The 72,089-nt window shown below is 38.1% G+C and overlaps 1 protein-coding gene across 1 annotated transcript; it reads right to left on the minus strand.

Annotated features, from left to right (window-relative positions):
• Positions 1–4,370: 4,370 nt before the first annotated feature.
• fgf10a (fibroblast growth factor 10a) lies at positions 4,371–28,791 on the minus strand. The gene is made up of 3 exons (XM_036529886.1): positions 28,367–28,791; positions 6,057–6,160; positions 4,371–4,570 (listed from the first exon to the last, which is right to left on the minus strand). The coding sequence occupies exons 1-3, from the start codon at positions 28,659–28,661 to the stop codon at positions 4,379–4,381; spliced, it is 591 nt and encodes a 196-aa protein (XP_036385779.1). The 5' UTR covers positions 28,662–28,791; the 3' UTR covers positions 4,371–4,378.
• Positions 28,792–72,089: the final 43,298 nt, after the last annotated feature.

Raw genomic sequence — 72,089 nt, forward strand, 5'->3', positions numbered from 1 at the left:
ACCATTTTTTGACTACACATTAACATTTATTAAGCATTTATAACACACTGGCCATGCCCATGTACATACTGTACATACAAAAGTTTATATGTCGTTTTGCTATTACATTTATTTTTACTTATTAATTAAACCAGACCCGAGTCATTGAGGTCTCTCCATTTGCTCTCCAGGAAATGTCCTTGGCCTTTACTTAACCAGCAGCGAAAATTGTTTCCTGCATAAAAGGATAATGGCCCTCATTTAGCTTGTACAAATTTGTATTAAGATGCTCACATACGTAAGCGATTAAAGCAAATCTGACTAACTATCTAGTGACTCTTCTTTGCATTCCCTGTTTTGTCTGCAGTATCAGGCAATTGAATTTATTCTGTCTAGGATTACTCGAGATTGACATAACATTCAACTCAATCACTAATTTTCTCGAAATTGTCTCCAAACTCATTCTTTTTGGATGAAGAGACAAAGAATCCTTTTTATTTGTCACTTGGCATTGTGCTATACGCTTGAATATGAATTCTTGATTGCTTGTGAACGGTTTCTTCTTTGCATGTCTTCAACGTGATTGCATTGCACCTGTGATTATGTTTGATTGTCCTTGGTTATGCCTCTCTGACTTCTGTTTACAATTAGGATTTTGAGGACAAACAGGGATGTTGCATGCCGAGGCTTGGATGTGTTTCATACTCTCACAATGAAGTGTGTTTGAACGAGAGCTGGATTCAGTTTATATGACGGTTTACACTTCAATCTCCCATCCTAAAAAGAACAACTATTTAAGATTTATTGCTTTTGTGCAATCTTATTGTTTACGTTTGGCCTATTTCACCTAAACAGTCAAAGCAAAATCTAACTCATGGAGCCTTGGAGCCCATAGCAATCACTATGAAGTAATAACTGAACGCGAAACCTTTTCCCTTAATGCCACATGACATAATTCCTTTTCCTTTAGAAGTCTTACACAATCTGTAGCCTGTCCGGTGAGCTGTTTCTGTTTCCGTCTCCTCAGCCTATACGAATAGAATGTCTTAGATCACGCACACATACTATACGCATGCTTGCTTTGACGAGAGCTTGGTGGTCTTTTGAATTAAAACTCTGTGACATTTGTGAAAAACAACAACCATTTGCTTCAGAGAGGAAACAGGGTAATGCTACAAATTGTGGTTTTAAGTTGGAGTGCAACCATGCTAACCCTCACCCCCACCAGCAGCACAAAGGAACAAACACAGTGCATTCTTAATGACACAAAGTTGATTTATTTGATTATTTTAAGTCAAGGAATCGAGTAGCTCTTTAGTCCTTATCTGAGTGGAACACTCAGAGGAAATGTCACTGGCCCAGATGAAATTCAACTAAAAAACACACTTACGTACTACCTCTGAGATCAAGGATACCTTGAACTGTACATGTGAACATGTTCTTAATAAAGAACTCACTGGAACAACCCAACCACACTAACATGTACATATGGAACAACCACATTAAATTGTGATCTTCATCACTGAAGTGTATCTTGAAACAAAATATTTTCTCAAAGGAGAGAATTCTTCCGTTTATGTTACTATGTGAATGACTTGGAAAAAATATGTTTCAGATATTTATCTGTACTGTAGCTATATTTTTTAGATTATTGTAGAAATTTGCACCAACATAAAGTGTTGTGGAGCCATTCGTGACATCTGTGTAACAATTATAGTGCTTCATAATACCTGACAAGTATTTGTGAATGCGTAGAGAGCAGAGGGAAAGTGGAGGGTTTGGAGACAGAAAAATGTCATTATTTGTTATTCATATTAATATATGGCTAATCTAGCAAAGGAACTCTAGGAATATTGTTGAATCTATTATTGCTTATTGTAATTCTAGACAAAATACACAAAAGATAAAAATATATAAAAACTAAGTGTTAAATGGCAATTTAAGAGAATGTGATTTCAAAATTATGTGGGATTTTCTATAATCTAGGCAGAATGAGCTCAAGAGTGTACTTAGGAAGAGAATCTATATCCCTTACAATATCCTGCATAGCTTGAAAAGCCTGCTCGGATTCTGGAAAGAAAGATTTTGAATGACCCAAGGATCCGTACTGACATCCTGTTCTCAGAGACATAAGCTTGGGTGATGTCATACAGGACATATGCAAAGATACCTAGTTATGTATTGTACAATTCACTGTATTTGTTGTTCCAAAATTCAATAATCCTTTATGTGCAAGTAAAAGGCTTGCCCACTTAAGAAAAGTTTAAACAACATCCAGAAACCTTTTTTTAAATGAAACAGATGAATAGAGTGGATTTAATAAAACATGGGGATACATTACATACATATGGTATACAGTTGGAACCTGCTCTTCCCCCCTCCCCAACACTCCATATAATAAAGCACAAATATATTCTAGTTATGGAAAGAATTGGTGGGATCTTGGGAATCCTGTTGTGGTTTTCATATTTTGCATACTGTACAGTCAAATTATTTATAAGGGCCACTGCATTTTGTTATATTAAACCAAGAGAAACACTGGACAGAGACATCAAAAAATAAGCAGATGACCATTCCATTCCAGGGATACAATATTGTATAGATCCTATACAGTATGAATAGCAGTGATTAATACAATAAAAGGAAATGCCGGTAAACCATACATAACAATAACTTATAAGGGATCTGTTTAATACCAGCAATCCATTGTTTGACTTAAATATCTATTCACTCTTTGGAAAAACAACAAAATCAATCTGTACCAATAAAGTATATGTGTATGTGGGGAGGGTCTCCAAACAAAGTAAGACTGACATACAAACAAATTACAGATTATGGAGATAGATGGCAGAACCAGTATAATTTTATAGTTTTTTTCAATCTCATGAAATATCATAACAATGAAACATCAGATCTAGAATGTTAACATTTTATCTCAGATAAACTTAGAGAGCCCATGATATCTTGGTGTCATAATGCTCAAAGTATGTCAAATCTGCCTTGATGTGATTCAAATTTTAAACTGTCAGTGCTAATTTTTAAATCTGACCAAGACTACCTAACACAATAAACTAATGAGTGCATGTGTCTTTGTTGTAATAGCATAATGGATTACAAAAGAAAAAAGTATTGTATATTTCAATCTTTTATTCTATTTCAATAATTATCCCTCTGATTGACACTTAGAAAATAAACTTCTGATATGCCTCAAATCTTAAATATTGACAGACAGCTTAGGTAAAGCAAAAGTGAAAATAGTGTTGATAAAAGACCTGGGAACTGGGATCCGCAGTGTATTTAACTGCAGTGCCTGTCTGTACCCCTAGATACCCTCTGGTATGGGACTGGATTGAATGACTTATGCTTTTCACCTGATAAAAACGACCATGGGCATTACAACATATCTTAAAATGATTGTATTACATATAATGTCCCTAACAGATCACAATTCTTGGTATCCTGTACAACTTTCAAAATCTTGGTGCTCTGAATATAGCGAAAAATACCTTTGCATATAGCCAAACCAACAGTTGACTCACTCCAGGATATTTTTCTCCAAAATAAACTGTCTTTTGGAAGTATTTGTACAATGTCAAAAGGTGCAAATGTTACAGGAGACAACCTCTGTATGGAAGAAAGAAATCAATGTATCTATTTATTTATGTTAAAAGATAGTACTGGAAAAGTTTGAAAGGCAAGGCATAAATGAAAAAGACCTTTGTTCATTCCACATTTTTCCTTTCTTTTTTCATTAAATATTACATAAAATAAATAATTTATTCAAAGCAGTCAAGGGAAAGAAATGGACAAATCCAATACAGTGGCTTTGCATGTTATTAATTCTGTTAGAGTTATGCTCTGGTGCTAATTTGACTAAATACTCTTCATTCAGCTTCTACCTCCACCGCCTCAGTCTTGCACCTCACCCAAGTGCTTCCAGTAAATGTTTTATATTTGTTCATCAGGTCACTATGCTTGAGTGTGACTTCAGTGTCCTCTTATGAGTTAGTATAACATAAATAACCGGTTCCAAAGATCACGCGCACAAACACACACAAACAGTGCCCTCTGTCCATTGTTGTGACAATGCTGGAATCACATGAAAATCATTGCCATTTTTCATCCACTTCTTCCTTATTTGGTCCAACAATTTATCATTTCCAAATGATATGGCACAGAAAAACGTCTTGTATTTTCCTCTGTGCCGAGTCATAACTTAATAATGAATAAGTGACTCAACAAGCATGAGTTCGAACTGTTCCTTTAAATAGTGCCTTCCTCTTTCAAAAAAAAAATAATAATAATAAAATGTCTGGAGAAAATATTTTCATTTCTTTAAGATTCCAAGTCTTTCTTCAGTGCAGTAAAACATTCCCTCAGGATATGCCTGGCCCAGTGGCTACACCACAATGGGAAGAAAATGTGTGGCAGTGTTTTTCCGCCGTGTCTTTTTGCCCCTCATTGGTTTCCCATTGGCGCTCAGGCCCACGAACATGGGCTTTCTTTTGTTTCTCCACTCTGCCGAGGCGTAGGTGTTGTAGCCATTCTCCTCTATCCGCTCCTTCAGCTTGCAGTCCGTTCCAAATTCCTTCTGAAAAACAAAAGATAAATATTATCAGATTGGTTCTTCTGCATGCCGTTTTTTAACTACAGCTGCTTGTCCCTTTGGTTCATATAGCTATGCATGTATGTATGCATATATATCTTAATTAAACAACCTCATGCTGTAGCTTTCGCAATAGCGCACAAACTACAGACAATCTGCGCTGTTTCGCGAGCATAATCATTTACTCTATTTACGCATTGGTGTCAATTATTCTGTGAATTATTTGTTTTATTGTTAATCAAGGAGGATAAAGGGGAACAGGTTGAAAGTAATGATAGATTTAAAGGTAATGTTTCAGCCTCCCCTGTTTCCAGCTCACCAGCCGCCACTGATATATATGTATATATATGTATGTATGTATAGATGTATATATATGTATGTATGTATAGAGAGAGAGAGATTGCTGAATGCTGAATGTAAAGAATAACACACCAGAGGAAGGAAGAGGATGCATGACTAGGTGTTTGAAGGGTTCATACATACAAAATTGACTTTTGTTAAGAATGTCATCATGCGTTTAACTTTTTTCAGGAATGCATTTGATTATCTCTTTTGATTCCCCCTCTTTATAATGTCAGCCTTTCTCTTTTCATGTCTAAGGGCTTTGAATTCGAAAGGCAACATTTACAATGAATACCATACAAACCAAAAAAGGGTACATAAAGGAAATAATGCTGACAGACATATAAAATTTCATGAGGGGAGATGAGAGCAGCATTGGGAGACCTTGCGGGGACTTTAGAGAAAGGGGAAGCCATGGATAGTGTTGCCTAGGACTGAATGGGGGTAAGTACCAGCATGGTGTGGTTTATGGGAAAGTTTCTGTTTTTGGATGAGGGGAGGCAGGGTTCGGGCAGCTCATTTTCTCGAAGACGGCAGAAGCCTTTCGTTGAAGGTGGCTTTTGCTGGGGGATCATTCAAGTGCAATGAAGTGGAACTGTCCTTTAAAACCACCACAAGGCGCTTTTTAAGGGCCCAAGTACAGAAGAGAAAGAAGAGGCTCTTTGCCAGCGCTGAACAAGCCATGAGCTTGACAAGACTGACTAAGCACATTGGACATAGAGTTGATGTCAAAATGGAAGAAATGGTTCAGAAAGACACTGGCTAATGCAAACATTAATACATGAAGCACAGCACCTTGGTCTGACTAGAGAAAAAGCTTACTGAATAGAGCCTCAAGGAGATTATACTGATTGACAATGTATTACATGGATGTCTGCATATATAGCAAACCTGGAGGTTGAATTTAAATTAAACAGAAATGCTATTCCACTGAAAACCTATTTTACAAGTTGGTCCTGCTAGAAGGTATGTACCTTGTAGCAGAGTTGATTGTTGCTTGACAATATTAAAAGACCACATCAGTGAAATTAAGTAAAATCAAGAACCAAGAAAGTAAAACCAGGAAAATAAGCTACCAATATGTGTATGATGTGGCTACCACAGGTGGATCTCAGCAAATGATACTCACCGCCCCATACAGCTCTCCCTTCTTACTGATTGCCAGGTAATAGTTGCTGCTAAGACCCTTGATCGCCACAATCCCCACATCCACTGACTTAATCTCCAGTATACCTGAAACATGAAATACAAATATGATGCATTAGCAATGAAAAACTATTACAATAGTCACACAAAATCAATATTTTAAAGGTAGAAAAAGGATTTTCAAGACGAATGACACTTCATATTTGACCTGGATCATTTCAGAGCAGTAATGCATGATAAAGGTTTGGTCAGGAATGCGCACAATTGCAGCATGTAAAACTATGTAGAAAATATGGATGTATGAGGAAGACAGTGCAGTTCAGTCTTGAGTAACCAGAGGATCACACGTGTGCCTTGTGACAAAACGCAGATGAAATCTGACACCTTCCATTTGATCCCCTGGCTCCATGCTGTTACATTAGTCCATTGTTTCTTTGGATTGCAAAATGTACTAAGTTCACAGACTTGTTCCTTGGTTGCTGCAAATAGTGGATAGTACTGTATCCGAAGAGGGTTTTAAGGTCATTTAGCTTCTTCAGTAAAATTGAAGACATACAACTAGGGGAATACACTGTAAACAATGTTTGAATCAAGTCCAAAACCATTTCATCAAGAAAAACTCAAGTAAAATCAAGTAAAAATATTTTTTTCTTTTTTTTTTTCCGTTTCATGGTAACTTGTCAGGAAACTGCTGTAAACCTGCCATGACATTTATAGGCATGCTACACATACCACACAGAAGATCTTCAAAAACCTGTTTTGCACTCAGATTTGGACTCTTCTTGAATATCTGAATTTTATATAAATATATAAAAAACTTTATTCGTGGTTTGGCACACAATAATTAAATGCAAAAATCAAAGCCTGTAGTTTGTAAGGAACCAATTTATGGTGTTCACTGCCTATTAGATGCCCTGTTATTTCCAGCCTAAGTCTGGAATGGCACAAACCCCTTTTTTGTAACGCATTTAAATCCTTGCCAGTGTCTTTGTAATCAGAAGCACAATGTCTTTGTAATCAGAGGCATCTCCATGTAATCCCTCTCCGTTTACCCAGAGAGCTCCAACATGCCGCCTCTGTGACTCGCTGCTGGTCATGTGGAACAGAAAGCGCTTCCATCTGATCTCCCAGCTAACTGGCTGTAAGCTCTCTGTGAGAGACGCTGGCTGGGTTTTGTTCAGAAAAACATTTTTCTCTCATTGTTTGTTTTCTGAGGAGAGCAGCATACTGTTGCTGGCAAAAGCCAAAACCTCCATATCGGTTTGCAGCCTGAATGTTTTCTGAACCAATATCAGATTTAAGGAGTGGTAACAATTTCCTTTTTTTTCATCTTAAAGTCAATTACATAAAGCCATAAAGCTATCGAGGGTTAGAGAGGATTATCGCTTTGGCTTGAACCGGGGCGGAAGGCTGTCATTGTGGCAGGCAGCTTGGCCCTGTGTGCAGTCTATATCAGAGGTCAGTGGAGATATTGCCTTACAAGGTGGCCTCTGACCGGCCCCGAAAGTTTATTGTGCACCGCTGTGGTAATTTGCCCTCTTCCCCCCGACATGTTTGATTTGCATCGTCCTTAGCTTCCTTTTCACTCCTGGGGTGTACATTTGCAACATCCTGCTAACCTGGTGGGATTTTACAGTCCTGTCAGGGGAGGGAGGGGTCCTGTGGTCAGTGGGCGGAGCAGGATTCTTTGATCAGAAGTTAATTGCTGGGGCATCTACTTTTAACAGCCTTTTTTGGGCAAGTCACTTTTGTCTCGGGGGCTTCCAGTCCTCCCTCCTTTTGACGGGGAGGTGTTTTACTGCGCCGTATAAAGTGTTGTGAGGAGACTGAAGGTGTGTGTGGACGAGTGGGAAGGTGGAAAGAGTGTGAGTTTCCTACATACACATGTGGGTTACATTATTCCCTAGCTCTCTTGCCCTCCCATGCTTAGCCTTCTAGCAAGGTCCACTGGTCAGGGCAAGTCCTCAGAGCACACCTTCCTTTAGACTCATTTCAAAACATTACCGCAGGGTGGCAGCTAATCCATTTGGGACATAAAGTTCCTCCTGCCCATGCATTCTCACCTCACTCTCACCTTGAGGAAAAAAAAAACACAATTCTTTCAACAATCTGTCTAAGATGTCTCTGGAACAGAGAGCTCTTATGTGCTGGATACAGACTGTATGAACAAAATGAGTTCTCCATCCTGATCTAAAAGCTTTTAATTTCACATGCAAGTTATGATTAAGAAACCAAGGAATACAGATGAACAGGATAATATAAATACATTTAAAGGGAAATGTGTCCATTTGCACTTATATATTCATGTATATATGTATATGTATATGTACTTAGAAATAAATTTTTTAATGCATGCAGAACTGTGCCAAATGGAGTGGTTCTAGCAGGGGACTGAAATTTCCTCATGAAGTTTCCCTTGAAATAGTCCTTGTAAGCTCTACATTTGCTTTACATTACACTTACCTTACTATTACTATACATTTATTGTATAGGAATGATGCATATACATTGAAATCCTTAACTGAGTAAAGAAATATACATATAAACACTAATTTATTGACTTAAATCTATCTGTAAAAGAAATACTTTTAGCCCCTCAGTCTTGAACAAATGGAGCTTTGCATACAGCCATGTAAATGAATGCAAAATTAAGTACAAAAACATCCAAAGGCAGACACACATACACTCTCTCACACACACACACAAATATAGATGTTAATCCAGGAATGAGAATACATTCATGTATGATTCTCCAGTGTGAACCATGTCACCTCCAGGCTGCTAGGTTTAATCCACACCTGTGAAGGGGTGACACAAACGATGTGGCCACAACACAACAGAGGGATTAGACAGGGTGTTTCATTCAAGATCTGAGAGCGCTCTTTTTTCACCAGATCAGGTTCCGGTATCAAGTGGGGATGTAAGGCAATCTAACCTGCTCTCTGAACTCCGCCCCAGCCTCAGGTCCATGAACAAGGGAAAAAAATGAAAGGAGGGAGACAGATACTAGATGACAGAGAGACAGATGGATTAGAGGGGCCTTAATGATCCATGATCAAAGAGAAATACTGGGGGCTTGGGCAACAAAAGGACTTGCATGAGAAGTGCCTGCACACATGTGTACAGAGGAACTCACAAACATGTGGAGACACATGGACAAACACTTGTCGGACACAGACAGGCAGATTTATGTGTACGCTCAGAATCTGATCCAACATACAAAGACACCCCAACGGATACAAACAAGCAATTAAACCACGAGCGTGTACATTATTAAGGCGTGCAATCTTGTAGTCCTTCAAGCCTCCAGAACAAGATCTGTTCTGCCACTGTGGAAAGCACCTGTTTTAGATGCTTAGACGTTTGCTGTGGAACGTTTGATGTGGTGTGTTAAGCCAAAAAGCAGGGCTGTTTTATGGCCCCCTAGCTGGTCACCAGAACATTCTCTGTGTCTGCACCCAGAGTTGAAAGGCAGCTCTGTAACAAAAGGCTTAAATTGCAACAGAACTCCGTGAGGGCTGTGAGGGAGAACAAACGCAAGACTGACGCTCTGTCCACCCAGGCAGCTCAGTTAAGGGACGGGGCTCACTTGAGTAATGCCTTGTTACTTTTATTTCACTGTGCACAAAAGACTAGCCCTCTCTCTCCCACCCCCCACCTCTGATTTTGGCACGATGCCCAATGCTTTGATTTTTATTTTTGTAAGGGCTGACTTTTAACTCCACTGAAACATTTTTATGGGCAATATCTGAAGTGCTATACCAGAGGGGTTTTTAACAAACAAGAATAAAAGGTGCTTACAGTCCCCAATCAACATTTTTCAGACATTACTAAGAAGAACACCTGTGTGGGTAACTAGGCTGTGTTGTTTTTATATGGTTGATATATAAAAACATGCCCCAGAGTCTTAACGGTCAATTTCATACTTCTCACCATATATACAGGGAGAACACAGCAAACATTGTATGTTTTAAAATGTCATGCTTTACCTGCTTGCTGTGTGGTAATTTTTCTACTTTTAGTTTTATTCAGCACCAAAATGGTGCCGTGGCTTGAGATGATTCATTCATCTGAGATACATTTTCCACCATTAGCCTCCAAATTTAGGAGAAATAGGTTTTTACAGCTTTCATTAGTCAGCGAGCTTGGAATGCAGATGACCATTTTGAGCTGCTGCATGGTCACCAAGATTGCCTTGTTTTCATGTCCTGTCCTCAGATTCAACAAGGTCAAGCAAGTTTTGAGGATTTTCCCTTCACCAGGGAATGCGGCGTTGCTGTTGCATTCTAGAATATCTGAAGACTTTCCTGCTGTGGCCGGACTGACTCATCTATCACTGTTGGGTTTAAATGGAAGCCTGTGAGGTCACTGAAAACCTCCCCTGTTGACTGGGAGAGAGGTGGTGGCGGTGGCTGGGTCTTCTGGCGGTCCTGAGTGGGCTCGTGTTGGCCCGGGTTGCTGCACGCTTCGCGGCAGACCTGGCCGCTGCCCCAGGCTCTTCTGGTGCCCTCCCCCATGCTTCGCAGTGGGTGTGCATTATTGGCAGGGCCACAGAGCTCACGTTATCGCATCTTGTGCTAATTAGAAAACTCCGCTGCCTCCTTCTTGTAACTTTGCATGGCTAACATCAGCACAGAGTATGATGGTAGCGAAGGAGACTCTTACAAATTCACCCTTAAGGTTTTCACTTGTTGAGGCAAAACTACTTTAGATAAGTGTTTTCTGAAATCATTGATAGTAATTAAAATTCTTCACATTGACATGCATATCTCGCTCATGGGGTGTCCCTCAATTACTTGTAGAAAGACCATTTTTAGACTGAAGAAGAATAATAAAAGAACAGTATCATGTTGTCATATTGATTTAGCACAAAACTTTCCATATGGACAAAACAATTAAATAGAAAATGCATACATTGCCAAACAACATTTGTTTACATGTACATATACATATATATCAATCCTAACTCATTTCATTTGTGATACCCAAGTGAGTTTACCAACATCCCTTTCAGAGAGCATAATTGTCCTGGGAACCCTGGCCTGCAGTCCCTATGACAGGCATGTCTTTTCAATTAGCCCCCTGGTTCCCGGGCCATAAAGGGAACAGATTCCCCATTAAAAGTCATCACTGCAGCTGACCCTGCATTGGCTCCTGATGACAGTGACTTGCACCTTTGATCTGGGGCACCGTGGGCCTCCCGCTCCCAGGCTTTTGTGACCAGTTGGAGGAGCCTGTGTTCTTGTCAGGGGCCAGCTTCATTATGATGCTTCCCCCCCCCCCCCCCCCCCATCCCCCATCCCTTGTCCTGCTTACATGTGGTCAGGAGTGACTTTAGATGAACTGAGGTTAAGGGGGCTGTTAAAGTGCTTCCGCTGTTTATCTTGACTCTTTTGAAGATTTTATAGCTGCTTTTCATTGTTCATCACAGCAACAGTGTGTGAAAACTCACAGGAACAAACAATCAAAACATAAAGTGGTCAAAAAACAGGATAAGAAGAGTATTGTTGAAGATTTTGTGTATACAAGAATTTTCCAAAAAAGACCTTTTTACAGGTCTTTGTAGAACTGACTTTCTGCTTAAGACCAGATGATAAACATTTTATGAAGCACAAAACTAAGGCAATCAGTCTGAATATCAAAAATGATACCGGTTAAGCCTCAGTGGTTATTTCTAGTTAACGCCTCCTCTTCCCAAAATTAAACCTGATTCCTAATGTTTCCATAGAGGCAGATTTTGATGCCCCTCTGGTGTGTGGCTCTTAAGGATGAATTGCAAGGTCCCCTAGTGAAGTGTTACACAGAAGGGCAAGTCTACAGTTGCAATTTATTCATTTAAATGTGTGAGTTTCTTAAAGAGTTCCAAATTTAGATATTTTGCTGAAATGGTAGACAATGAAATGAAATGCTCAATCGTAGACAATGACGGAGGTGCATAGCATTGTCAGAAAACTGACAATAATTTCAAATGAACAATTCATTCATCAAAATGGACTGTAAATCAAATGGATGTAAATATGGACAATTCCATTTTTTTCATTTAAGCAATCATCACAAATGTGGATTGCATCACAAATCAAAATATTCTTCTTAATGCACTGTTTAACATCTTTATGTCATACGCCAGGTAGATTTGTCCACCAGAATATGGCACTATATGTTTGTTAAATAAACTTGAAAATTTTGATCACAGCTGTTTTTTTCCATCATGCTCATTTTACGATTTACATTTTATGATCATGCTGCCATCTGACAGGCACACACTATTTTTTCTGATACTTGGTGTGATACTTGGAATTATGTCTTCAGGCAATCTTCAGATGCAATATAGAAATGTACAGTGCAGGTCATAATTTTCAGCGAGAAGGAAAGCATATAAATGTAGTTCAACACATGGTCCACCAAAAGTGCTACAGTTGAAATTGTTTACATTTTTGCAGTTATACTAGTGACATAAACATGTTCATGTTCAAGGTTCCATTAACTGAGATATGTTTAGAAACTGCAGACTCATGCTCCCCTACTCTCATCAGTGGTCAATCAAGATTAAGTGTGTTTCTAAAACCTTAGTGGGGACTTGGACCCCTGAAAGAGCAGAGAACATCTAAACCCCTCTATCTTTGGCACAGTTATATACCTATTCAAAAGGGAAAGTTTATTTGTGTCCAGAGCTCACCGTATTTAAGTTTTGTGGAATTTGTGAGACATAGGCAGACTCTTTCACTGGTGTCAATGTGATGTGAAAGTCTCTGTGAAATGTGTTAAAGCCATACTTTTACAATGAAGGAGTTTCATTGGAGTTACAATCAGTCATTGGGGCTGTTTTTAAGGAACAGCATGTCTGAGGTGCACTCTGGAAGGTTAATGTATTTTAACATCTTAAGAAGGGAGTCTTTGCTCTGTGAGGGGCTGACAAATTGATTCAAAAAGGAAATATCAAATTTGCCACTGTGCAAGGGAGGAGAATGGATGAAGCTGGAAAGACAAACTATGATGGAATGTTAGTAAATTTCTAATTGCGGTGAGAGTGCACTTGAGAAAACAACCTTGAGGTTGTCCTTCCTTCCATACTTAAGATCCTCAATTTAGGAATGGAACAGCTCCTCGGAGCAAAATAAAATCATGATTTCAGAGTTTGCTTCAAGCAGACATCCCCAGTCCCTCGTGTATGCTCAAATTGTGTTTGAGTATCCGTTGCAATGCCACCTTTCAATTTACAAATGAATTTTCTGTTACATTTGATTATTAATAATAAGTGCAAGTTGTCTCGGCTCCAGCTCAAGTTTCAGAACGAAGAGACTCACCACAGTTATGCCCTGAAATTTTGGCCTTACAGTGACGTGTGGATCAGCAGCATGTACTGTCCTTTTCATCTCTGAATCCCATGCACAGCACAGGATTCCCATAAAATAACAATTTGCACATTTTAATTCTAATTTTTTAAAGCATCTTTAACTGTCTTCTTTATCTAAAACTGGATGCCTTGTGCAGATGGAGTGTTTTTTTCATGCTGTGTTTAAGATTTGATTTGTATTTTGCCAGAGACAAGTATGTCTCTGTTGAGGAGGAGGTCTTGGAACAGTAATATGTTTCTTATAGGGCCTCTGGGACAGGTATTTTGTCATAATAAGTCATAATATTTCCATAGTTCCAGTTTTATTGAATTCAACCTCATCAAAGTCAGGTCAAAACACTGTTTATTCTTACTTTTTGTTCTACTGGGTAAGAATGCATTACTAATTTCCTCTTTCTTTTGGCATCGCAATTTTTCCATTTTTCAGCTTCTGCTTAACAGTGTTCAATTTCTAGCAAGCACAATTTGACACCAGCTCAGTCATTTGGGAACAGACTGTTCAAACCATATTATTTCTGTTCTGCTATTAGTTATTAATGTCTGCACATCTCATCTAAAACTTTGCAATCTCCTTAACACTTTAGTTTGACAGATCTGTTTTTTCAACTTCAACTTTTAATGACAATACTCATTTTTAAATCCTTTGTCATTTATACACTGCTGTTTTAAACACGTTGTTACATAATCAGGTGACATAAATTAGCAATTTAACCCACAGGACAAAGCTCTGAACACCAGAGCTTAGAAAAGGAGGTTGGTTTTCTACAACAGCTGTCATTTTGTTTAGACTAATCATTAAAAAAAGGAAACAGTTATGAGAAGGATTTTACGCAAATAAATCTCATTTTTTAGAATGCTATTTAAAATCTTAATTTTCATTTTTTTAATATTTGCCTATTTATCTTGTTGGTTACTAAACTCATAATGCTGTAATGCTATCAGAAAATTATCACTTACTTACATTTGATTCTCAAAGTTAAAGTCAAAGCACCATAATGACTCAATTGAATGACCCCCAACCTAGTCTCAGCGAATAAAGACTCATTAAAAGCATGTACTACTGTCAATCTGTATACAATTTCAAATCTTTCTGATCTTTTGTAGCCCAGGAATTCAGGCAAAAGTAACATAAAATTGTCTGCACATTCAGGTGATGTTTCGAACACTGGAACCCTGCCTCCAGCCAAAAGATAGCATCACATTTCATTGTGACCAGAGAACTGAATGCTTATGGTTCAGTATCAGCTTATTAGTCACCATTATAGTAAAAGTCAGTATTCATATTTCAGTAATTCTATGTGCCTTAAATGAAGGAAATTTGACACTTAATTTATATTCCGTCTTTATAATTTCAAGTTATTAGATGCAACTAATAAAATGAGAAAGGTCTGGTATACCAAACTGTCTTCATAAACTATATAGTGATCTAACATTCTGTACATCTAACAGCTGATAGCGCATCAAGTCCTAAGTAAAGCCTTCATAATGCTTTAAACCAATGGAACCATTATGATTAAAGTTCTATATCTTCATCTTATGATTAAAGTTCTATAAAGGATTTCTATAAGCACAATGTAAGAATGCCATAAAAATTACACAAACATTCAAAACCACTTAATTAAAGTTTGATATGGTGCTTCAATAATTATTATGTCATTTTCTGCATAGCATTCAAGAAGATTACACTATGTGCAACAAGGGACATTATCACTCATGTGGTATATGGCAGTGCAGACGTGTGCATTACATATAAAGTCTGCATTTGATTTTCAGCATGGATTCGTGAAGGATTTTATTGCACCTTCGGTACTTCACATTACATTATACAACTATACAACTATAACAGACTGTTTTCACATTTGGCAGTACGATTTTAGCCTTGCCAATTTAAACCCTCTACTGCTCTACTCTACATAAATTCTGATATTGATCACATGTGTCATACGGCCCTTTTGGAATGTGTGACTTGGGATAATATTTCCTTGCCTTTAAAGATATACACATTTTAAACTAAGAGTTGGACTACAGCTATGGCAGCAGAAAACACCCATGGGACCTTCAGGCTTGACATAGGTATTTTGTGACAATTTATCAAAGAAATGTGCTTTCCAGTGACCCCAAACACACACACACACACACATTTCCATTGTAGTGAACAGACTCTAGCCTCTTCTTAAATGTCAGAACAGGCACCCATCACAATGGGGACCAGAGGTGCCCGGTGTGGGAACGTGTTGCATTAGTGGCCAGTAAAGCAGCAGGGGGTAAGATATAGGATCTGTGACGGATAAGATCCAGGGCCCCTGGTTCAGCCACCAGTTGCCTTAGGACTCCCCTTGCCCCTCCCTGGAAAGAAAATCCTGCCTCTTGCACATGGAATGGATAATTAGCCAGCATTCCTGCCTGCTCCTTAAAAAAGACCTCTCCAGATGCAACTCTGGTTGGAGCACTGGTCTCCTTTTACTACCTTTGATGAATCTATTAGACTTTCCTCCAGCTCCATCCTTCCCACTCCAGTATATTTGTGGATTTGCCAGGTGATGACACAGGGGAGGGGGGGCTTGCTCAGTCATGGGCCCTATATTTACACCTGTGTTCTTGTGCACTGTTCCAATCCAGTCCACTGAAGGATATTAGCATGTCCCAGGCATGGGTTCAATGCTTTATGCTAGTAAATGGAGTGGAGTTCGATTACTAGCATAAAGCAGAGTATTCATCCAAACACAAGTTTATCTAAGGCTGAAATGTTTCCTCCTCCCCCTAATATTGCACATCAGCTAACTCTTTAATGTGATTGTCTGTGACAACTGTCCATAGCATAGAATAAAGAATGCAACCTGAAGCTGTATCTATGCATGCTTTATTGAGGATCACATGCAAAGAAGCTAGCATATGCCAGGTATGAAGGTGTCAAAATGTAACATTCTCATGTCATTCTTCACCAAATGTGGAACAAGACCCTCTTTCCAAACAATTGCCATTGTGCAGGCCCTATTCAAGGACACATAGGTGTCAAGAAAGAAATAACTCAGAGAAAGCGTGCAAGGGAAATGCAAATGATAGTGAGGGCATCTTGTTTATACACACAAACATACATAAAATTACTCAAGGTACTCTCTGATTCATGGGGAAGCCACACTTACACAAGCAATTTCAAGCTGTTGTTGGTGGATGTCAGGAGAAACCAGGCAGTTATTTTTGAAAACACAGATTATTTGACATTTACTGGCTCACAGGACAGCTGATTAACTTGCACATAAAACCTGTACTACTAAGAAAAAAGTAAAATTGCATAATTTGACCAAGCATTTTTTAACCTTGTATTTATGACACTCAATAAACCTACTAGATAAGACCCTCTTAAGTGTAATCCTCATGATATTACACAGGCATGTGAATAGTTGCCATAGTTCTCCGCTGTTTCCTTGCCAATGGCAGACGAGTTGGCCATTATCTTAAAAAATATTCTTAAATCAAGGGGTAAAGAGCTTTACTCCAGTGTCCTGGGGGAGGAAATGTAACTTCTCACATTTCTTGGACGTTCATACATTCTGGCATTATTCAAAATATTAATCTATGATCAGTCATTTACATAAACAGACACTTCTTTTTGCAGGCCATTCAAACAAGAACATATTTAAATAAACTGCTGCACCATTTCTTACTAGATATGGATAAAAATTAATTGACCGCTACTACATCATCTGTTTATCCACCACAACCCCAGTTTATGATCATAATATCTGTGGATCCTAATCCTATCAACACTTCTACGTGAATGTTATCATTTACATATTCACAAAGTTTTTATTATCTCATGGCAGTTAACTAAACTGTGAATTTTAAGCAAGAAATAATCATTGAGTAAAATGTACATGTTGTGAAAAATGGAAAATAGTTCAGTCTGGATTAAGTAAAAACATTCCTTTGGTACCCTGTAAGCACTTTGATATGATCTTTCACTGTCATCTTCAGAAGTTCCACAAATTCATGAAAATAAATGAACACGCAATTTAAACAAAAGCCACTTACCTCAACATATAACAAGTTTCATTTGGCTGATATAAACACCTGTATTTTGGTAAATTGACAGAGAAAATTTCCACCAAGTGATTACTGGGTTCTTATCTTTGCCGAAGTGGCGCAAAACAGCAGTAAATATAGACCAGCAAATCCAGAAAAACGGAAAACAAAGACCATGAATTCCAAACTCCAGTAAAGTCAGCAATGGATGCACTTTGCTATCAAACAAAACAAGGTTTCACAGTATATAATTAATTGTGAATGGTTGGAATGCTCAGAACACTTAACTCGGGGAATCAAGACCGTGGTGAAAGATAGAGATGAATGAGGAGGCTGGCTAGTTTATTGGAATTATTGCATGTGGTAGAGTCTAGAAATCTGTATCTTATTCAAAGGCTGTTCAGATGCTTCCATGATTGACACAACAGTAAATTGATTGGTGAATATCAAGATTTGCTGAAAACCATTGCCTTTTCAAAGACAAATGAAAGTAACAAAGAGTGACCGAGACTTCAAGACTGCCGCCTTAACTCTCCATGTCTCCAGTGGCTTTGGTCAAACCCAAGCCAGGGGAAAAAAAGAAGCTTAGCACCATTCTGTATTTGAACTTTCAACATAAAAAAGATTTATTTGAGAAACAAATCATGGGATGGACTCAAAAATCATACTGGAGTCTATCTCCAGTTATATAAGAAGTTCAGATCAGTTCATTGGGCTGCTCATGTGTAATCTACCATCTGTATTCTGGGAAGTTGTCAAATCCCTCAACTAAACATTTGTACAAATAAAAGTTAGTCCTGTGCATCTTATGGTCTGAGTCTGTTAGGGATCACATACTTATACAATAACTGTAAGCTAAATCCAAGAGACAGTATGTGTAATTTCTCCTTTAGACCAACCTTGGCAACAAATGGTATTCTCATTAAAATAATGGGGGTCAAAGGTCAGGCATACATCTGGTCCTTCATACCTCCAGGTTGAACTTTCTGGGGGTAACAAGGGGGCAGAGAATAGAAGAAGACATATGCTGCCACTGCGGCTGCTACACTTTTACTGCTAGTTAGGAGTAGAATTTGTCTTTGTGAAGCATTGCACCATTTGGGTTGATGGGCAAAGTGTGGCTTTATGAAGCACAAACCCATCTGAGCTAATGGTTTTGAACCAATAAAAGCTAATTATTTCTCTCTAAAGGCAAATGTTATGATTGGTTTGAGTCAGTCAGACATTTATGAGGCAATAGGTAAGACTACCATAACAAAGGAGATGAGGCAAAAAAGCTGTAAGATTTTTTTGTATATACAACCTAAAATTAACAGTAGTGGGGGGCAGAGGGCCACATGTTTAGGGTATTAGTGTGAGATTTCCATATATGTATGTGTGCCAAAACAACAACTGCAAATCAATTGTTCAATTAAAAATAGTACCATAGTTAATAACTCTTTTATAGAACAGGAAGTGGTCGTGTCTCTGGAAAGGGAAGCACTGACTACTAACCAGAACTAGCACAACCACTTCAACCTTTGTAAATCATAATAAAAATGACAAAATCATAACAATTTGTATGGTAAAATGCATGATTATGGCCAAAAAAATGTTTAAGATGATTTCCCTTAAACTTAAATTAAGTTTCTTCATGTTTGCCTTACTATAAGAAGAGCTTCCAAATATGATTCTCACTCTTTTCTCCAATACTAGTTAGAGTCTTTCCCAATTTGAATAATAATAATATGTTCACAAAAGAAAGTCTTATTCTGCAATAAATCGTGGCAACATTTTTTTTTCCTTTTAAGAATTTCAAGATAGATAACAAAAAATATTTCCATGTGAAAACAGTATTTCTCAACCCATGTTACAACGGTATTGATAAAGTAGTGCATCAGAAAATGTATTATTGAATATTAGCTGTTCATAAAGGGAGAAGTAGAAAGAATAGAAATCAGCTGAGTATATAAAGTCAGCCCCCTCTCCCGAGGGGGGCATCGGTGCCAGGCATGTCTGACTTTAATTACACTGCAACAGATTAGTCCGTTTCCTTCATTGACAAGGGTTTGAAGGGGGTCGTTCTGGGGGGGGGCTTCAGACGTTTATGTACCACGTGATATACAAGCCTGAGGTTGACAGTCTTCAAAGGAAGAGGAAAGACCAGAGGGAGTTAAACAGGAGGGGGTGGAGCCAATGGACAGTGCAACAGAGAAGACAGAGTTTCCGCCTGACGGCTGAGCTGTCCCTTGTGCGCAAACTCACTCTGTCTTTCTCTTCCGCCTCTCTGTCTATCCACTCTCTCTCTTCCCACTCCTGACACTGACACACACACACACACACACACACACACACACACATGCTCCGGCACGCGTGTCTTTACATTTCAGTTGCTGAGAGGAAATGCCTTACCCTTGTAGGACATGCAGTTTGCTTATTTACTGCACCGGCATAACATGAGCATCAGTACATTTTGCATGGCTTTGCTATGGTTAATTGGCTTACCAAGCCAAACAACTCAAACTAAAATAAACTAAAAAACACACTGGAACTGGAAACCCCGAGGAAAACTGATAACAAAACATGTCACTTCTATTTACGTACAGTGTACATACCGTAAAAAGGATGGACCATAGCACATAATTAAACACAAGCCATGGCAGTACTGGGCAGGACAACCCTACACTGTCCAATGAAAAATGACGGTAAAAGACCTTTCTGTTTTTTATGATCCAAACTGGAGAAACCATATGATGAACTGTAAGGTCAAGAAGTACAAAGAGAAACAGTGACAGTAACTTTTTTGTTCACTACTGCTCATAATTCACTTTTATTGTATGTGTGGTTGAGAACTCCCACAAGAGTCATAAATGGGTACAATAAACCATGAATAAATGGAGGGCATTCTGAGTTGGAGCTGTCCATGTGGCAAGGATGACTGCTGAACATGCACTTGCACACATGGGGCACACAGGCACACGTGCAGCTGAACGCTTCACGTCAGTCATCCATCAAGAAGGTGTCTCCCTTAACTGGCTCCTACTGCTGATGTATGCTCCATTAAAGCTACAATTATAATGATGGCTTAAACACTGAAAGGGAAATACAAACAACAATAAAACATAATAAATCTTGAGTAACAGGAAAGAATGTGTCTCCTGTAGGCTGATGGTGTCTGGAGTTGTCGTGTGCTCCGTCACATGGTCCCACTTGACAAACTGCAGTATGAAAGAAGATGGAAAAAAGAACCCCCTCTGTAGACACAGTTGGAGATGAAGGGAAGAGCTTGGAATGTGTGAGAAATCTCAAGGGAGTATAAGGATATGGATGATGTGGTGACGGCTGTGGGGTGGTGGGGGTGGGGATGGGGATGGGGCTGTGTTCTCTATAGTGCTGCTTCATTTGAAGAAAGGCCTTGCATTTCCACTCTTGTTGAAGAAACGTTAGTTTGACCATCCTTCCTTTCATCTGAAATGCAGCTGTTGAAAGCTGACACAGGTTATTTTAATCCATACTGTGGATTGAACACTGTCTGTGGACACTGACTTGGTCTGTATTATGCCAAACATGCAAGAATTCATAATCAGCTGTGTGATGTTGGCCTTGTACTTTTACATAGCATGGATTTACCAGTGTACATTACAGTCAGTCAGTATCAGAGACGAAGCACTGTGATGGATGGGAAACATGGCATAAAAAAGCAGTGCTCCCTAGTGCAGTGTTGGACAACTTACTAACTGATGCAAATGAACTAAGCCATCTGACAACACTGTGGACATGTCTCCACACATTTCATACATAAGGTTCATCAAATTGAAAAAATCCAAATACGCTTGTTACTCACTCTTACTGGCGTACATTTTCAACAATTATGTCGTGGCAATTCCTGTTTGGCTAAATCTTAACCCTATTCTTACAGTGAGCAGATAAGTGAACTAATAACCATGAAGCTTTTAGTTATGACGTCTATAATTCAGCCTGTTTTTTATGATCTGAGATGTCAGCATCATATAATATAAGCCTATTATCAAACAAACATCCATATTTATTTTGCGGTTATAAAAGCTACTGATGGAAATTTGAGAAGATGTTGAAATGTGTTCAAGCACAGTGTCTTTACATCATAGAATGTTTTCCATTACACTTGCAATGTGTTCGCAATTAAAAAGGCAACAGGGAGTATTGGAAGTCAAAACTAATGACTAATGACAAGACTAATAACACCTTTCTTTAACAAACACTTTATGACTTCAAACATGAGCAGGGCTTTTTACGTTACACACTAAATAACTTATCTTTAAATTAACTTATCAAGCCTTGTGCTTGTCATTTATAAAACTGAAATGACATTCAATTGTGAAAATGTTTTTACTTACAAATGACCATAGAAAAGAGCTGTTTTCATTTACCTGTAATGTCCATGTACACAGAAAACATGCTCTCTAATCTAGGATAGTAATAATTTTAAAATGGCCTGTGTCTTTTATTACTAGTTGAATCTAAGATGTAAATAACAGTTGAAAGAGAGTAAATACAGTGTAGACCTCAATTTCCCTGGCATCATCCTCCTCTAGCACCCACTTGTGAAGGGAACACTGCCTGTGGCTTGTACTTGGTCATGTCATTACTGCTGAAGCACTAAACACTCCACATCAAACCTGCCATCGAAGGACCTCTGTAACCATGAAACAGAACCATTATGACACCCACTCTTCAGTTGTGCAATTTAGTGGTGTAATTTGCAACATTTTAAAAGATACCTTTGAATATTTAGAATGTAAAAACATTTTTCATTGCTGTGATCTTTGAAAGCACTCTGTGACGTGTTCATGTTTGTGTTCATAGCCTATGGTCTACGAGATATTTAAATGTGTTTTGGAAAATAAAGTTCTTGGATCAGAGCAATTGTTTTTTTTTTCTTTCTGCTCTAAATGAAACTCAATAAACTTTAAATGGTTTCTCATAAACATATTAATTTCTGCCTGATTACAGGGGGATATAAGATGCATAATTTCAGGAAAAAAAATAGGGTAAGAATGTTCCCTGGTTTGGAGTAACCCCAAACATCTGCATGTCCAATAAACTCCCTGTGCATGAATTATTGTTGGCATATGCATTCATGCCACTTTCAACATTGCTCTGTTGCTCAGGGAGTTTGGGACTTCATTGGTGGTCACATTGGGCTATAGGGTATGTACTCAAAAGGCCTCATGCGCCACTTATGCACTTGATGGCAAAGACTACATATCAACATCAGTTGTCATGTGATGATTATTTCTATTGTTGTTATTTGTAGTTAGGATGCTGAGCTCTCAGCCCAGTATTTGCAGGTGTGGGGTGCAGTCATTGTCCTATGCTCAAGGGAAATGAATTGCTCTAGTAAATATCCTCCTGTTGAAGTGGCATATACTAAATTTTGGATATGCAAGTCACCATGGATGAGGATGTCTGGCAAGTAAATAAACATTAATTACATATATATTTTTTTTAATTTCAGTGGTAGTAGTAATAACGGTAGTATTTAGTAACCCGTGCATAACATATTCCCTTGTGGAATTTAGAGGGCATAAAAAAACAGAACAATATCCTTCTCTGGATCCTTTAGGACCAGGATAACAAGGAAGGGGAGAGTTGGGGAAGATCGACCGTTGCTTTCCACTTCTGACAAATGGACTGCTAACCTTTGAATTCCTGACAGTCCTCGAAGAACCCCAAACTCTCAAGCACATGAACGTGATTTCAGAGCAAGAGCTTGACATGAACTAATGGTTTTGGCTTTGAAATGGTGAGTTTTAGCAAGAGTCATCTGTAATCCTAATTAAATGGCACCAGATTAAACCACTCCAAATGGGGTGAGAGAGGAAAAGATGGCTGTTGGCCTGACCCCCGTTTGATGTACACCCCACAAACCTGACAACATGATTGGGAAAGCCCTGCACTCCAGACCTCATAGTCCAACCGGCAGTTGAACCCTAAACCACTAAGTGCCCTCGATCAAACTTGTCAGGGTCTAATGGCACTCATTAAGATTCTTTCATTTTCCTATTTAAGTTCAACAGAAATTTTCAAAAGGGCTAATTAAGTAAACACAATCTAGTCTGTTAAAATGTCTCAGATGTTTTTGTGTTTTTATATTCTGAGTGGTATTAATATAAAAAGAAGCAGACAAGTGCTACTGAGGGCTAGTATATTGATGTTCAAAGAAAATACCTCCCTCTTAAAATAATTGAAATTTGCCTGGAAATACTCTTTCCTGTCAGTGATCCACTACTCAGGAGTGGTTATGTCTTCAGGAGTGCAAGTGGATTAAATAGGACCAAGAAAGAAAAGAAGAAAGAAGGAAAGAAAGAGAGCAAAAAGAGACAGAGATAGAAATTGAAAAAAAAACTGTTGAAGCTCTGCCTCTGCATGTTGATAGTTGTAAATATGTTTGACACATGTTTTAAAATGTAGGATTAATTCCAATTTTGAAAGATCATGTAGTGTATGAAAGATCAGTATATATGTTCAGATCAATATATACCTTCCAAAGGTGTATTTTTGTTTATTTTTGTTTGTGTTTCAGCTGTGCCACACTAGTCTGAATTCCATTATGAGTGTTTCGCCCATAGATTTTAGTGTGGAGCAGTATCTAAAAAAACAATACGACAGAGCGATACTGAGCAGATGGATTCACAAAGGGATTTGGACAATGCGAGCAGGATTGGATTTCAAATAGTACATAGACAGGTCTTTTATGAAAACCACAGAGAAAGAGGGGGGGGGGGGGGGGGGGGCTGGAAAACCTGGCAGGTCTACACCAGAGAGCATCAAAGCACACAAAGAGGTCCTCTGAACATGGTGTATACCTGGGTGACACATAATTTCAGATTATCTTCAATTCCACGTAAACCTTTTCTATTCAGGAAATAGAATCTTGACCACAGGTGACTGTTTCCGCATCTTAAATGGTAACACGATTATGCTGTCGAGTTATTCCTTACAGATACAAAACAAAAAAGGGAACCTGAAAACGCCAAAAGGAATATTCACCAGATCCAAGTCCGGGCCAAACGAGAGGGCTTTGTTTAAAACCCATTTGAATAAAAACAGTACAGTTCTATAAGGGCTTTGTTGAAAATGCTCCTAAGTAGCACCCTACAATCAGTCTGGCAATTTGTCATTGTTGATGACATGTCATTCTGACATCATGAATGCCTCATTGAAATTTATGTCCTGTTTAAATGATCTATTTTTTGTGTACAGCATTCAGCTTCAGAGAAACTACATCAAGACTTTCAGATTTCTCCCCTGACATACACAAGAATAGAACTGAATAGGTTATTAGCTGTTCGCAAGTACACATAGAAATGCACATCCAAGCACACAGAAACATAACAGTTCAGTCTAGGTCACTGTAGTGAATTCAGGGTGATTGGCTCTGTGATACTCAGTCTGTTCAAGGAATCACATGCCCAAAAGGCGGTTGGGTTTATGCCCACTGTTTGAGCTCTGAGAGTTTTGATTTTGACATGCGACACACCAAGACCTGCAGGTGTCTGGCAATTCCCCAATTGTTGTTTTCATCAGAGTGATTGTAGCAATTGGAGGACAACTTAAGTTTGAAATGTACATTGAGAATGACTCTGACAGTACACAGGTATAAGAGTAACCACTATTTAGTATGTTTTAGACTATTGTTATTGATAGGTTTAAATACAATATGTATATACATATTTATAATAAATTATACAACTACACAATCAAAATTAATCCAATCATTATTATATAATACATGTGAGTGGAAATAAAGATGATGCAAACAAACCCACTGAAGTTCCTTATAGACAGCCATCTGGAGACTCTTTAAATGTACTTAAGCTTTAGTAATGAAATAACAGTTTTTGGTAATTTCATTAATTTGACCTAATCTGGAATACAAAGCACAGTGGACATGATGATTTACTTTTTGTGGTAATCACGTCTGGGTTTTCTGGTGCTACTTAAGAGTGAAGTTTACAGAACCAGTCCACAGACACGCTTAAATGACATGAGTAGAAGGAAGTTATTTTGTAAGTGGGTAACAGCTGGAAAATGGAGGTGGGGGTGGGGGTGGGAGAAGTGGGGTGCAGGGGCACGCTGTGGTATTATTCAATAAACTTGTCAGATACCACAGCGTATATTGTCTGTGTTCCCAGAGCACAGCGGAAAACCGGACTGGACATTATAATATTCAATACAAAAACATCAGATCACCCTTTTAATTAGGAGTTCTCTTATCCACCTCCTCAGCCCCTCTGAGCCCAAACATATTGCTCCCATACAGCGGAACATCAAAGGTCCAGAGGTTAAAGACCTTAATAGTCTACAATTTGGTAGGCGGGGTAGCCCTTGGTCATGCGATACCCTCATCCCTATGTAATTGCATGGTACTAAGACCATATTTTAATAAGACCAGCCATGATGGCCAAGTTACGGCCATTTTCTCAGTGTCTTCTGTCTCAGTGATGCACAGATCAAGGTACAGTGTTGGGAAACTCCTAGTGAAACAAACACTTAATCTGCAGTCAAGTTCTAGTGCTCTGACATGCAATATAGACGGCCCTCTACTAACTATACTAACCATTCCCTAATATCTCCTCTCCTCAGTTAGCACACACAACAGATAGCTACTGTGAAACGTAGAGACTATAGAAACATAATAATCTACAAAATGTTTGGCCAAAAAGCATACATTTTTTTCTATTTTGATTGCATTATTAATGGGGTTTATTTCATTTTCCTTACCCTGTTTTCCCTTATTAGCATGTTGATTTGATCCATTCATTAAAATCCAAACATCTTTAGATTGCTATGATCCAGATATTCAGTTACTAAATGAATCTTCAGACACTCTGGAGAGTGAACCAGATTCTGGAGTGATGAAGAAGTCTTCTTTTATGAGTGCTTACATAGTAATGATGCAAAGAAATTCTGATTGTGTAATTCTGACCATTCTCAAGAGTACAACACTGTATACTCTTATATCGTCCACGTTTGTCTGTGGTGCGGTTTGCACCAGTATATTCCAATATGTTCCCATAGATGAGGACATAGCACCACTAGTCAGCATGTATATAATTTACAAATGTGTCTTTGAAAAACATATATATATAATTTACTGATATGAAAAAAATTTAAATTTAATATTGAACAGAGAAGGAGAACTATCTGAACTACTTGTAGCTCCTTTTAATTCAGTCCAAAAGGCAAGTATTAGCCATTGTCATTTATACAGTAAAGATGTCTCTCATCTCTAGTATGGTATTATAATTAAATTAACTTTATGGCTCAATTATCATCTTGATTAGGTTTCAAAGGTTTCAAATCTGCGAGAGACAGAGCAAAAGAGAGACAGAAAGACAGAGAGGTGGAGAAAGGGAGAGAGCACTACTGCTACCTGGTGGGCACATTTTTTGTGAAATCATGCAATGACCTTTCTCATCTATATAGACAAAGCTTCAAAAACCCATGATGCAAAGTGTTTTTCTCTTTCTTTAAAGATTCTTGTATCACTGAGTTATTCTTTCTTTCAGTCGCTTTCAAACAGTCAAAGCCATATCCACTGCATAGCACTGAATCAGTACCGAATGTGAATTCCCTCAGAAATTTACAGTGCAGCTGGTGCATCGTTATTGCTATTAATTCTCATACCAAAAGGTCACTGTTGGAGCTAATGACAGCCGGATTACATTGGCATGTGATAGGTGATTGGTGGAAATTTCTGACACACATCTAAGCATGCTGACATATAAAGCTTTTTTCATCTTTTCTCTACCATACAATTACAGCAATTACACACCCTGGGGAAATTTTAACTCACAGCTCAAAGTTTGAGTTTATCGTTGCAAACTTCACCAACATCCTAAGCAGTTTTGACAACTCTTATACAAATCTAACAAGATGCTGTCTGTGCAGCCTTGTCGAAATTTGAATTGTGCATGTTTTCAATGGTCTTGTTCTTAATGGTTGTGCAATGAAATAATATGTGTGAGAGTGAGGACTACCAATTGAAATTCCTAAAGCCATATCTTGCAGAGTTTCAGTGTCTGAGTTCCTCTGTCTGAAGCGAAGCCCTGTGCACATGGGCTCCATATGTCCAAGTCGTTTTTATTGAGAGTAATGTGTGCGCAATGCGCTTACGGAAAAGTGCACGGGGCATTCTGGGAGTGTGGTGGCCAGGTGCTCCGTGACTGTGCTGAGAAACGGAGGGGTCTGGAGTGAGCTGTAATCTTTACAGCACCAACCCAAGCGCGTAGCCTTTTGAAAGTTGTGACGACGCAAGGAAAAGTGATGTCGCTATCAGTAGTAAAGAGGCTTAGCTGCATATACTGTGACCTGAAGGCATTGAATATGAAGGAACTATGAGTTTGTATGAGAGGAGAAACATCCCACATGCTTCTTCTCCCTCTCTACACATGTAATCAGTGTTGATGTTAATAGTTTGTATTATTGTTATTGATATTATCATTATACCCATCATTATTCTTCTTGTTCCACACAAATCTATTCAGCCCAAGATTTCAGAGATTGTTATGTTTTTAAAACCATTTCAGAACATTTTTTAAATGTTTTAAAACAGAAGAGAGCTCCTCAATGCCAATATCTAATTGATTCCAGCAAATCTGTTATGAATAACAGCACGCTTGGAGAGTAAAAGGAAAACAGTCTGCTTCTACAAGTCAAGAGCCAGTTGGAGTACACGCAAAGAAGCAGAAACTCTAAGCACATTTACTGGTGCCTACATTAATATTGGTAAGGTTCTCATTATCCTAGGATGCCAGGCACAGGGAGCAAAGTTTGCTGACAAAACGCAGGAACATTTCACATGAGAAACTCCCAAACTTTCTGTGGGGCTAAAATGTAAATATTTGATTAAAGACATAAAAAATGATGAACATTTTTTTCTGTTTACTTACTGAATGGATCATCCTTGCTCTTGGTGCCATTAACTTTGCCATTTTTATCAATCCTGAGAAAGAACTTCTGGAAGGAGAAGAGTTTCCGCCGGCGCACGTCGCCTTGGAGATGGTTGTAGCTGCGCACGTGCCGCCCGACGACCATGGAGGAGTTGGTGACCCGGGGCGAGCGCATGGCCCTGCGGGCGTTGTGGCAGGCCACAGGGAGCGAGCAGAGGAGAAGCGCCAGCAGGAGGGAGAGGCAGGAGAGGTGAGACCAGGCTGAAGCACCCTTTGTCACTTTCCATTTCCACATTGTACTGGAGCTCGAAGAACTGGGAAGAGCCTCACAGAAAGGTACATGCTGGAGAGCTGCAGGAGAGAATAAGATAGGACTGGAGGCAGACCCCCAGGCTTCTGTAGCGATCGTTGCTGCTTCTTATCCCTAAGCCGGTTCTCCTCGTGTCCGAAAGGAATGTGTCAACATCCATAACTCAAAACACCTCCACCGGGTGCAATTTCACTAGTACCCCCACCTATTCTCCAGCAGAAAATCCAATAGCTGGCTGCCACCACCTCCAGAACGGTGAAGACACACAGAAAGAGGACAAAAAAGTTTCTGAGACACAAAAATTTTGTCTTACAAAAAAAGAGCAAAGAATCCAAGAGAAAGAAGAAAAAAGTCACGTAATCCTGCTGAAGTCTGTGGGTTTGCTGTGTGTTTGAAGTTTCTTCTCTTGCTCTGCGTCTGTGCTTGCCTCCTCGCTCTCTCTGTCTCTGCTAGTAAGAGTGTGCCTCCTTTCCCTTCAACGTCCCACTCTCCACTGAGGCGCTCTGGGTCTCCTTGAGTGGAGCAGATCTCTCCTTCTGAAGCGACTGAGTTGTGTCACTCTTCTCACCTTATTTATCCGGCGCAGGGCCCCAGATGTAATCTCTTTAGCTAATTGCCAGTCTATGGAAACCAGTTGGCTTTGAAGATCTATGAGTGTGTGTAAGCGGGTCTGCGTGTGTGTGTGTGTGTGTGTGTGTGTGTGTGTGTGTGTATTTCGTAGAGAGTTTTTTTTCTTCTCTCCTATCTGTCTCTCTCTCCCTATCTCACACCCCCCCACCCCTCCCTCCCACCCACTCCCTCCTCTCCAGACTTCAAGCCCCACAAGTCGCACAGACCAGGTCAGATGGGAGTGAACGGCGTTAGGGAGAGGCAGCTCTCTCTCTCTCTCTCTCTCTCTCTCTCTCTCTCTCTCATTCGCTCACTCTCCCTCCACTGGCAAGGCTGGCCGCTGCAGTCTTCTGGCATGTGAGTCTTATCAGAGACACCTGGAGCCCATTGCTGTTTGTTTCCTTACTCATTTAGGACCTTTCTTTTTTTGCATCCTCCTCTGTCCTTCATTCTCTTTCATTTCTTTTTCTATTTTCTTTTGGACAAATCATGCTGCCAGGAGTTGCTTTGCCTCGCGTGTGTTAAAAAAGCTGCTGCGTTCGGCTCACAAAACCATCCCTGTAACAAAAACAAACACACCATTATGTTGCAAAAGAGGTTCCCCTACCAAAAAAAAATGAGCGCACCACCACAGAGATCTGACACCAGTACCTTCCCCCAGACCACAGCCCATTCATGAAGCCAGTATGACCCACCCCCCTCAAAAAAACAAATAAACAAACCAAAAAAAGACAGGATTGACATGACTGACACACAGACAGACACATTGCTAATTAGGCTCCTCAGTACATGATTTTCTGTCATGAGTCATTAACTGAGTCACAAACCAGTTTGAAAGAAAAGGGGCAGGAGACCTTTTCGTGTGTCAAAGGATTTCAACCTTTGAAAGAATCTGACTCTTGAGTCTGGTGTCTGTGCTGTTTAATTTCCTTTTCACATTGTCAGACAAAATCCATATCTCCGGTCATTTCCCTCTTGTTACCTGTCTAACAAACAGCTTTTATTTCGGTGGGGGGTGGGGGGGGGGCAGCCCATTTCAGCTCCTGTTTCAACCACTGCCAAGGTTATGTCTTGCATTTCATGCTTGCAGTATTCTCTTGTTTTGGATCACACATAACATGTTCATAAGCACTGTGGCTGTTGACTGAAAAGCGTGAACTGTGATCATGTAATTGTCATTACTTAAGGTCCTGCATTGAACCAAAGGAGGCAAGCTGGGAGCATAGCCAGTGTGTCAAACCTGTAGTGTCTTGGCACAATATATCTTTTCTACAGCCCCCGTGCCCCCTCCCCCAGTGCTGTATGGCAGTGTCGATGGCTTAACTTTCCATCAATTGACTTTGATCTCCTCTAAGGACTCACATCTGCTGCAGATTACACAACTGGTGTACCTGCACCCATAGCTTGTCCTGTTGGTTTTGCCTGTCACTGAGCCTGCCGAATTCCCCACTATCCTTTCAAGCTAGAGGGGGGTAAACTAACCATGAGAGACATGAACTCAGAATTTAGGGGGGGGGAGGGAGGGGCTGAAGGAGATGGGTGAGTGGGAACATCTGTTCAGGATCGTAAGCCTGAAAATTGTGTTGATTTCATTAGTACGAAGCCAGGGTACCTCTCCCCTAAGAAAACTTACGTCAGACCTTGGAGGGAATTTCAGTCTCAGCATTTAACATATCTGTACATTTGCACAGAGCAAATAAAGATATTGATATACCACTGTTACCTCTGAGCATGTTCTTTTATTTCTGAAGGCTAATTTTCCACTACAGTGAAGGTGTCCTACTTTGTCTCCCCTGCATTGTCCGTGTCTTAGGCCACCTATCTGTCCCCCTGAGCTCTCTGACCAAGGTTAGCCTTTTTGACTTAGAGAAGTGCCTTATCTAGTGTCATACAAATACCTTAATCTTATCATCCTCTTCTTTTGTGAGACATTTACTGGCATCTAGAGAACAGGACTCTCAGGAATCAGACCCAGATATCGGAAGAAAACGATGATTTTTTTGTTTGAGAATGAGTGTATCTCTCTAATTAGTCATTTTCAGCCAAGTATTACCACTGACATCCATTTTTTGGAGTATAGCTAGTATTTTTGTCACAGCTTCACCACCCCGGAAGTGTGCTCACATGAATAGACCACAAAACACAGGCACAAGCTTTCCAACCAACAATGAGTAGATCAATGAAGTCCCGTGATATTGACTTTTCCCGCTTCCTCTTAGTATTCAAAATTCTGTTTATCTATTTGATATTGCACATTTGCGTAGAAATCCTAATCATATTCAGATGTTGGAAAGAAGTCTTTCTTGAGGAAAACAGTTTTCGCCACACAAGAAAACAATTTGTTGGATGTTTTGATGCAGTGGATATCCTGTTTCTCCGCAGAGCCACTAAAGAGACAATGTTGGGCTGCAGAGGGTCATAGTTATGTAATAGATGTAATTGATATTATTTTTCATTTCATTGACCCCACTTTGGTCTGCCCTTATTCAATGATGAGGAATTGATATTGACAAAATATTGCTCTGTTTTTAAACTGAATTTATTATAATTAAATTCAGCAAAAAATTTGTGTGATTTAATCTAGTAATCTGTGTTTACCTCTGGGTCTTTGGGAATGGAGGGAATTAATTAACTCAATGACTCAAGTGCATCTTGACTGCATTAGCTGGACTGTAGCTGTGCGTTGTGAGGCAATTTACAAAGTACTCTGACTCATCATTCCATATTCACTGACTCAGGTATACTTTAAGACCATGGACTGCTTAAGAATGTAATGATGAACTGGGGTGAAAGAGTGGCATAATGGACAGTCTTTATTGGGCAACACACTGGGGGTACACCTTTTGGTGGTTTGCACAAGCACACTCCTGCAGGATGGGGGCGCTAGAAATACCTCCTTGGAAGGCAGAGGCCTGCACATAGATATCCCACAAATGAAATGATCAAAAATGTCATATGACAGCGCTTGGGAGATGAAGGATGAAAAAAAAAAATCTCATCCGATTAACACAACATATATCCCAGTATCCTCATGTTATTCAGGTGGAGAGTGTTGCCCATGAGAGAAAAAAGAAGAGGAAATGAAAAGACAATTTAATCATGGCATGGCGACACATTTAGATAATGCAATGGCAACCCAAGTCTCCCAGCATGAACCCAACAAAGCGCTTCTGGGATGCTCTGGATTCATATGGTCTGTTGTGACCACGTTGTTATCATGTCCACATATGCTTGCCGAGCTCTGTGCAGCACTTTAAGTTGAGTTGATTATGTTTTCTGGGAGAGGAATAAATGCTCGTGTAGAGCCAGTGCAATTTAGGTGTGAAAATTTATTGCGGCAAATGGAGGACAGTTGTTCATAGAAAAAAAATGGACTCTCTTGATATTTCATCTACTTTAGTTTTACATATGTGGCTTGCTTAGTAAAAGCTAGCATTGTGATGCTACTACGATCATTGTCTTTATACCTGCTGAGTCATATCCCTTTCCCTCAATGAGCCTACAATTTTGTTGTGTGCACCAAAAAAACCTCCTAAATATCAAAATGTTGCATATCCCTTGTCAAAGTTGGCTCTTCAACTTAAGCTGCTTTTCAGAGCAAAACCCAACCCATAGCAACATTTGTGAAAAAAAAGTAGGAAAAAAAAAAACGGCAACATGAGAAAGCCAGAGGATTTTTTCCCAGCCAGACTCTGCCACTGAATGTCCTGCAGTGGTTCTCATTGTTTGCCACTCCATTTGAGATATCCAAGGGAGCCTGAGAAAACTATAAAACAGCACTATTTAACGGAATTCAATCTGTCCCAATAGATTTGAATCGCTAACTTACATGTCTGAGTGTAGATTCTATCTGGGTAATGAGGGGCCTGAATCCTTCTCTGTTACTTCAAAGGGGTTGAAATTCTACCTTTTTTTCTAGAGAGGATCAAGTCTTTAGTTGGATTCTTTATCAGGTGTTTCACTGTTTGGACTGAAAGGGGCTGTTTCAGGCAGTAAACTCCCAAAAGGCTGTTTTTTTTTCCCCTGCCATTTTTTCTTCTTCAGGTTTGAACTAAAACCTGATCAGCAAGATTCATATAAAAGGTAGAGAGAATTTTAAGTTAAACCCTATTTTCTACCCATTTCAATCCAGACGGCAGATTTTATTTCTTTTTAAATCTGAGGTGACGTACTGTAAAGGTGAGCAATGACAAACTGTTTATTCACAGACCCACTATAATAAAATGGTGGAGGAAGGGGGAAGAGGAAAACATTCAAATAAGCCAATTTAACTACATGGGAACCTCATCAGAATGAGGACCTAATAACTTAACCAAACCAATCAGACTATAAAGCTTAATTTGACTCTATGGTGTTCTACACAACAGAATAAGCTGAAATGTGACTTTTAATTTAAACTGCCTTCCATTTATTCTCTTTGTTTTAATGAGATCACCAGCTATGGAAACACCTCGTGTCATACTGCAGCGTCTGAGTCTCCAAACTGGTGTTGACTCCATGGGTTTTCCAAGTTCAGGCCTGGTAAGTGACCTGTGTTAGAGTTGGAATCAAATGCAATGGAGTGCAATTAAATAGAAGTATTTGAAGTAATTGACAGCTGAGATAAGTGGCTGCATTGCATTTTTAATTTTTCCTGTTCTGTCCAAAATGTTTGTGATTAATTCCAGATTTACAGATTCATATTGAGCATAGTGACCTTTGCTCGATATGTTTGAACTTTTAGTTAGAATTTTTATTGAGAATAAACTGCATAGTGATCAAAAATCTAACATAATTATTCTTGCAAAAAACCTCTTACTTGCCAAAACTTGATTATGGGAATCAACTTGGACTCACAATATGCATTACGGGACTCAATGGAGTGCAATGGTACATAATTAATGAAATGAAGTCATTACAATCCCAGTACAGTATATCTTTCACATCCTGTTTATTACCAAAGCACCTAACGTAAAATATTTTGAGAAAATAGTTGTGCAGCATAGCGAGGTGCCTGGATGCCAATTGATATAGTGAAATTAAGAAAGAAACTTTCTAGAGATTAATCACACAAGACTCAAGAAGGCAATGTTTGTCTTAAGATCAATGAAAGAAATGTGGCCTGCACTGTCTAAGATACTATGAAGACTATCGCATCATGAAACTGAATGCAAACCAGCAAGGCACCACAGTGCCAATTATCATGGAGACTCTCAGAAACAATTAAAAAGAGTCAAATTATTATTTCAAGTTTTACTTTAGTTAAGCACATTGACTGTGCTATGGCATTGTGGCTTGCACAACACCCATAATTTGTATGTTGACATTCAAATAATTGCTATTTTTATTTTGATAAAGATTTACAGAAAGATACTGGGGGGTTGTTTAAAATTCAAACAAAAAACTTCAAAGTCATTCTGTTGTAGGTTTGGAAAAACAGCTAAGAACATTTTTCAATGAATTAAGAGAAACACATCTGAACAAATGTCTACTAGAAACTACATTTGGAACTCTGCTGCTGATAAGAGTCAAATTATCCTGGACAGATTCTCATCAGTGGAGTACATAATATGTTCCTCTGCATTATCTCACAGTGAAGCATAAGTATCTCACTGCAATTTTTATATATTATTCTTTATTTCTATTTTATGTTTGGATGGAGGACATATATTTCTGGGACTGCCACAAGCCAAAATGATCATATCACTATCCCATGAGAAGCCAGTCAACTTATTTGTGAGAGAAAAGTGTTTGAAGGGGTCATTTGCAATTGGATTTGCATTAGGTTGTGTTTTTGTGTGTCCTTGTGTTTTAAAGACTCGCATGACCTACAGCTGATGAGCAGCAGGAATAGATAGATGAAGGACCTTCACTGTGTTGTGGATGTGTTGTAAGTCTACAAATCTGTAATTAATTATACCAATGGGAATCAGGCGGTCTAACAGTTATATATTCGGTGGACAGCAAATCTCCTTCAACTGTTGAAGAAGTCAGAATTCTGAGCGTGAACCTGGTCATACATCGTACAAGAACAGCAAGCTATGAAAGGAGAAAAGGAGAGGAAGGAGAACAGTTCAGTGAAGTCTTTTTGTTTTATGAGTCTCATTGTCCTGAGGACCTCATGTCTATTCATAACAATGGTCAATATCTGAAAGGTACTGTTTACCTCCAGCTTAATGTGTGTTTCTTTTTCATATACAGTTGGAATTGGAATGCATCTGGCGAGATGTGAAACTACATAAACAAGTCTTTAGTTTAGACAATACAATTAGTTTATAAGATCAGCCAAAAATCTGAGTTGCAACAACAGGCATTTGAAACTGGAAAAACAAATATTTTTAAAAACTTGACACAAATCAGGACAAATCACTTCTAAGAGTTCCCTCTGTAGTGTTGTACAAAATGCTGGCAATTTTAATTCCACAAAGCAGATGGATGACGGGTAGTTAAATTGTAAATAACAGTCCCATTTGCCCTGTCGTCTCAGCAGAACTCTGGTAAGGCTCTCTCCCAGGGATACAAATGAGGAGACTTATACTGCAGCTCCAGCCTCTTAAGCAAGTTCACCTTTATCTGATCACAAAGTGTTTAATGCCATGGAAAAGTTTCAGATTGTTTCCTGATGCACTACGGATGGCTAACTCAGTGTTAACTGTTTGCTTTCTAACATTTGTCCCACATGCTTTGGTTTTTCACAGCAGTGATGCATTCAATTAGTGATAAGTAAGCTGGGACTTTGTGGGATTTGTGACAAAGCTCCAGACACCAGGTATTCATTACAAGTGGATATCTCCAATGATGCGGAGCGTAACGGCGATAGATTTTATTTGAACCAATAGCTAACTATGATTTTCCTACAGATATCGATGTAAAATCTGAGGGGATTAGCGAGGCATCACTTTGGTGAAGAGGGGAAGCAATGTGCAGTTGTAGGCTAGTGTGAAGTAAGTCAGCAGCTTGACATAGTAAAGCAGCCATGAGCAGTGCAAAGGCAGTAGTATAGAGCCAAATTCAGACACAAAGAAGTGACCATCAAATAGACAAGAACTACACAACATCTGTTGACATTCAATCTGCTCTATGTGCTGTTGTTAGAGGTGCATCTGTGGTAAGGAAAAAGTAGGAGTACTAGATGGACAGACTGAAGGCCAAATCGTTGTGCGTTGTGAAAAATTCCAGGAGATATTTAATGACAACAGAGAGTCAAGATGTTCAGTTAGCATCCCATCCAAAACACAGTGCGTCCTACACCACAGTGTTCCCATCACTGCAGAGGAACATTGGTCTGTTGCAGGGTCCAGAGGGAAGACTAACCCTACTGGCCCACCAACACCATTTCCAGCAGCAATTTGGTTTTCCCACAAGCTTTTCAATTCAAGTACTAAAACGAAGCCCAGCCCCATTTAGAACCATCAAACAAGAGATGTGAGTTGAAGAGTGTTAGTTAGTTGAAAAGTTATATATTTTCGATTTGTTACAGTACATTTCTGTATAATTACAGTATCCAATTGAGTCATCCCTTTCAATATGGAATGAAAAAGTAATGTTTCCATTTTTTCCCAGGTTAAAGTACACTGCAACTGTACTGATCGGGGTCTCGGTATACCAGTTCTGTGTTTGATTGTGCTTTTATTTTATCCAACAAGCAGTCCACAGAGGCATAAAGCGCACCCTCACCCTGCAACACACTACTGTTCCTCACCCGAAATGTAATGCTCTCCCCTGTCTGACCAAATCAGCAAGAGCTGAAGACATCCACATGCTTCTGAGGATATTTGAAACCATTTCTTATGTAATCCCCCACAGAGTTCACTTTTGACACAGTTACAGGTTATTTTTGGTTTGAGGTACTCTCTTTGTGGTCTTAACATTTGATAGATATTTGGCAAGTGAAAGTTTCATAAGGTTTGCCATTCTTAAACCTTTTACAACAGGTTGTGATATACTGGCAGACTTTGCCTGTCAAAGTGTGATGGTGGTTGTAATGAGTAGTGTGTGTGTGTGTGTGTGTGTGTTTGTGTGTGTCTGCTGGTCACAAAACTAATATTCAAGTGCCATCTTCAGTTCCATACCAGGTTCCACCTTGAACTTGTGTCACTGCCTGATCTTCCTGCATCATGCCATTTCAGCAGGTGCAACAAATGGAAACTCCCCTTTTTTTCACTGACAGATTAGCTAACTAGCATTGTACTAATTTTCTGCCATGTAGCTAGCAATCAAATTTACATTTGCCAGCTAAATAGTTATTGGTTTAGACAGAGACTGCTAACAATTTTAGATTTTTGTTGGAAATACTTGACAGCTCTGATGTATAACTGCTGCATTGTAACTATTACTAATGCTAATGTTTCAGAGCTCCCCACAAGTATTGGGCCAGTCAAGCTTTTTCCCTTGCTATAACATGTACTCTATATTGTAGCCATTTATATTAGAATTCAGAGTTGCAGAGCTGAAGCTGGCGTCAGCACTGATTTATTAAAGTGTGGGCAGGTCAGACTGGGAAATGACATTGGTGCCGTTTTTATTTGCTTATTTGTTTGCTTGCTCATTTTGTTTTGATTTGAGATTAACAAGTCTTAACCAAATTTGACATGTATATGTAATTGAAAATGGCATTAGGTGTCTCATACGAGAGTCTGTGAACCCAGGATACTGGACATTAATCCAAAGAACAGATGATCTTTTTTTCTGAAGCCATCTTTAATAATATACCCAGTTAACTAGCTAGCTATTTATATAATTGTATAGCCTTATAAATGAAGTATAATAGTTATTATTATGTGTTAAATCTATATTTGGTAGTGGCCCACTTGGAAGACCTTTGGGTCCCACCAGTGATCCATGAACCACACGCTGAGAACCAGTGACTTAAAATAAACAGGTCTATAGACTTGGCCACTGAGGAAAATACTTATCTTTCAAAAATAAATAAATAAATAAATAAATAAATAAAAACAGACAATAGGATGTTTTTAGACTTCACCTCAATCCACATCACAGTACACAGAGGGATTTCTATATCTGAATTATGAGAATGCAGTTCCACTCCTTGATTGAGATACATCTGCATAATGGCTACATTACTGAGAAATTCTCAGAACACCATTATCCCACTCATTGACCCTAGTGGTTCCCTGGTCCTTCACCGTCTTGCATTTATGGAATACTGTCATCTTCCTATCCTATTTTGAGGGTTTGTAAGCACATATGAATACTGTGATGCTCCCTTTATCTCCTCTTCCTGGGCTTTCCTGCCAATGTAAGCGCATTGTGTTGTGCATTGTGCAAACAGGCCTTTGCACATGTGAACTTATGTACTGCTATCCATTCCAAACCTATTCAATACCCCTAAGTGATCTTAACCTCAATGACAAAAACTCTGGCTGCCCATACTTGAAATATTCATGGGGGAAGTGTTCTTTATTGGTTAATAATGCAATGACCGGATTGGTTCTTGTTTCAGGGAAAGCGAGTGAGAGGATAAATTAATCATCACACAATCCATTCATTTTTAACAACTGGCAGTTTAAGAGTGTAATATGTGGGCTTTGAGACACGAATTTAATTAGATGGCACACAATTAACCAATACGTGCAATACTTCACACAGGTACACATAAAATGAAGAAAAAACTGCAAAAGGCATTGAATAGTCATTTGACAATAAGTTTGTGAGAAAAAGATTTGAGAAAGACTGTCTACTTAACATTTATAACATTTCATATGATGTGTCTTTAATTAGCTCTTTTCAATGGATTTATGTTTATTTTACAGAGGAGAATGTTTAAAGGGTTTGTTGCAAATAATAGGCTGAATCATTAAACAATCAGGTGAGTGCCAAACATTTGTTCTGAGGGGCTTTAATACAAGTGAATGATTTGATTTGACTCATAAAACATCTTAAGCTGTAGATACATGGAGTGAAGAAAAATATCAGCAAAAATATTCACTCTGTTTGACATTAATAGTGTGCAATTGTGCTTCAAATGCTTTTGAGTGACTCATAGAGCTGGGGAAGTTTCCAGAACACATCTTTTCCTTCTTTTTCCAGGACTCAGTGAACCAACAGCTTCTTGTCATTGTGCCTGAAATTCTTGTTTGGTCTTCTAAAAGAGCAGAGTGCATGGCTTTTTGTATTAAACATGGCACTTTCAAGAGATGGAAGTATCCTCTTAATGCCTTTCCTTGTAATGTTCTTGCTATACGTGTATGCAGGTTCCTCCATATTTATTCACAGCCATGATTCAACGGGAACAATAAACATTTTTTCTGGAGGAAAAATATATAAAATATTGAAATGAAAAGTAAAATCATAATGATTTCAAGAAGTAAATGTCTTGCCAGAAAATATGAGAGTCACATTTATACACATCTCTTTCATTACTATCTTGTATTCCCTTCAAGGGCATAGATCATAACAACAAGATCCTCTATGTAATGTTTTAAGAGGCCCTGGCAATTCTGAGAGGGGACTGACATACATGTTTGATCTGAGATTGTGGAGATATGCAATCTCTCTGCAATGCAATGAAAGTAACAAAACAGCAGAAATATAACATTGCTAAGCTAGAAAATAAGGATTTAGTTAATTTATTGCCTGTGTAAATATTTTAAAGCCATGGTACCATTATGGTATTATTGTGTGCCTGGTGATATCTGTGCTCATTACCAAGATGCAGATTTCTTAATTATACACTTGTAAGTTATTTGTCCTACAAACAATTGCATCATGCAAAGTTGTGACTTAATGTCACAGCTGTGGTTCATGCTGGAGAGTCAACATGGTGTTCCATATAAAATAAGAGAAAAACAGATGGAAAGAAAAGCTAGCTATGATGCTAAATTCGCTAGCTAGTTAAATACAAATGCAGCAATGTATCAGTATGACCCGATTCCCAGTTCTCACACATTTACTGTGACAAGGAGTAGTAAGGACACCAGCGGTTGATTGGAATGCATGCTGGCATATACGTACTGTAGAACAGACTGAAAACAAATCCTCTGAGATCTCCATTTTGGTATCATAGTTGCTGACTGGAAAATAAATAAAGATCCACTAACAGACAAGTGCAAAGACTGGTTTCCAGGCAGTGCTCTGGTTCACTTAACTGTCAATTTAAAAACTTGAGTTCTGGAAAGACCCCATTTTATGCTGATTGGCAATCATAGCATAAGGCAACAACTGGCTGCAGTGTGATAGTACTTGTGTGAATGGCTCTTACACTCTCCCTGCCCTCTCTCAGTGGGAGGCCTGGCTTTTGCTGTTACAATAGCCTTGGTGCCACTGAGCACAAGGTGAGCGGGGGAAAACGGGCATCTCCGTCAGTGCCTGTCTAGGGTTACTGTGTCCCAAGACTGTGTTGACGCCCCTATTAGTTTATTACCATCCCGGCCCCAGCAATGCAAACAAAGGGTTGAAGGGGTCACCTTTAGTAGTGTCACCTCTTAACCCTCCAGTATCAAATTTCAAACCTGTAGTTATTTTTTCCTGCTATGTCTTTCCTTCACATAGTGTTACATACATTTGAAAATATAACATAAAAACATCTGTTTAGTTGTTGAGACTGAATGTTCCCCTATTTCTGTAATGTTATGAATGATAAGATTATTTGGATCCAAATAAAATATTTACGAACTTTCATTGTGATATATATGTCTTAGTGATGTTTTACATGGATTTGTCAGCAGGCTATCTATTATTAGATAGCTATACATTTTAATTATTATTATAGTTATTATTAGATTGTTAAATATTTGTTGATCTCATAAATTAGTACCTTAATTATGCGTTTATGTTTCAGAGAGCTGTAATAGTAGTAGTAGTAGTAATAATAATAATAATAATAATAATACAAGGTGAATATCCTCAAATGGACCAGAAAAGAGCTATTCTCCATCACCTTCCTGTGCGAACAACCTTGTTACTTGCACACATGCCTGTGAGATAAACTGCCGTTATGTTCCATGACCCCACCCCTCTCATTAACATCACTATTCTGAAACCAGGCACACACCCAGCTTTGTCTTACACCCACTGCCCTGCACTGGGGCTCTGTTTCAGGGATCAAATTTAATTGGGCCAAATTTTGAAGGCTCACCTATCTCTGGCCCAGCTCTGCTGAGCTGTGGGACTTTGCACTTTGCCCATGTGAGAGAAATGCAAAAAATGATTAAAACCCATTTTGAAAACATAGCATGTTGTCCCAGATAACACATGACATACCTTTTTCAGTTTAAGTTAATATAATAATTTGCTACTATGAAAATAACCACTGTCCCGATACCCCTTTGTGATACTGTGTTTCTTAAATTACTTCAATGAAACACTGCACCTGTCCTAGGCTAGATAACATGAGGGAAAAATGTGTAATGCGCTTGGTGTTTGCTAGCAACATTTTTTCCAAGACACTCTATACTGTGATTGTACAGGGATTAGATTTAGCATGTATATTTAAAATGATTGTTTTGCCTCACTCTTTTGTTCTATATTTTTCTCATGCTTGAATGTCCATCTAAAGCAATTGGTATTTCATCTAACGTTTAATTGCCATATTTGTTGTTTAATGCAAAACCTAATTTGAGAAAATATGTCTACGTATGTTATCAGTGCATTAGCTAGCTACATGTAGCTTCTGTATCTAACTAGCTATTATTTTGGTAGTATCACCACTGGTTTCATAATGCAGTCATGCTAGGTTAGCTAGCTATTAAACCAGCCAGTCAAGTATTTTAATAAGAGGCTGGTCCTGCCAAATGTTTCATTGATTAATCACTGCTGTTGCCATTGTTCATAGGCACTGAGTATCAAATAATAATTCCAACATTTAATGTCTCCATATCTGGCTGTTGAGAATTTACTTAAGTATTAATTTTTTGAGACCCATCGCTTTTGGAAAATAAAGTTATTTTATATAGATAAGTTTATTAAAAATAGATGAATTGTTGTTATATGATTTCAACTAAAATTAAAACACTCGACATGAAGATTTCAAAAAAGGCATACTTCTTTTCACCAATCTTAACAAATGACCTTTAATGCTGTTACAAAGCAAATACTTCATAAATATTTACATCCTTGTAGGGATTACAACCAAACTTCTGTAAAGTGATGAAAACCATCTGGGCCTCTTAAGCGTGAACATTTATCCGTTTTAACCTTTAACGGACTAAAACAGCAAAGAAAATATGTTACTCAAGTACAGCACTTCTGCAGCTCTTCCTACATATTTCACTGCCTACGTTACAGTTTATCAACTCTAATGCAACTGGAATAAATTTAATATGCTATTAAACACTCCAATGTCTTTGCTGTCCTAAACATGTTTACACCCCCCACTATATAAACCAAATAAAAAGTCTGTGCTGTTTTTATAAATTTACATAGTTGTACACACAAGCAATATTCCTGCATTCCATACATTCTATTGCAGATTACATTGAGAAATCATATTTATAATATTGATTGAATACCAATATCTCAAACTTTTCAGTTTTTATTTTCTGGTTGTTGCTAATGCACCTACAGTGGGCTGACTTATACCTGAGTTGAAAGGTTTCCCACCACTAATAAAATGTATGTACTGATGATGTCAGTCACAACATGCTAATGTGAATAACACGATAAATTTGTGTGTGCCTTTTCAAGTTAAAGCACATTTCAATTAAAGTTCAGTGTGGAGGAATGCCTGATTAAACACACGGTCTTGAAAGGTGGGAAGCGACAGTGGGAAACAGAAGCTTCGCAAAATTTCAAGGCATGCATCTTGTGTCGTTAAAAATGCAGGGTGATCTAATCCTTGCAGGTTTCCCCTGTCAGAGTTCAGAGTGCATGATTCACTACCTCGGGCTCTACAGGATACCCCCACTACATGGGCTCTGTTTTGTGTTTGGGTTATAAGGTTACCTACTCATCCTCTGTTTGGAGAGAATCGGCTCTCTTTAGTGTCTCTTTCATCAACAGGTGGTTGATGTCTATGATAGGTGTTTGGAAATAGTAGTACAGCGCCTCTGTGACTATCACACGGTAATGAACAGAAAATTAAGTACACTGACATTGTTTTGCACACATATCCCTGAGATAGTGGTGTGTGTGTGTGTGTGTATGTGTGTGTGTTTGTTTGTCTCTGTATCTCTCTTTGGTGCTGTTAGGAAGAACAGAGGTATATTAAGCTGGAGTTGAATGTGTGCACAACATAATGGGGAGCCCCTTTATCCCTGGGGCCAGCAGCTACTGTCACCTTTATGACTGTAACTTCTGCCTTGGTGCATACCAAAATGAACTTGTAGTTGTGGTGTCCAGTTTCCATTCAGTAAGATCAAATAGTCAATGAAACAGAACTGAGGGCTAAGAAAGCCTTTGTTATCGAGGGCTGCAGACTTCAGTTCAGATATTCAGTTTCAGACCTGTATGTCTCTTAAACACGTCATTCACCTGCCTGCCTGTTTCTTTTGATGTTGTTATAGAGCTGGAATCACATAGACTGGTTTCAAGGATGGTAGGTTTGTCTTATTGTCAAGGGGGGGTCTGCCGCTTGAAAAACACAGTAAAAACACATCACACATTCTTCTCATCAGGTGTATCTGGATAAATACACTTGCTTCTTGTCATCATTTCAGTAGGTATAAAACAGGCTGAAAGGTGTGTCTGGACATCAGACTCAGCAAAGCTGACAAAAGCACCTCAATGCTCTGATGTGGTGGTAACTCATCTCAAGAACAGACAACAGGCCATTGATTGAAGAAAGACTTCAAGCACAACTCTTTTCTGTTAGTACTTCAGGCCCATGGATTATTTCTTGGGAATCGGTACTTCATCATGTATTAAATTCAGTGTTTTAACAGTGCCAATGCCGTTAAAACTATATTTGACATTGCAATATAAAGAAAATATAAAGCCTGCATAACTTTTAGGATTTCAGTAAGTTAATTAAAATGTAACTCACCCTTATATTCATTTATCTGAAAGATTTTCCCAATGTCTTTGCCTTGAAAAACTAAAACTGTTATTGTGCTTGTCAAAGATACATTTACAGCAATTGAAAAAAAATGTCTTACCTATATGATTAATGACCAGAACATTTGATTAGACTGTAAATAATAATAATTGATGCTAAAGTCAAATATAGCTGCAACCATTTGTGTTGTCTTGAAAAACTAAAAATGTAATTGTACTCATGAAAGATACAGTAAAGACACTCAATATCTCTTAGCTATATGATTGATGACCTGAAGATTTGATAAGACTGCAAATAATAATAATAATTGATGATAAAATTAAATATACCTGCATAAATAAGAGTGTGGTGCCACACCGTTTTAGCTTGCTGTCAACAAGCTACTTTTTGACCCCCAACAACACACTCCCTACAAACACTCAAGGAATATTATTATTTTGCTATAGAAACAAACCACATCTGAAGCCAGACATTCCATGTTGCCAAAACCGCAAACCACAACAAACCCATAATGAGAGCTCATGAAAAAAATGACTCCATAAAGTGTCTCATTTTTTATCTCATCTGATGGCTGAATACCTAATTAGGAAATTCTGGCCCGTTTCACACCAGATAGACGCATGGTTTGCTGATGATGAAACAATGATATTGATACAAGTTTCTAATCTGTGTGTTTGTGGAGCTGTATCATTACATCTTCTCTCTGTCTGCCCGCCTCCTTGGTTTACTGTTTCCTCTCTTTTTCCATTACCGATGTGAAGAAACGCATTAAAATACTCACTCAGGCTGATCTGTGGATAAAGAAGATCATCACTTTCATGCCTGCGGGTCTGTATGTCTTTAGTATCAGTGAACAGTGAGTCCTCCTTGGCAGCAGTTTGGTATTCAGGCTCCTGCCCCATTGCCTACAACCTTAAGAGTTACAAAATAAACCCAGCCAGGTCTCAGAACAACCAAGCACCCCCACCACTTGTCACCGCTTCTCCTCTCCCAAAATCCAGTCAGCCAGTTCTTCCCAACATCACCCCATGTCACTTTGCTTAGATGGACGATGTCAAAACTCAATACAACTAGACACTTTTTAAGATCAAGAGGGGAATGGACAACCTGATTGCCCTTGGGCCTTATTAGAAATGCTATCTGCTGTTATTGTATTTCACTTCTTCCTTTAATGTTCAGAATGAAGGGGGATATGATGCTGTGTGTGTATGTGTATGGGTGTGAGAGAGGTAACAGTGTAGGTTAGAGCAGGCTCTTTAACTTATATTATGCTGTATATGTAAACATTAACCCTGACTGTACATTAGGAAGTGCAGTGGCATACAATACCCTTGATCAAACATCAAAAATCTGTGACTAAATCAAAAAAGGAAAAATTATTGTATACGCATACAGCCTGTATATATTGACACTTACTTTCTCTGTATATAAAATCAGGATGTCAGTATTCAGTGCTGAAACATGGTAAAAAGTTTGTGTATTCTTTAGAACATTAATTTTTTGGCTCTTTGTCATATTCTTTGTTCTCTGTTATGTTTCTGCCAAACATAAAAAGCATTATGCTATGTAATATGTACACCAGACTATGACAAACTCTTACAACAGCAGAATTAAATATGTGGACAACTGTGTGAAAAAAAAAAACATTTACAAAGTATCTAAAAATGTTACAGTGAATTTACATAATAATGCTGAGACAAACAAGTACAAAGACATGAATAATAAAATCAAGCACACATGCAAAAGTACAAAGAAAGCATTATGAGCTATTTTAACAATTTCTCGTTTCCCCTCAAACATTGCTCTGGAAAATGCCACTGATAATATATTTGTAAGTGCCTTCCTCTCCTGACACAATCTCTAAATTTGCTAACAAGCTGGAATACAAAGTATTTTGATACCAGCCCTGTGTAAAATCTGTTTTGTCTTCCTTAGTTGTGTCTATCTTCCTCTGATTTAGCGGCTCTGTAATGCTGGCTCTGTGTAGTTGGCTTTGATTCTGGTTACATAGCTCTCTTCATGATTCTATGACTCTGCATCCATGATTTTAGGTGTCTCTCCCTGATTTATCTGTCTCTCTTCCTGGGTCTGTGTTTCTGTTTTCGTGGTACTGTGGCTCTGTCATCCGCATGGTAGAAGCTACTCTGCGCACTGTTCTATCTCTTGCAGTCATTTCACTGTTAACTCTAAAATTAATGAAGCTGTATTTACAAGACTTGCAAACGTAAAACCAATTATCCAGCTTCCTTAAAACTTATACACATGCAGGAGGCAAAATGCCGCTAGTCACGGACCCTCTCGTTTGAACAATATGATGTCATGATGAACAATATGACTTTTCCCTAACATTATACGGACCAAATGGTTTATTTTACTTTGGCAGAACTGTGCCTGACACACTCAAGTAATTGTGTGAAGTACAAGTCCATCTGACATGCGCATGACCTGTAAATGAATTCTTTGGCCTCCTGAAATCTATCTTTGCATCAGGGATTTGAGGTGATGTAAGCAGTAGTCACTTGAGGAGAGATTACATGGCAAACACATATCACACACCATGAGGAAGATAAACAAGAACCCCATCCTAGTAATGGGACACCCTGAAACAACCTGACGACCACAAAGGCATCAAATATTTACATCAAATGACACAGTGGGAAAAAAGTTTACTCAGCAAGTTTGGTTAGGTAATTAATTCCAGGCTTCACAGTTAAGAAAAAAAAAAGCAACCTTTTAAATTGCATCCTCGGTGATGTCTTCCACAAGCCTGCTGTGAGTCTAAACCAGCAGTCAAAGCTGTTTTCAATAGCAAGCTAGTAGTCATGTCATGAAAATATTTTTCTGAGACATCAAATGATTGCATAACTTTTCTCCAGTCAGCAATAGTGTGTTTGAAGATACAGAGGGTGTCACAATTATTTGAAGGCTAGTGTTTGTAACTGTAACCGCAAATAATTTGAAAAGACAAAACAAAACACTAGTTGTACATTTTTCAAGCCCCCACTCACCTCCATTATGTCTTCATGTCTGAACACAGCATGTGTAAATAGCTATTACAGATCCTGAGAAATAAGCCAAAACTAAGACAGCTGCAATATACAATGAATTATTGCAAGGATGTTGATGTAGAACATATATGAAGTCTTATTTTCTGCAAGCTCATTATTTTTCATATCCTATCTTTGCAAATGTATGTATTCCATATCAAAGGAACAATTAACTGAACAACTGGACTGAGATTGTTGTTAGAATGATTAACATACAGAAATAATCACTGATTGTGAGTGATTTGTAAGGGCAATATTATTAGCTATATCATTACTGAAAACTGATTAAATGATTGTAACAGATAAACTTGTGTAATTTCAGTGTAGTACCTTGTATACTTGCAATTCACAGCTACAGTTGTAGTCAGGATACAGCTCTTTCATGAATATGTCATTAAAAATCAAAGGCCACCTTAAGAAAGCTATGTATTTTAGTGACATGTCCTGCTTTAGGGTAACATCAATAAGACTGTTCCTTAACACTGCCTGGTAGATAAATGGGCTCCAAGTTCCATAACTAATTACCAAGTACCAGACACTAGTCATATAAGTCACACTAGAACCCTGATAGGTTTGTGTCTAGGGCATGAAGGGGCAACCAGTAGGAGACAGACAAACCAGACACAGGTTAACATTTTCTAAACATCTAAGTATTTTTCCTCTCTAAAACTGAGTTCTTGGCAAAGAAAAGTAAGACAGGAAACATTTGAAAAACCAAGCTGTACAGGGAAAAACAAAATGTTCCATGAAAGAAAAAAAAGATTTCAAAAGCAAGAACTGAGGAGGCAATGTTCAAGACTGTGCTGAGGTTAAGTAGCTCCTCACACTCCTGGGGTAAAATGCTGTTACTGCCATACACTGGAAAGGGAGCTGCTCACTTTGCAAATGAATGGATGCTCAAATCTGAGAAGGAATAGACCATATTTAACGATAACCTGGGACAGCATCCATAGTTCATAGTTAGAGTCCATAGCTTGTTGGGGAAATATCATACAGCTCATTTTCTAGTCTTTCAAAATACTCCTATTACTGCAGATGTTCTGGGCAGCTCCTCTCATCTATACTCATCTTATATCCCTCCAGCTCAAAATGTAAAATTGAGAAAACACAAGCAAGAAAACACATAGCAGAGCTGCACAGCTTCAATTAAATCAATAATACAGTCATTAATATAAGAGATGCATTTTTGTTCTGGAATTATGTGTCCAAAAATAGAGTTGGCTCAAGGCTAAAAAAAAAAACAGAACTATTTATTCAATCAAGAAAGGTCATGTATTTGGAAAAAAATAAATAACATTGGACAAAACCATAGAAGGAAAAGGGTCATTCTCTGTGTGTACTGCCTTTCCAACTAGATTGTTATGATTCTCCCGGAACTATTTGTTTTTTGTTGGCAATTAAGTCTCTCAGCATTGCTTTATACTAAGAATTGGGACTCACATTTTCTCACAACCCCAGCTGTCTGTCCCCATGCAGTTGCTCCCTCACTACTAATCCCACCTTGGGTATAACCACCAAGGTAAGGAACCACCTAAGGAATCACAGGGGAAAATACATTTGCACAAAGAATTCTTTTGTCTAATGAAATAAGTTGAAATATGTGCTAAATACCCACTGCATGGGTAATGTTGTAATGGCTTGAAGACACCATGGGTCTGAAAGTTTATATGACCTTTAGGCACTTCCCATACAGTCCTCATTCCATCTGACCCATTGTGTGACATGTTTCTGAAGGGATGTGGAAGGTCCGTGTAAGTCTGAAACATGCAGAAAATGAAAAATTGCTCTTGAGTTTTATTGGATAAAAATCCTGTGACTAATTTGGATGGTTGAGTATCTATAGTTAGATGCAATTTTTAAGGGGTGTAGCTGGTTTGACTCAAGTTTGAGTCCTTGTTTAATGCAAAGTTGCTTAACGTGATTTTGTTCATCACAAATTAATGTTTTGTGGCCAGATATGCATATTTTGCAAGGGTAGTCATGTCTGTAGTAATTGCACATGAATGCTCTCCCATTCTCACAAGTGTCGGTATGCATGAGTATGTTTGGGGAGAGGGGGCGCTCACGAGCACATGACAGCATAGCAGTAGTTTATTGTAAGAAAATGTCGCCCCCATATGGTGAGAGACCAATACAGTGTGATTTAGATTTTTACTTGTTTATTTATTAAACAATTAAAAACCTAAGTCACATGGACTAGATGTGGACTAGGTGTGGTCTGGACATGGTACCATAAGGAAAGATAGCATTAAAGGTGTATGTGCAAAGGAGGCAATGATGTGATTGTAATGACTTTATTGTAGAGTAAATATCATCAATATCAGTATTTACTGCCTTTCAGGTGCCCTGCACTATCTATGCTAACCAGTTCATACTTTTTTTTTTCAATGAAACATTGCTAATCTGCCAAAATAAAAAAAAAAATTAAAAATAGGATTGGTTGTATAGCATGTTTTGGTTTCTACAGTACAGTATATCCCTAATCCTGGTTTTTGTTGCATCTGGTTTTAATTGGGTTGGACTGAGCTCTTAATTGAATGCTGATCTAACATTTAACAGCACTTGTTAGTCTACTAAGTCCTATGTGAAAGAACGTATTCAAATGTTTTGTTAATATCTGCACTTTTAACAAATTTGCCACAGCTGTACCTTTGAAGTATGTTCGCCAGTGGGGTTTCATGCCACCCACTATGTTTTTGTTTGACATCACCCATTGGCTTGTTAGCAAATGACAATAAATAAACAAATAAATAAATTGCTAAATAAAGAGAATTTAGACCTTCTCCCACAAAAAAAGGCACATGTGACACCTTAATCAAAAACAATCTGGTGAAAATGCAATGATGTCCTTTCAGAAAATACCAAAAATGTTGAAATATTTTTTAAAGTGACCATGTAATGACTTTTCAAAGTAGAAACATTAATTTAGAGAAACCCATGGTGAAAGGCTAGAACTTCTAGGGGCATTTTTTGTTTGTTTTACATTTTTGTTGGTCATGTGGCATTTCCTTTGCAATGCATCTAACACTTCATGGTGGACTGTTGAAATTTGGCAGGATGTATTGTAATGGTATGAACTATCACAGTGTTTACTGTGAAGAATAATAGCCTCATGAAAAGTAATATATCATTGTTCAAACTTTATTACAAACAGCACTTTGACAGCATTTTTACATTCCATTTTGAAGTCCTACTGTCCTTTAGTACAAAACTAAAGCCAGAATGCTTAAACAGAGAAGTATATCAAACTAAATATTTATATGACAACTATTCCTACACATTATCATTATTCATGTTGATAATATTTCTTTCTAAACATGTAAGATTATAATAAAATATATTGTATAATAAATGCTTAATAAGTTAGTAATTCCAGTGATTCCAATTGTTTTGTTCTTTAATAAAAACAAAACACAAAAAAGAACAAATATGTCACAAAAAGTAACTTTTTAAATAATCCAGTGTCATTTTTGAGTCGCCACCTCCATTAGTAAGTTTTTTTTTCATTCTGTTAAATATTTGATGTGTTGCAGTGAATGCTTCCAGCAGATTCCTATGTTTAAATGGTAAATTCTTGCCATCTTTCAATTTTGCAAAGTCTCTGATGTCACCACAGAAGTAATTCTTTCACTTCTTATCTAGGCCCAGAAAAGGTATTACTGGTGGTCTGGTGGCCAAGAAGACCAGTCAACCAGGTGATCTTATCAACCCAAGTCTCTGCTCTACTCAGCTGGTGTACTTTTTCACAGACTGTGCCAGCCTCATCAGCTGCGAAGCGGAAATTGCAATAAGACTTGATGGCAGGCAGTGTGTTAAAGAAGCGGGTGAAAAATGACTGCCGGACAATAGATGTCAAGAGTATCTCTCCATTCTCTAAACCTACCACATGTTCCATGTTCATCCCAGTAATAGCACTACTGGTCACCTTTGTTAGTATCTGTAAGAAGACACAAGCATGCTGTAGAAGTTGACAGAAGAAGGTAGCCAGCACACAAAAGTACACACGTTTTCATTCTTACCCCAGTAGTTGTCATGTTTCAAGCCTATGATGGTGCGATTAGAGAATCAATGTGCCTCTGCTGGAAGAGTGCACATTGAGGAAAGTATCAGCCCTAATGAGCCCTACTACGGATGTGAGAGTTCATGAAAGTTTATATTTTGCTCAACAGGGGAATTATCCAAGTGGGCCTCTTCAGCCAGGATCTATGTTTTGTTAGTTCAAAGGACATGTACTGTAGATGAGGTACAATACATATGTAGGGTCAGACAGACTTATTAGCCATCTTTATTACATCTTCAATATGTATAAGATTGGAGAGAAGAATGTAGACCTGAAATATAACTGAAACCCATCTGTTGGTAAAAATCCACCCCATTTAGACAACAAGCAAGTGCTGCTTTTAAGCAAGCAGATTTGTGTTGTGTTGGCATCAGGCAAATTCCTGGATTGGTATATTGCTCCATTATTTTGCTGGCATTCCCAGAAAAATGTCTGTCATCAGACAGTCAATAAAATTGGGTGGGACTGCTTCCAGATCTTTCAGAAAGGGTTTACTTTTAAAGAAATACGTCTGACGAGAAACTAGAAAGTGTGAAGTAAGAAATACTTAATAAAATAAGACATGCATTACTTACATAAACCAATGGAGCAATGGTGTGTTACTCCAATGCTGATGGCAGTATGTCAACAAAAATCAACAGTCTAAAGATCCTCACTGTGCTGCAGACTAAGAATTCCATTTACTTTCCCAGAGTTAAGTATCTACTATTTAACATTCAGTGTGTCACCAGATCCCACCCCATGGCTGTCAAGGTAAATATGGCAAGCAAACTGTCCTTAAATGTCTCAGGGTAATAAGTGGCATTTCTACACTATTCTGAATTTCACTCACATACTGTAGGCCTACTTCAGTCCTATTCCTAATAAAAATTAGTTGCAGAGCAGATAACTCATCTTAAGGCCAGATGTGCAAAATGACAAGATATGCAGTCAAAATGACCAGCCAAAATATTTTTCTGATGATTCTATTTTCATTTAATTTTCTTTGTGCGTTGGCTCTTCATATGATCGCCATATGGTTAGCTAGCTAGCAGCTATAGTGCCAGCATGGCAATGAGATCTGGAGATCTGGAGGAAATGCATACCTTACTAAGATTAGTTTATGAGTAGATTTTTACCATGTGATTAAGGACATGTTATTTGAGAATGTAAAATCTTGACATATTTAAATGACTTCTAATAAGTGCATATGTATCTGCATATCTGTTGTCTTTCTTGGCTGAATCTCATGGTATTTTCATCCTGTCTTCTTTATTGCATGATGTGCCTGCTAAGTCTGCAGACTTAACGCTGACCTTAAAGCTTTGGTGTGCCAGAAATCACAGTGCTCTGGAGAGGCGAAATGTGATTTCTATTCATGTTTCTATTGAGTTAATGGCAATCCCAAAAATATGCTGCTTTATGCAATGATCAGTAATCTTAATAATCAGGTTACACACATAATTATGAATGTAATACAGCTACCATATTTTAGTATTCTGATTTGAACAGATGTATTTTTCCTTCAAGTTTTGTTCCCAAACAGAGATGCTAACAAAACAGCTAGAACTACATGAAATTATGTTTTATTTATATATGTTTATTTTCTTCAGTAATGCTGTTTATCAGATGTAAGCATCCAATACAGCTAGATCTTGTATAAAGTAAATTTTTAAAAAAGGTCAGACTGTTCCCATATTGTCTATTTGTTAACATAACATTTTCAGATTTGTCCGCATTAAACCAAGATGATAAGGTAGTTACTGAAACCATGGTTAGGCAGCTATTGTCCACACTTTCCCCAATGTCAAGTTGAAACATTTTATTTACCTTTATTCGTAAAGATGACTAATCTTTAGCCAGTATTTACTAGAACCAGAAGCTGATGCTGATTAATGCTAGCTAAATTTTGTGGGGGAAGAACTGACTAGAAAAATAGCTGCATGCTAGCTAGCTGCTAGTCAGTGTTTTCACCAAGCACAACCTTAAAACCTATTCAGCTGGAACCTTAGCATTAATGTACTTTAAATTTGTAGCTATTATTGTGATTTTACACATCAGTCAGATAGTTAGAAAATACATGACCTTTTTGCTATGTTACCCGCTATCTTCAGAAAAGATTAACAAATATTGCATTACCTGTTTCTCTCTGTTACTTGGAAATCCTGTGTAAGATAGCTAGCTACAGCAACTATTGACAGTAAGAGCCTTATCTACCTTTAACTACTGTGAAATTTTATTTACCTAACAAGCAACTGTCAATCTGGTGGCTGATGTCTAATGAGGAATGGCTATAATACAGATTGGCAAACAATACATAGCCGTAAATTTCCTGTCAGTATTGCAGAGCAGTGAGACTGAGGGATTAGGAAAGTCAACATGGTTTGAGTAGGGAACAGAGTAAGGGAGCAGAAATGAAAATCAGAAACAACAACAAAATTCCAAAGAACAGAACAAAAAATGTTTCATAAGAGTGAAACACTGTAACTGGTTTTAATTTAAAATAAATTACCAATAATTCTATAGAATGTTTACAATTACAGGATGAACAAAGTTGTGGTTATCCACTTGCAGGTGGGGGATATCAATGAGAAATGAAACAATATCCTCATTGACTATTGAAAAGTTCCTTTTATGTTGCCCTTGCATGGACCTGCATTCTACAAAGATGTTTATTCCTATGGGCTATCAAGTGTATATTGCTGCATATAGAGATAGCTTGCTAGTTACTTCTCAACGAGACAAGAACTGTTAGTTAAAAGTAGGGGTAGGAGTTTTTAGCAGAGCCCACATTCAGTGGCCACACACTCCACTGATTTCATGCCTGCATCATCCTCTAATGGTCTGTCCTGGAAGAACTTTCTTTTGTTGTTTCTAAGGTGATTTCCCCTCCAGCTCCAGATAGCTGTCCTGATCAGAAAAAAATTTGGGATGGTGATAGCCAGGGGCACTGTGTAGTCTCAGGCAGACAGGAGTGAACTCCCCTACATTGATAGCTTTACCCAGGGGACCCTTCCTTGGCTAGGTCAATCCTGCCTGCTGGTACTCTCTGCCTGGTACCATCAGAGAGGCCCTGACCTCCTTCATTAAATCCACACTGAATGCCTTCTCTAGAAATCTCTCACTTTCATTGTCATCTGGAAAGTGTGCTGTGCTAATAAAGTTATACACTTTGTATATAAGAGGACAGTACCTGTTTGGAAAGAAGTGAACACACATCACTGATGTAGGCCAACTTAGATGACAAGTCAAATAACTTTTACAAGGCTTGGAGAGTGGGAGAATCCTGTTATTCCCTGGCCTTGCTCATTCTGGATCCTCTCCATTCCCCCATTCTGTGTTTCCTGCCACTTTACATTGTTCAGAGTTTATGATCCCCTGACCTGTGGTCATCCTGCACATGAATCACTGGCAGAAAACTATTCTCCAGAAATCGACCACACACAGACAGTTCTGAGAGTTCCATTACATTATCCTGCTATGATATAAAATATTATGCTTAATAAACTTTAATCATTTACAAAATCAGTCATTTTCCTTGGTTTGAAAATTGAAAAAATAAATCATCTATGAAAAATTAAGGTAAGGTATCAAGCATATTACATGTGTCTTTAAATGAAGCCTTATAGTTGTGCTTGTTGTCCCTTTCGTTTCACATTAAACAATGACTATCAGCTAGATATCAGGAAATTGCCTAGGTTCGGCCACTTAATAATCAGCGGTCAAACTTTAAAACGTGACTTGATTATTCAGGCAGAAAGAAACATCTCTCTGTTTATTACGTAGGGAGTATTTGATCCATCCAGATGAGTAGTTCAGAACTGTTGTTTTTTGGCCATGGCAGAGGATTGCCACATACTGATTTCCAAGCCCATTACACAAATTACTTTATAACCCTGCATTGTTTGTTTGCTTTGATATGCAGAAGGTACAAGCCAGTGCCAGCCATTACAAGTTTCAAGCCTCTGTTGTGTGTTCAGTGTAAGCCTCATAAAAAGCTTTAACACAATAAAGTAAAAACAATGTGAAAAATGTAGGGTTTAAGATTAAATGTAAAATGTCGTTGACATGGAAAACATTACAATGCAACATGAACAAAGGCAGGGGTTACTTTTAAAGTTTGTAGAGAAAATGGCAAACAGACACACTGCTCATGCAGACAACAATAAGTCAAAACAAAGAGCTGGAGTGAATGTGTTGAAGTTATATAATATCACATTCAACCAATTTTGAAAAAAAAAATTGTGTTTCTTAAATGGCTCATTGATACACTGCTATTTATGCAACATTTTTGTAAACAGCATTGTGGGTAATAGTGCAACTTGTTGTTAACCTGGTGGCTTCTCACTATTAATAGTAACACATCTTCTATTTAAAATAGTAACTATATGTATGATACTGATTCAAGGCTTTGGGCAAGGTACTTAACGCAACATCCTTCAGTATATATGCAGCTATTTAAATGGATAGCTTGCAAAAATAGACAATAACAGCATATGTGCCCCTCTGCTTTATACTCAGGAATCTGAGGCCTTTCTTATTTATGACAATCCTATTTTAAAAGATTATTACAGCATCTTCTACAATGTCTTTTGCAACGTTTACCTGGTCATGTTGTAGTACAAATTTCAGTATGTTCCTCTGGGAATCTGTAAAAAATAATAAATCTCTATTATCTTCCCAAACTTAGCAATATAAACAACCTAATAACATCAGTCCTGTCAGTAGGACTATACACTTCAGTGTCACCGGTTTAGTTGTGTCTGCCATAGCTATGCATCCTTCATCTTCAAGACTTATATGCTAAAAAGAAGCCATTATTTGTGAATAGGATAACTCTCTTCAATGTTAGGCATTCTTCATTTAAATTGTTCAGTTAGAAAATTGAAATTTTACAGGCTTGAAAACAGTAAATAATAAAAAACGACATGCTCTGTTGGTCTGCTGGCACAGCTGGTGCACTCTGGACCTCCATACTTGGTGGGCTCTCCTGCAGCCCTCGCAGCTCCCACCCACCGAGTGCCAAACAGACCCAATGAAGGCGTACATCATGTCAGGTCATTCTCATCTTCCAGGGACCCATTAAACCTTCGAACAGAGCATAAAAAGGATTAGGGTCTATTCTCACCGGGCATCCAGCTAAAGGCCTAATTACCATCTCTGTTTAGGATTTAATCCTAGCTGATGGTTGACACAACTTGGCAGTGAAATAATGTGATTAATTTGAGTTCCGATCCCCTGGACAGAGATCCAGGTAAATATATACCGCAAGCCCTCACAGGAAGGGATAAGATGGCAGTCACACTGTCTCATTACCTGTATAACTGACTGTTCAAATGCTCAGTGAAACTAAACAACATTAACTGACCATGGCAAACCTGAAGTCTGGAAAGATATTGGGCATCAGCATTAATATTTGAGAGACAGGGGTTTGAAGTTCATTGTTCTGGTTGATGCATGCTCAAAGAGGAATAAAAAACAATGTTAACACAGCATGGCAAACCAGACCTTTAGATCACAGCCTGGAAAGAAATTGACCTAATATTTCATGTCAATGTTTTTCGATTTAATCACTTCTACCTTCACTGTCTGGAGGTCTCATTTGATTTAACAGTCAATCCTTTTGAACACACTCAGGGCAGTACCCAGGTAAAGGTGCAATGTGAGCAACAGAAAGGACCCCAAGGTAACTTGGTAACAGTGGTGCACCAAAGTACGTGCCATCATTCCAGACATACACAGATATTGACATTAATCTTAGGTGAAATTTTGTCAGCCTTACAATTTTTGGTCTTGGATGGATATCATTTGAAAACCAACATATGCCTCTGTAACTGATGAAGTTTATCACCAATCAAGTCAATTGGCTATGGATACATTACAATTAACTAAATAAACAGATCAGTGGTGGTATAATGCAATCACTTTTATTATTGTGATGGACCTCATTTTTTCACAGACATAGCTTATATATTGGTGTGTGTTTAAATGCTGTGTAAAGATGCATGAAATGATATGAAATGATCAAAATGATCTAGGATGTATGAAATGTGCAAAAATACTACAATGAGAGCAATGCAAACATATTAAAATGTATTTATAACTGTGTTAATAAGAGAACCTATGTACAAATATTCAAAATTGGACAGATGTGAAAAATGGGATATATTAAGACAACAACCTATCATACTGTTTGATTACTCAGAGATAGATGATTATTAAAAACCAAAACAAAAAGACATGTAATGGTAAACATTTTTCTTTAGTCCAATTTATGCTGCCATAAAGTAGATTCATTTCACATCCTCTGCCTCTCCTCTTCTGCAATGTCAACATCTGGGCTGACAGCAGAGCTTGTTTTGTATGAAGGAAACTAAGAATGAAAGTGAAATGAAACACCAGTGTCTCTCACGTTTTCTCTCACCGATCCGTTATGTCTTGAGACCTGCGGAGCTGTGCCAGACGTGGCAGGGAATGCTGTCACCCAGAGCAAAAGCAGCAAACAGCTGGCCCTCTTTGCGCTGTTTCCGAGTGAGGGACACCACAAGAAGTTATACTAAACAGAACAACATGTCAAGAACGCAACAACATAATTACACGACTCACAATTTATTATTCATGCATTCACACTTACATTGTTTCCACTAGAATGTTTATCGCTCCACATTGCATAGTAATGTTTGTTCTTTTTGCTGATATTTTCATCCTTAACACCACAATGAGTACTAAAGAAAAAAGAAAATATGTGTGTGTGTGTGTGTGTGTGCGTGTGTGTGTGCGTGTGTGTATGTGTGAGCATGAGCACACACCTATGTGTGTCATTAGTGTTATCAGTTGCTGTGCTTAGTAATTTTGCACTTCAGATTCAGACACATACTTTAAAATGTATACTATTGTATTCATCTCTGTCAATTCCCATATGAAAACTGAAAAAAATGGATTGTTAACAACCACTTTTTAAATGTCTGGGTCCTTTTCTTGCAAGCATGAGTAATTGGGTGCCTGTGGAATATCCGACACTGTACAACCTGGAACACTATCAATGGGGGACTCTGCTATGTCACAGAGCATAGCAAAGAAACAATTTGGAAAAACATCAAGCCAAGCAAACTGTTGAGCCAAAACACAAAAACCACAATAGGATGAGGACTGAAATTTATTTATGATGCAAGCAGAACTAAACATTATGTTGAAATAAAGCAAATAAAGGAGTATTCACCATAACAGAATGTTCCAGAGAACTGCTTACAATAATATTACTCCCCTTTTACTGAAGAAGTAATACTTCTTCATTGTATTGTGTAACTTGTCTTTTTATTACCATATCTACCACAGATTGCCTTTGTAATGAACACTGAAGGTTTTTAAGGTTTATGTAAATAAACCTTCAATGGCTCTTACAGAAACAGTGGAAGCTGCTAAGCTGGAGGTGGGAGACCCTTCTATTGCAACATGCCAGTAATGATGCAGTCAAGTGACGCCATTAGAAGAGAATTGCTCCAATGAAATTCTAGTGATTATATAAAGTTTTACCACTCTCTTCTTAAAAACAACAAGCTTACACCGGAGAAATGGGCTTGTGTGTGTGTGTTTATTTGACTGTTTATTCTGTATATTCCTAAAAAGGTCCAATTGGCCACCAGGTAGTGTCTGCGGTTTAATTCTGGGAACTGAGATAACAAGGACTCCCTATGTTTTAATTTTCTTTCCGACAAAAAAAAATGTTTTTATGATATCAAAGTTGCATGGTTTAACTTAGTTTTATTTCTCTCAACTAATAATTCTATCCTTTCCTTTTGGGATCTGTTTAATCAAGTATGTAAGTATAGAATCTTTTGGTGTTGTATAGGAAATCATGGAAGAGCCATCTGTGCCTGTGGAGTTTGCCCTTGTCTCTGGGCAGTCTTTCTAAGTCAGCGAACAAAATCATCAAAAAAAAATCACTTGTTAATGCTTAATTCCTGGAGTTACATACAGTATGTTTCAATGTCGAGAGAATCAGTTGTCTTTTAAGTATATGTACCGGAAGACAGTGGTTTAGTTCTGCTCCTTAGGAATGAATTTGTCATAAGTAAATGATGGCCAAAACCTGCCAATCCTTCATTAGAGTCTGCACTTGCTTGGCAAATATGCCGGCAACTTCCATCAGATTCAAAACTGCTCTAACTACTTTATTGTCACTCATTGCCTCGATCATGTAGGCCTATACTTTTCTGTGTTTTCCATCTCTTGGGCATGCTTGGCTCCTCTATGTCCAAGCATTCGGCCTTGACCCTGGACTCATTCCAGATGCCTTGGAATGCATTGTCTGTTTGCATGCCTGACAGCATCGGTCTTAAGACATCAGTGGCCCTTTTAGTTTCAGATACCGTGATTGATGCGCTTTGTAGAAGTTTATTGACCTCTCCAGATTTTGAGACCTTTTTTTCACTCATTAAGAAAGCAAATAAGGTTTTGAACATGTCAGTTATCATAAAAGTGTGGATCCTTCACTCTCTGCTGGTTTATGTTTGCTTTCCACCATTTCCAAAATTTCCTGCCATGATGTTGTACAATAGTGTGCAAAAAATGAGGAAAAATGAGCATGTCCACCTGCTTGAACATAATGGCCTTCGAAATAAATGATCAGCATCCTGGGGGCTTGATAGAGCTTCAAAACATGTGTGTGAATCTCACAGAACATTCTCATGGTAGCATTATGGAATCAGTGGTACCCCTTTCAAAGTTTCAAAACAGCTGTTTCAAGGTATCAAGATTAAAAGCATAGTCTAAGCAATGTACAGAGCATCAGGATGTTCATCAGAATTTCTGGCCTGTACACTTAAGTAGATGACAGGCATAAAACTCACCACATCAAAACACTGTCCTGTACAGTTATTCCAGGAAAGACTGGGAGTAAACTGGATGTGTGAGAATAATGACACACAGGAGATGCACATCATCACTTGCTGTCATTTGGCTGGCCAAAGCGAATGCAGATGCATATGGAAAAAAGAAAGAAACCATTGAAAAAGCATTTACTCTAAACAGCCTATTCTTTAATGTGTGTCAGATAATATGGATTAAAGAGAAGAAGAGCATTTAACTCTAAATGACTCACAAAACATCTTCATAATACAGTTCAAGTGGTGTAAGGAACATTGCACATGTACGTGCTGTGATTTAAAGATCTAGATTTCATGTATATGAAATGCTGAGGAAAATTTCCCAAGAAGGAATTTGCTAAGAACCCAGAGTACATCTGTGATAAAGCACATGGTTGAACAACCTGGATGTAGTTGACACACAGGTGGGACTTACAGAGTGGGGTATAATCACACAAAGTTTAAGATTATCAAACACAGTATACCCCTCATATCAAATTCTTCAAAATCATTGAATCCTTGAGGTACAGTGGTGCTCAGAGTGTGAATCCAAAAAAGATATTTCTGCTTTGACCCTTTATCGATGTCAGCCAGTCTCAGCGATAGGTTTACTTTTCCTATACCAGGGAAGGACTAAAATTATCAGGTCTATAGGTAATGGTTAGCATCAATTACATTAATATTTGAAGCTTATATGGTTAAAAATATCATACTCTGAGGAAAACACAATAAATTGGTTATGTATTGGCAGTTATGCCACTTCTAGCAATTTACATTGCATTATGTACATTGTGGTCTTGCTGCTGGTGTTAGTTACATTACCGTTGACTTTAATATTAACACACCGTGCTTCATTCTTTGATTTCACTGGCTTGATTATCAAGTGTATTTAGCACAACAAACAGACAACAGAACCTCTTGTTTATCTGAATGAGTCCTCATTCCTAGAAATCTTACCTTAGTGTTACTTTGCTGAAGACCACATCCTGTCAGCTGCTAAGTTGGGTTTTCAGTCGCACAATAAATAGACTGCAGAGAAACCACTGTAATGCATGTTGGAGAGATTGAATGTTTCCCTCTGCAGTTTGTATCAGTGTGCTTTACCCTGCTTGTCCTCAGGAACCTGGTATTGTAGCAATAGACATGCACAATAGACTGGCTTGTCATGCAACTTTTATTTCATGATGTTCAGATTGTGAATTTATTTTTTTCAGCTGGGCTTATTTTCTGGTGATGAAAAGATACATCATGGAAAAAGCAGAACAGGTTGTCAGAAATAGTGGCTTACAAATTTCATTGAATGTTCATGATGTAAAGCAATTTAGACTTCTACCCCTTCTACCCCCTAACCCCTTAGTAGTGCATGTCTTATCCTTAAAAATTAAGGATAAGGAAACCTAATGTTATCTAAGAGTGGGACTTAATCAATACTGTGTTTGTGTTATATGAAGTCAGAGGGACAGTAACCAATGAGATCCAAATAATGGGCCCACAGCTATGCTGTATGTTGTTGTTATACATCCCTTTCTTTCCTCATGTAATTTGTTGATTACTCTGTGTACATGGAACTATACTGTATGTGATAATCAATTGTATACATTATCAATATATTTTCCATACTTGCATTAAACACCTAGAATTGCTAACAAAATTTCATGAGTAAAATGTCATTTTCTATTTGTAAGAGGTGGCGGGTTACTGTGGTTTTATCTAGCAAATGCTTTGCTGCCAGGAAAATTTAAAAAGGAAAAAAACTGCCTTATTGTGCTGCATGTGTAGCATTTTTATTTTTGACTATGTTGCTATCCAATGTGTGTCGTGTTATGGTGTCCACTGACCCCTTCCGTTTGTCTCCAGCATTTTTTCTTAAACTAACAACAGGTTGCACATCTTTCCACTACTTTGCACTACAGTTACGTTACTATCAATTATATGAACTGACCGGCCACATTTTTCTTTCAGTTTTCCTACTATTCTTTTTTCTCTATTCTTTAGTTTACCCCATGATATTACTGTGTCTGTTCACAGTATTGTGGATAAGTGTATTGTGCAATTGTGTTTAACTCACCAGCCACCAGCAATACTGTTGCTCCTGCTTCTTCTTCTAAGTGTGGCCATAGAGCACAAAGATACCCTCTGAATCGGGAAGAAAGTTTTAATACAAAACCTAATGAACGCCTACTGCAAAAACTGATATTAATAAGTAATAGAATGTTTATTTGTTGTGATTAACGTTTAAACTTTAAACACAACAACTGCTAACAACTAACCAGCTTGTGATAGATTCCTGAGTCAATACTTGATGAGTCAGAAAAGGATAATGAATAAAATGAAATCAGTGATAAAACTTTAGCCAAATTTGATTTAAGTAAATACCTACAAACATAATGGCTAACTTTATTGTGTGCATGGTCTAATTTAATCACTTCATAACTTTGTAGATATAGGACCACCAATGCTTTGAGCAAATAATTTGCAGTGTTCTAAATAAAAAGTGATTTCCACATCCTGTTTGCCATATTTCCAGCTTTTCCCTGTTTTTTTAGTTGAGCAAATTATAATTATTGTGATTATACAACTTAGCAGATGTTCTTTCATGACTGACAAGGCATGACAATAATTACAGTAATGAGTACAATTTCAAATAAAATCCAGAGTAAAACATTAAGTCAGAAAATAAACATAAGAAAAACATATAAAGTAGTTTACTATAAAGATACAGTTAACAAGTAAATACAGGCCTTCAAGTAAGGTTTTCATAGTAGAGCAAATAAGAGATCAAGGGACCCTGATTAAGAACAGCCATTCCAATTCTCACAGCGTTCAGTGGTTGGTGTAAACCAACTGGCCCAGAGAGACTAAGAAAGTGAGTTGGATATTGTTTTTGCTATTGTAATTATTGACGTATGCACTGTAAATCAGACAGGTGTTTCTGCAATAGGGTAACAGACATGTTCTCTTAGTGTGTATTGTTATGTGTGCAGTTTTAAAATATGTAATAGCATATGTTGTGTATGATACAATTTTGAAAGCACATTATTTTACAATGTCAATTACATGTAGCATATGATTAGCTGGACTGGTGTTTGTAACAGACTTTGACTGCATTTAATATGTAAAACTAAGGGAACATGTCTCAACCATGAGACCACCCACATGCCTAATGATATCCAATTTGTTTCTTGCAAGCTCAGCCCATAAAAGGGACAGTCATAAACACACCTGTATTTTTTGAGGGCATGAAATATGTGGCCATAATATGTTGAATGACAGATATTCTGTTTTCTTGGATGCATGTGAGAATTGATTTGTTGAGAAAAAGTGGGAAACAAATACAGGTTCTACCTCATCACATGATTGCCACTGCATTGGCAACATGAACATAACAGTCAGAAGGATGCAGTAAGGAAAGGCATCACCATGCCAACAGAGGAAGATGGGGTCAGACTCCATAACAGTCCTGACCTTATTAATGTCAATGTAGAGTATTCAGAACCCTTCACTTTTTGCACACTTTGTTGTGTTATAGATTTAATCTAAAATGGATTAAATGTATTCTTTTGGCTGTCAATTTACTCACATTAACTCATAGTGACAGAGCACAAACGTTTTTTTAGAAATTTTTGCAAATGTATTAAAAATGAATTGCTTTTAGGAAGCACCTCTGGCAGCAATCACAGCTTCAAGCTTTCTTTGGTAAGTCTCTATAAGCTTTGTGCACCTGGATTTGGCCAGTTTCTCCCACTCCTCCTGGCAGATCCTCTCAAGCTCAGTCAGATTGGATAAGGAGCGTCTGTGAACTGCCATCTTCGGGCCTCTCCACAGATGTTCTATGGGGTTCAAGTCCATACTTTTGCTGGGCCACTTAAGGACATTCAGAGACTTCTGCTGAAAACACTCCAGCATTGTATTGGCTGTATGTCTTGGGTCGTTGTCGTGCTGAAAAGTGAACCTTCACCCCAGTCTGAGGTTGTGTGATTATCCAATCAATTCAATTTGCCTGAGGTGGACTCCAGTCAAATTCTAGAGACATCTCAAGGATTATCAAAGTGAACAGAATGCACCTAAGCTCAATTTGGAATGCTGTAGAAAAGGGTCTGAATACTTACGTAAATTCGATATTTCAGTTTTTGATTTTTAATACATTTGCAAAAAAATGTGCAAATAACCCTGGAAAAAGGCATCTTCTGCCTAAATGTAGGAAATGTAGAAATGTTTTTGCTTTGTTAGGGGTTAGTGGTAAGAAACAGGACTTGTAAATGAAATGTTGCAGGTTCGATTTCCCCCCTGGGGCACTGCTGTCCAACCATTAGGCAAGGTACTTAACCCAGAACTGCCTCAGTAAATATCCAGCTCTATAAATGGGTAACATGTAAAAAAATGTAACCTATGTAAGTTGTTCTGGGTAAGAGAATCTGCTAAAAGCCAATAATATAATGTATTTTTAGGTTAACTCTGTAAGGCAATAAAGTATGCAAAAAGTGAAGGTGTTCTGAATACTTTCCAAAACCACTGTATACCTAAGAACATTTTTTTAAATTATTTTTGATGTAATTTTATATATGCAGATATTTCTTGGGGTTAAATAGCTTTCCAAAACTCTTCAAAATCTGCAAGTGATAAGCAATTGGACCACTCATCTTGTATACAGAGGCATATATTTCCAAACAAATGAAAAAAATTATGTATGTTATTCCCTGAAAATATGTGCAGCTTCAATGAATGGCTATTTAAACATGCAAATTCTACACCTGGCAGATGAGACATTTTACTAGGACAAAAAACTCCAGGACGACTGAAGGGTATTTATGAGTGGTACAGGTACAGGGTAAATGAATGGGAAACAAGTTTTCTGGGATCTCTTATTTGACTTGGATGGCCAGTCCTTCGGGGAGGAAAACACAGCGAGGCTGCAGGATGGCACTGTGAGGCCTCCCTTTAGATGTTATGGAGCAGAGGAGGACAGTCCTCCCCATGGGATAAGGACAGAACACTGTGTCGAAACAGGGAATGGGAGAATGCCACGCAAAAGACCCTTGAATACTGCCTGTGACGGACCTACAGGTAGGATAACAGGAGGAAGAGGCAGAAATATGGGAAGATGCAGCATGCATGAACAGCTGATGCAAGAGGAAGGAAATGTTAGTCGGCAGTTAATAGATATCATTTTCTCGTTTGGATTGTTTTGGGGAGAGTAGAAATTTATCTGGAAAAGTCACAGAGGGGTAGCTTCATATGTGTTAGAACTTGTTACACTGCTTACACCTTTTGCTGATGCAAAATTCACTAAACGACAGAAATTCAGCTATAATTCCAGAAATAATTCTGAGCCCATTTGTCACAGGTAGTCCATTCCACTTTAATTAGGAATATCCCCTCCAGTCAGAGTTATTCCCTACATGTGCCATTTTTCTCTGTGTCTGTACCTAGATGTCTCACTGGCAGTTATTTATTCTGCTTCACTTTGTGTCAGCTGCAGATCAGATTTACCTGAATGACTAAATCTTCAATGTCTCATTATTTGGTTTCAGCTGGCTTTGCGGCTGCTTTGCAAAGGGGTGATTTGTGTTTTGTAGACCCAGCCCCAGATATAGTTAGCTTACTCAATAACGCACTTCCCTGACTGTGTCACATGAAAATGAAAAACGTTCAGTTGGATGGATCACGCATGCACGAAGTCAAATGGCTCATAACGGACTGATTTATGAATGCTTAATATATCCAACTCTACCTTTTCCGTGAGTTGTATTTTTTCAAAGAACCGGTCTGGGTGCCTTGTAAGGAGCATGTGTTATCCATTCTGTCCTCCCAGGAGAACAGCGTGTGCTCAAGCAACCAGCTTTGCCTGATTAGATGCGAGGATGCAGGTTTTTGTTTCTCTTTTCCAGCAACATGCTTTGGAGGATGGAAAAGAGGCCCAGGAGTTGCCCCTGGTCTGCTGGAAAGGAGAGAGAGAAAAAAATAAGATAAACAGTGCAAAATACCGAAACCACAACAAAGCAGAAGTTATTTCTCTCTGGGGCTCATTGATAGTAATCTTCAATGCCCTCTGTCAAAAAGTCTGAAGGCAAGAGGGTGGCCAAGGAAACCAATTTGATGATCCATTCTTATTTGCTCGTGTGCTCATGTGCGTGAGTAAGTTTTATGCATTCTGACTTGCATTTTAAGCAAACAAACCCTCCACAAGTTATATTCAAAATGCAATAATATTTAAACATTAGCAAGTTTATCTTTCACTTTTGTTATAGATTTTTGATATTGATATCTAAATTTGCAGCCACCTCCAGTTCACAGCAATCCTCATAATAATGCAGTTAATCAGAGAAAAGTAATGTAGTTTCCTTTGTATTTATTGGCACTGTCCCAAGGAGGAACACAGGTTTACATTACACAGCACTTGATTAGCGCACATGCTGTCCCATAGTGAAGTTCAGGACATGTTCTCCATAACCCATGTGATTTTGCATAGTTGGTCAGCTATCAGCAATGACTAAGTAAAAGCACTATTAAGATGTAAAATGTGACACTGCATAACACCTGTAATTATAGGTGATAACAAATTTCAGGCGGGCATAGTCACTTTTGAAACAAAGTCAAGAATGTATTTGCTAGTACTGGTTTGGTTTGGAGCTGAAATCTCTTGAGTGTGAGAACAGAAGTTTAACTGTCAGATTGAATTAGGTTTGATTGCTGTCAGGCTGTGAGAGCCAACACATGTAGGGCTGCAGTGAAGCCAGTGTCAAATACTTTGATGTATTTCTCTAAAAACAACTGTTTGAGCAGTTACAAAGAATTATTTTGAAAAATGAAAAGAGATGTGTTGCATATTTTAGTCTAAACACACAACAATCTTGTGATTTTATTTAACCCACTGATTCTCAATCGTGCTCCTGGGCCCCCCTGCTCCGCACGTTTTCCATCTTTCCCTGCTCTACCTACCTGACCGAACTCATCAATGGCACTTTTCGCTGAACACGTGATTTAACCTTAACAAAGTGTACAAGGAAAGAATGCACAAACAGCCTTCATTTGTCAAAAAAGGATTAAATGTCTTGATTGAGAGACAGTTGCCATTTCTAAATTACAATAATGATCCTGAAGATATGAATTTCTAGAGGCATCTAAAATTGAAAGGAACTCAAGAATTAGTTTTTGTTCATGACTGTTTTATCTTTTCCCACTCTCACCACCACTCTAGCTCCTTGGAGAGCATCCCAACCTTCAAATTGCATGACATAACCCAACAACACATGAGCAATTGACATAATAAATGGATGATTCTCAAACCATATTACATTTTAAATATTAAAAGCACCCTTTAAGAATCAAGCCAGACACTTCAATAAAACTTGTACCTGTATCTTAGTAGTCCTTTATTTGCCTTTATTAACTCATTAATGCAATTCCTTACCCCCAAAATATATCCCAAATACAGAAATGTAACAACCCAAAAACTCTATGAACAAATAAATTTAAAGCTCCCCAAACACCAAATTACAGCTTCTCCATCCATCACTCTTTTTCTAAAAAATGTATTACTTTGTTAATTATTTTTTGGCACTATAGACTTAGTACTGTGTACAGCACTATTACGCCCTGTTCTACATTTTGTGTATGTTTGCACTTATGTTCGTTTTGTTTTGTATTTAGGGAAATGGAAAAAACTGTCAAAACTAGAAAAGAAATCATCCTGGTGAGCCTTACATTTAGGCAGAAGATGCCTTTTTCCAGGGTTATTTGCACAGCTATGTTATTTGACATATTATCAATATTTCATTGATCTAAATGAGGCCTAGTTCAAAGATACAATACCAGTATTTTAATACCAGTAATACCTGTATCTTTTTTTGTTGAAAGTTGAAAGTAAAGGAGTTAGCGGATGGTTATTTATTTATTTATTTATTTGAAGAATCTGATGAATTCACTACCAGGTTTTCTAGACAATCAATACTATGCTGACAAATGAACACATATGGTTTTTATTGAACCAAGAAGTCATTTTGAAAGTTTGCATAAGGTCTACTCCTGAAACTTTACAAATTACACTGTTTTACAAAGTATTTGATGTATAGTGGGCTGTGTGATGAACCTGGGATGACTGAGGTGATTTGTGCATTACAAACTTTCTGTTTTCAGGCTGCAATCTATGTCTCTACTTTTTTCCTGCCTCTTTCTTGTAAATCAAGACAAATGTGGGTTCTGTTACATTTTTTTATTACATTTACAGCATAGCCTTTTTACCTCAGACACAAGTTATATCTATAATCAGTTGCTTGACTTGAAATCCAACATGCCAAAAATGACTAATCACATCCCAACCAGGATAGCAATACCATCAATCCTGAGATGACCTAAAGTACGTGTATCATAAAGAGATTTTAAAACCCCCTTACCTGAGCCAGTGCAGACATAACCTGGAGGAAGGGAAGTAGTGGAAACCAAAAGTGTGTGTGTGCATCTAATTTGGAGAAACTTGCAGACGGGGAGTGACATGACTGATGTCTTAAATGTATTCTTTTGATCAATGAATCAAAATGATATACACACTTTACCTTTTATGTATTGAATTTTTTCCTCTCTAAATTTATGTCTTAGGTCAGTGATGTAAATCATGGATCCCAAACATTGCACACACTATCAAGAAATTATGCTTTATGACTGACATCATCATAGAAAGTAATTATGTCACTCACTTAAGTTATGAAATTATCATAACTTAAGGGGGATGGGTGATGTAAAGCCTGAAAGTGTTGGGTCACAAGTCTTATGCAACCTTAGATTATGTTCCAAATAAAGGTATTTGCTTTCCAAAGAACTCCTCAGCTCAGATCGGGGGGAGGGGCTGCAGCAGAGACAGAAGAGGTTTAAACCTCTGGTTTAAACCACTAGACATCTGAACTCTATTAGGACTAGAATAGATGTTCACATTGTGACACTTCACTGCATTTGAGTATTTGTAATGCAAAGCAAAAAATGTATGTCACTGAGTATCCTTGCCAGACTTCACACATGCAGGCCACCAAGGTTTGCCTCAGACCTCCCTGTAAAGCCACCTGAAAAAGCAGGGAAATTCACGTAAGTGCACTGCACAGTGCTAACGTGACCTGTGTCATGGAAATGCTTTCCATCACTCATTGCTTTTCACAGTACTACTGCGGTAGACACAGCTTCATTTCAGACCACATGCATGCAGAACCACCATGCAGCAGGTCAGTAGACTGGGTTGCTGGGGATTCACATTTTCAGCTGTGCTAATATAACAGTTGCATAATCTAACACTAGTGTTTATGTTGATTTTTTGTGTACATATTTTTCTTCTCACTACAGTAACTGTATGAATGGGGTAAATCTGTTGATTATACAAGCTCAGACTGGCCATTACAGTATGCCAACAGTCTGAGTACCCATACAAATCACTATTTTTGCCATTATTATTGGTTTTACTAACATTAGCAAGCAGTTTGATACATTGATAAAAGTGATGAAGTATGAATATTATTGTCAGTAGAGAGCTATTGTTTTTGATTTTACCATTGCAATGGGAAAATCTGCTTGAAATTATTCTTGTTGTTGTCATTGTGGCTCTAATTACAGCTTCAAGCTTGAGCATTATATGTTTGTTTGGGTTTGTAATTAAGAGATCTCAATTAAAACCAGTCTCCAGAGAAAACAGATGAGAAAAAAAACAACTTTTAATGTGTCACACAGTGCAATCAATCTGTCTTTGATTATTTTCAGGTTGCTATCGAAAAGTTATTTCAAAGGCTAGCATTAACAACAGTGAAGAAAGAGACTCTCAGTGAAGGAATTAGAGGGATAATAATAAAAAAAATACAATCTGTGATTCAGAATGAAGAAGTGAAGGCATTAATATAGTACAGATGTAAGGAGGCGAAAAGTGTAAAGTTCTTTGGGGAACAAACCACAAGCATTGTCTGGGTGTGCGAGGGCAGGCTGGAGAGGTTCTCATAAGATGGATGAGAGGGACAGTGGGAGAAAGTCAGAGCACATAGATTTTCTCTTGACATCACCACCTCAGCCAACTTCAGGAAATTGCCTAGTGCTGCTGGATGCACTCTGTTGGCCATGACATGTAAGTATGCCACATTTGCTGTTGTGTTTTCGGAATTTATTCTTGGATACAGCAACTCAGAGTTGAGATTCAAGTGGGAAGAATGATGGTGGAATCATTATATTCCCAAATGGTTTGTTGAGTGTTAGGACAGCAAAAGGTATCTTCGTTGCTTTAGATGAAGCCTTTTTTGTTTTTGTTTTTTTTTTTTTTTAATTTTTTGACAAGAAAGCATTGGCTGAAGATGAAGTAATTTTGAAGGTAAGTCAAGTTGGATCCAAATACAATTTCTTTGGGTGTAACTCCGGGCAACTCCTACATGTACATATTTGAGGGATGGAAGCACACCATTCAAAATGCAGAGAGGACTCAAAGCCAAATGTTGGAAGTACTTAAAAGGTAGTTTAGTTGGTTTGTGAAAATCATGTGGACATTTGCAGTAAGGTGGCAGCCATTGGATGTTGTTTTCATAGCTTGCGAGTACCAGCTATGTACAGTATATTGATATGGATATCAGAGAACACCATATTTTATGTGTCTGTGCAGTTTACATTGAAATTCAAATGCTAAATGAATGTCATGTAATGTAATGCAGTATGGAAGTCTGAAGTTTTATTTGAATATGTCTGCATCTGTTCAATAAGTTTTTAAGCAACCCTTATTTTGGAATTTTGGAAACTGTATGCAGGCTTGTCTCACCGTGACAACCTCTGCACTCTCGCAGAAGTGCTGAGGCAAGAAAAGTACAGTCCTCAAGTATACTTGCACACAGGATAGGTGCTGATGTCAGCCTTTTTTTCAATGAATTCTTCATAGATAGCTGGTACTAAACATTTAGCATCATACAATACAATGTTTAGCAGAGTGGTGTGGCTGTTTGAAACAGTTCTGACTTGTGAAGGCACTTTTGGCCTTGATGATGTAGTATTGTATTGGAAAGTATACAATTCTGCATTGAATCCATTGTCTCGGTGTGTTACCAGTATGTAGGAACTGTGTCTATTAGGGAGCGTAATGGGACACCATTGCTGTAGCTGTGAGAATGGAAAGGGGGCATTGAGGAAATAGGATTAAAACTTGGCATTTATCTGTTTTTTTTTTTTTGAAAGAACACCATATTATCTATTGGGCTGAATGCTAGCAGATTTGACCTTTTTTTTCCCCATTTAGTCATTGCGTATACTGTTCTTTTCTTCCACAATTGTGGTTGCACTGTGATTATATGCAAGCATTCAGGGATTATGTTTTTTTCTCCCAGGCAAAAACTTTTCTAATCCAACTTCAATGAGATACTGTACCTACCCATTACACACATCACAGATTTTGATACTACATTGTGGTACACAAATTCTTAAGGGGTTTATGTTGTTTTCAGAAACGTAATAGAAATGTCAAGGAAACTGCAGCTGGTAAAAATCTGTTCACATTTCATTGTGACACACTGTTTTTTCTCAGGTAATATTTCAAATGAAAAGGAATTTGATCAGCATGCAGTAAAGGGCATAAACCCTTCAACTTAAAAGACTAAGAAAGTGTTGTCACACTGTTAGTAAAACACTTGTAGCCTGTGTGGTACATGATTACTGCTGATGGAGACTTTCCGAAAGTAACTTGTATAGGATTACAGTACTTCGATGTTTATCACCATTTACATTTAAGATGTGGTAGGATGGAAGAATGTGGTAATCCTTTATCTATTTATCATAAGTCATAGAGTTTTTAATTGTTTTCTCACGTAAAAGAATGGCAAGCCACTAAAAAAAACTTTTAGACATCAGTATGAAGAAAAGTCCACTAATGGTAACCAAAGACAAACATTAAGAGCAAATTTTCTGAGTTGTAGTGGATAA

The sequence above is a fragment of the Megalops cyprinoides genome, chromosome 5 (genome assembly GCF_013368585.1).
Source record: "Megalops cyprinoides isolate fMegCyp1 chromosome 5, fMegCyp1.pri, whole genome shotgun sequence".
Classification (NCBI taxonomy): domain Eukaryota; kingdom Metazoa; phylum Chordata; class Actinopteri; order Elopiformes; family Megalopidae; genus Megalops; species Megalops cyprinoides.

Bases quoted from the DNA above. Each gene is read 5' to 3' on its own strand.
- fgf10a (XM_036529886.1), bottom strand. From the start codon at position 28,661: ATGTGGAAATGGAAAGTGACAAAGGGTGCTTCAGCCTGGTCTCACCTC. The intron at 6,161-28,366 runs GTAAGTAAACAG...TTCATGTTTCAG, and splicing joins GAGCAAGGATGATCCATTCA to GTATACTGGAGATTAAGTCA. The intron at 4,571-6,056 runs GTGAGTATCATT...TTTGTTTTTCAG, and splicing joins AGGGAGAGCTGTATGGGGCG to AAGGAATTTGGAACGGACTG.